Source organism: Ailuropoda melanoleuca, chromosome 12, assembly GCF_002007445.2.
Source record: "Ailuropoda melanoleuca isolate Jingjing chromosome 12, ASM200744v2, whole genome shotgun sequence".
Taxonomy (NCBI): domain Eukaryota; kingdom Metazoa; phylum Chordata; class Mammalia; order Carnivora; family Ursidae; genus Ailuropoda; species Ailuropoda melanoleuca.
In genome coordinates this window covers 46,182,814-46,254,902 of record NC_048229.1, presented here as the reverse complement: position 1 = coordinate 46,254,902, position 72,089 = coordinate 46,182,814, and the positions used below count along the sequence as shown (strand labels likewise).

The window sequence follows — 72,089 nt, the reverse complement described above, 5'->3', positions numbered from 1 at the left end:
CGGGATCACGCCCTGAGCCGAAGGCAGACGCTTAACCGCTATGCCACCCAGGCACCCCTAAAACAGATTATATTTTATTTATTTATTTATTTTTAAGGATTTATTTATTTTATTTATTAGAGAGAGCATGAGCAGGAGGGGCAGAGGGAGAGGGAGAGAGAATCTCAAGCATACTCCACGCTGAGCATGGAGCCTGACTTCAGCACTTGATCTTAGGATACTGAGGTTATGACTTGAGCCAAAACCAAGAGTCAGATGCTTAACTGACTGCACCACCTAGGCGCCCCAATAAAACTGATTTTAGAAATAGCCAAGAAAATACTGAAAAAGAGGAACAATCAAGGTTGGATAACCCTACCAGCCATTAAAATATATTATAAAGCCCCTGGGGTGCCTGGCTGGTTCAGTTGGTAGAGCATGCAATTCTTGATTTCAGGGTTGTGAGTTCAAGCCCCATGTTGTATGTGAGCCCACTTAATTAAAGGAATAGAAAAAAATGTGTGCGTGTGTGTGTGTGTGTATGGTAAAGCCTCCATAATTAAATGTGGCATTGGCAGGGACAAATAGACCAGTGGAAAAGAATAAAAAGTGCAGAATTAAACCCAAATTCATGTGGAAAGTTAGTATATGACGAAGGTGGTATTTCAGATCCCTAGGGTAAAGTTGGACCTTTTCTTCTTTTTTTTTTTCTTTTTGTGGTAAAGTATATATAACATTAATCATTTTAACCATTTGTAAGTATACAATTCAGTGACATTAAAAACATTCACAATATTGTGTCTCCATCACTGGTATTTTACTTAAAACTTTTTTATCATCCCCAATATAAACCCTGTACCTATTAAACAATCTCTTCCTCCCCACCTCAGCCCCGCCCCCACACACCTCCCCCCAATCCCTGGCAATCTCTCCTTCGTATCTCTGTAAATGTGCCTATTCCAGGCACCTCATACATAAGTGGGATCATGCAATATTTGTCCTTCTATGTGTGGCTTATTTTATTAAGCATAATGTTTTCAAGGTCTACCCATATTGCAGCATATCAAAATTTCATTTTACTTTTTATATCTGAATAATTACCATTTTATGTATATACCACATTTTTTAAAAAAGATTTTATTTATTATTTGACAGAGCAAGAGACAGCCAGCGAGAGAGGGAACACAAACAGGGGGAGTGGGAGAGGAAGAAGGAGACTCCCAGCAGAGCAGGGAGCCTGATGTGGGGCTCGATCCCAGGACCCTGGGATTACGCCCTGAGCCGAAGGCAGATGCTTAATGACTGAGCCACCCAGGCGCCCCTATATACCACATTTTTTAATCCATTCATCTGCTGATGGGCAACAACTAGGGTTGTTGTAATGAACATTGATGTATAGATACCTGTTCAAACCCCTGGTTTCAGTAATTTTGGATATATACCTAGGAGTAGAATTGCTGAGTCGTATGGTGGTTCTGTTTCACCTTTTGAGGAAATGCCAAACTGTTTTCCATGGTGGTTGTGCTGTTTTACATTCCTAAGCAATGCACAGGGTTTCCAATTTCTCATATTCTTACCAAAATTTGTTAGATTTTCCTTTTTTTTTTTTTTTTTTTTTTTTTTTTTTTTTTTTGGTAGAGAGAAAAAGCAGGGGTGTGTAAGCAGAGGTGGTGGGAGGAGGTGGGGAAGGGCAGAGAGAGAATCTTAAGCAGGCTCCATGCCAGCAAAGAGCCTGATGCGGGGCTCCATCTCATGTCCCTGAGATCACGAGCTGAGACAAATTAAGAGTCGGATGCTTAACTGACTAAGCCGCCCAGGTGCCCCAGTTTTGTTTTTTTTTATTGCCACCCTAGTAGGTGTGAACAGTTATCTTACTGGGTTTTGATATGCATTTCCCTAAAGACTAACAGTGTTAAGCACCTTTCCATGGGCTTATTGGCCATTTGTCTATCTTCTTTGGAGAAATGTCTGTTCAACTCCTTGGCCATTTTAATTGTGTTGTTTGGTTGTTCGTTAAGCTGTAGAAGCTCCTTATATATTTTCAGTATTAATCCCTTGTCAGAAGTATGACTTGCAAGTATTTTTTTTGCCATTTTGTAGGTTGTCCTTTCATTTTCTTTTTTTTTTTTTTTTTTAAAGATTTTATTTATTTATTTGACAGAGATAGAGCCAGCCAGTGAGAGAGGGAACACAAACGGGGAGTGGGAGAGGAAGAAGCAGGCTCATAACAGAGGAGCCTGATGTGGGGCTCGATCCCACAACGCCAGGATCACGCCCTGAGCCGAAGGCAGATGCTTAACCGCGGTGCCACCCAGGCGCCCCTGTCCTTTCATTTTCTTGATCATGTCCTTTGATGAACAAAATTCTTAATTTTGATGAGGTCCAACTTATCTAATTTTTCTTTGATTTTTATTATTAATTGTGGTAACACAAAAATAGGAAATTTGCCATCTTAACCATTTTCAAGTATATAGTTCAGTTGTGTTAAGTAGTTTCACATCTTTGTGCTGTCAATCTCCAGAACTTTTTTTTTTGTCTCCCCAAACTGAAACTCTATAGCCTAAAACAACTTCCATTCCTTCCTCCCTCCTCGCCCCTGCTAACCTCTATTCTATGTTCTTTCTCTAAGAATACGACTATTCTAGGTATGTCATTTAAGTGAAATCATCCAGTATTTGTCTTTTTGTGACCAGATTATTTTACTTAGCATCATATCTTCATGTTGCAGCATGTGTCAGAATTTCCTTTCTTTTCAAGGCTGAATAATATTCTGTTGTATGTAATTACTATGTTTTGTTTATGCATTTATTGTTTGATGGACACTTGGGTTGTTTCTACCTTTTGGCCGTTGTGAATAATGATGCTGTTAATGTGGGTGTGTAAATACCTCTTTGAGATTCTGTTTTCAGATATTTTGGATATATTCTCAGAAGTAGAATTATTGGATCATATGGTAATTCTATTTTTAATTTTTTTTAAAAGATTTTATTTATTTATTTGACAGAGATAGAGACAGCCAGTGAGAGAGGGAACACAAGCAGGGGGAGTGGGAGAGGAAGAAGCAGGCTCCCAGCAGAGGAGCCTGATGTGGGTCTCGATCCCACAATGCAGGGATCACGCCCTGAGCCAAAGGCAGACGCTTAACCTCTGTGCCACCCAGGCGCCCCCTATTTTTAATTTTTTGAGAAACCAACATGATTGTTTTTCATAGAGGCTTGCACCATTTTCCATTCCCACCCGTTATGCCCAGGGTTCCAATTTCTCTTTACCTTTGCTAATACTTGTTATTTTCTCTCCTTAGTAGCTATCCTAATGGGTGTGAGTTGATAATCTCATTGTGGTTTTGATTTGCATTTCCCTAATGATTAATGATGTTGAGCATCTTTTCAAATCCTTGTTGTCCGTATGTATATTTTTGTTGGAGAAACATTTATGTAAGTCCTTTCCTCGTTTTAAAATCAGGCTATTTGAGGGGCGCCTAGGTGGCTCAGTCATTAAGCATCTGCCTTCGGCTCAGGGCGTGATCCCAGAGTCCTGGGATTGAGCCCCACATCAGGCTTCTCCGCTGGGAGCCTGCTTCTTCCTCTCCCACTCCCCCTGCCTGTGTTATCTCTCTCTCTCTCTCTGTCAAATAAATAAATAAATAAATAAAATCTTTAAAAAAAAATCAGGCTATTTGCATTTTGTTGATGAGTTGTAAGAGTTCTTTATATGTTCTGGTTATTTACCCTTTATCAGATACATGATTTGCAAATATTCCATTCTGTAGGTTGCCTTTTCACTATTGATTGTATCTCTTGCACAGAAGCTTTAAATTTTGATGTAGTCCATTTTACCTGTTTTTTTTTACTTTTGTTGTCATATTCATTAAATTGCTGCCAAATCCCAATGCCATGAAGATTTTCCTCAGTGTTCTCTTTAAGACTTTTGTAATTTTAGTTTTTACATTTAGGTCTCTGATCCATTTTTGAATTAATTTTTGTGTATGGTGTGGGTTATGGTCCAACTTCACACTGCATGTAGATATACAGTTTTCTCGGTACCATTTGTTGAGAAACCATCCTTTCCCACTAAATGGTCTTGACACCCTTGTTGAAAATCAATTGACCATATGTGTGAGGGTTGATTTCTGGGCTTTCTATTCCATTGGTCTTTATGTTTGTTCTTATGCCCATACCATATTGTTTTAATTTTTGTGGCTTTGTAGTAAGTTTCAAAGTTAGGAAGTGTGAGTTCTCCAGTTTTATTCTTTTTCAAGATTATTTTGGTTATTCAAGGCCCCTTGCAATTCTGTATGAAAACGAGGATCTGCTTTTCCATTTCTGCCAAAAAGGCTGTTGGACTTTTGATAGATATTGTGTTGAGTCTTTAGATTGTTTTGGATAATATTGACATCTTAATGATGTTAAGTCTTCCTGCCTATGAATAGGATTGTCTTTTCATTTATTTATAGCTTGTTTAATTTCTTTCAGCAATGTTTTCAGCATAAAAGTCTACCTCCTTGGTTAGATTTATTCCTAAGTATTTTATTATTTTTGAGGCTATTATAAATGGAATTGCTTTCTTAGTTTTCTCTTCAGATTATTCATCACTGGTGTATAAAAACAGAACTGATTTTTGCTCTTGTAGCCTACAACTTTGCTGAACTTTGGAAAGTTTTTGGAAACCTTTTTGGAAAATGATCTTTTTTTTCATGGAACAATGAATGATCTACTTTCAGCATTTTCCAAATCTACCCATATGTCCCTGCACTATTATTAAAAGGGCCATCTTTATCCACCACTAACATGAGTTCATTCTTCTATAATCTTGGTGTAGAAAAAGGCTTGCTGTTACTTAAAATACAGAAGCATTAAAAGAAAAGATTGATATATTTCACTAAATTAAATTTTTGTATAACAAAAAAATCCCATAAATAAAAGTTTGTCAAAGAGAAACAGGGAGTAAATATTTACAATATATACCACATAAAAAGGACAATATCTTTTACATTTAAACAGCTCTTAAAATTTGAGGGACAAAAGCTTTCCTGGTTGTGGCACCATGCAGTGAAGAGCTCTTGTCTGCTTTGGCAGCCATGCAGTCCAAGGGTCCTCTGCAGTCTGTGCAGGTCCTTGGACACAAGAAGATGGCCACAGCTGTAGTCCACTGCAGACGGGGCAGCAGCTTTAGCCAGGTGAATGGGCAGTCCCTGGAGATGATCCAGCAGTGCACACGGCAGTACAAGCTACTGGAACCTGTTCTGCTTCTGGGCAAGGAATGATTTCCCAGGGTGGACATCTGAGTCTGTGTGAAGGGTGGTGGTCACATGACCCAGATTTGCACAATCCACCAGTACAACTCCAAAACCCTGGGGTCCTATTACCAGAAATACGTGGATGAGGCTTCCAAGGAGGAGCTCAAAGACATCTTCATTCAGTATGACCAAACCCTGCTGGGGGTAGCTGATCCCTGTCTAGGTGAATCCAAAAAGTTTGGGGGCCCTGGTGCTCATACTTGCTACCAGAAATCCCATTGATAAGTCCGTCATGAAGATCAGAGTTCACCTTGGTCATAAACAGTGGTTGTGAGAGTTAAGATTTCAAAACAAAACAAAAAATTTGAGGACAAAGTTACAAAAACCTGATATAAAAATGGAATCAGATATGAAGAGACAACTCACAAAAAAAATAAGACCTAGTAATGGCCTAAAATATATGGAAAAAAGTTCAAATTCACTCATAATTAGATAAATGCAAATTAAGATAATACCTATCAATGGCAAAAATTTAAAAATATGACCGTATACTTTGTTGGTGAAGCTGTGGAGAAATGGGCACTCTCATACATCACTGGTGAGAATGTGAATTGTTATAGCCCTTCCAAAGGGAAATTTGGCAATAGTTAAAAATACTGCATACGTATTCATTTACTTTTTGACCCAGCAAGACCATTTCTGGGACTCTACCATTATGATACACCTCCAACAATAAAAACGCATACACACAAGATATTCACTAGAGCAATGTAATGCAGTGTAATTGCAATATATTGGAAACAGTCTAAATACCCATACATAGCAAAGTGATTAAAATGCAGTATATCCATTCAGTGAAGTAATGGAACTGCAAAAAAAAAAAAAAAAAAAGGAATGAGAATGGTCTGTATCAACTGATATGGAGTGTTTCTGAGATAATATATTAAATGACGAAAGTAAAGCACAGGAGTATCTATAGTATATGGTCTTTTGTGTAAGAAAGAAAGAGATATAAGACAGTACATGTGTATCTGCTTATTTTTGTAGAATCAATACTGAGAGGATAAACTGGAAACTAAAGTGATTATTGGTAACCTACAGGGAGTAGGTGGGAAAGGGGTGCACAAAAGTGAGGATATGGGAACTGGGTATCAGGAATGAGGAAGGAGTGACATTAGAGGGGATGAGGAAGAAAAGAACTTTATTCCAAGTTGTTTTGGAAAATAACATCTTGACTGGATACTGTAATGGTAAAGGTAAAGAGAACGGCACATTAATGCTGTAATATAGTCAGTAAATATATTTGTCACAGGGGCATAGATTAACAGTTCAGAAAATGCCTTGTGTGTGTACTCAAACTGAGTAGGTAAATATGGTAAATAGGTAAATATGTTTTAGACAACAAAAACTGGGTTTCTCACAAATAAAGAAAGGAGAAGGCTAAAATGAACTCTGGTGGGTTGGTTTGGAATCTGAGAGATCAGTATATGTATCGGTTACTTTGCATATGTTACCTAGTTGTGTCCACTGAGAATGACTAAAAGGTGTGATAACCCAGCAGTAATGAAAAAACCGAAGATCCAATTTTTTATTTCTGATTCTCCACTTTTTGGAGAAGTGGTTGATTCCAGGACTGAAACAGAAAACACTGAAGGTGCCTGGGACACCGTGGTGTGTGCCAGGTAACAAAATGATTAAAAAAAAAAAAAAAGGTGGGGGGATAGTGTTTGAAAGAACATGGGAGCAAAACTGAGAGTTCTAATGGCCAAAGTTGGAGCAATTTGAGCAAAAGAAATAATGAAATCATTGGATTATAATCCCCAGAATAATAGTAAATATCCATGAGTCCATACTGATATAGATATGAAATGGGGAAATGAACAGTTCTCATTTATGGTAGAATTCCAGTGAATGACTGTGGAAGGATGGTGGATTGAGGGAAGTAGAAAATAAGCATTAGCTAAACACAGTAATAATTGTTGCAGACGGGATCCACCAATTGATTGTAAAATTGGTGAATGAAAATTTGAGAAGAAGTAAAATTTGTATAGATTCAAAGTATGTCTCCCAAGATCTTCATTAATCGCAAAGGGAAAGACAGTAACTTCACTGAGATGAAACCTGCCAAAATTTGTCTTAGTCAATGCAAGGTGAACATCACAATAATAAAACATATTCACATCTTGAAACCCATGATAGAGAAAGGATACATCATTTCTTTGTATTCTTGCCAAAAAATATGTAACTTTAGTCCAATCATCAGAAAACAGCCAAACCCAAACGAGATATATATGACAAGGTAAAGCAATCAGAGTCAAGGTCATGAAAAACAGGGGAGACCAAGGCATTGTCAGAGATTGGAGGAAGCTAGGAGATGTGACAACTAAGTATAACTATGTGGGAGTTTTTTCCTTTTACAATGGCCTGTTCTTGCTTAATGAAATCTATTTCTTTATTTTCTCTTTGAACATTAAAGGCATGTTTTAAAGTGTCTTACTTTGTCTTAAAATGTCTCTGTTTCACATTGTTCCATTATATGTATTGTAGTCCTGAGATATGAATTCTATTCATGTGTCCCTTCATTACTCTGCTTTTTTTTGCGTGTTTCCCACTTTTTGTGCACTTGGGAAATTCTCTTTGCTTTTGGATTTAGCTCTGTATTAAAACGAATTTTGTTTTTTGGTTATATCTCAACTAGTGTGAAGGAAGTGAAAGAGGTGGTTTCTTGCATTAATTAAATCTATATTGATGGGAAACTTCTCTCCCCTATTCCTGTTCCATTTAGGAACAAAAGAGTAACTGCTTTCAGTGTATTAGGGGGCTAAAATAAAGCAACTCACTTTCCTAATGTTTGTCTTACAGTTGCAATATATGTTTTTGTTTGCTTTTTGGTAACAGTATATTATGGTTGAGGTCAGGATTTTTTTTCTGCTTTTGTAATAGAAGATTATCAACTTATTTGAAATAATTTAGAACTCAAGTGATGGTAGAAAGAAATAGAAACCTTTTCCCTTTCCATTTTACTATGTTGGAAGCATAGGGGAGGAAAAAGGCAGAAGAGTTACTATTGGAGGAATATATACTTATAAAGGGCCGGAATTAAGGCTGCTGAAAAGGAAAACTTCACCCTTCCTAGCCCAAGATTCCTCCCATTGTCCAGATTTGAATTCTGCTGAATTAATCCCTCTGTCTCTCTCTCTCCCCCTCTCCTTTTTAACCCTTTGGTAGGTTTAAGGCACATGTATGTTATGGTTGTAGTTTTTAAAAGTCCACTGGGCCATTTAGAATATGTGACTGCCAGGGGAAAATGGAAAACAGTTCTTTCATATACTTGAAATACTATTTTTCTTCATTTACACCAAAATTAACTATGAAGCCCAAGAAAGTGAAATAGGGAAAAGAAGAAAAATTCCATAGTAAATAAGGATTTGGAAAACATAAAGAACTGTGAAATAGTAGTCATTCAGATCATGTGAGACAGGGAAGAGGAAGGCCTACAATTATTTCCATCAGAAAACATCAGAAACAGGTATTTATCAACACATTATGGGAGAATTTTTTTCCAAGCATTAAATGGATCTGAGATCTTAATTTGATAGTACTGAAAAAATTGTGTGGCAGGCATTGAGTTCCTAGATTTAAAAGCACAATTCATATTTTAGTTCAAAAGTATTTCTTTTATGGTAATGCTCATAAAATCACTGGAAATTGTATTCCTATTGTAAAGTCATCTGCCTGATATAAACTGATGGCAGCAGAAGTAGTGATAAAAACACGTATCCTCCAGATGAAATTGCTGATATTTGACTAGTTGAAACTTGACCATGATTGATAAAATTGATATCAGGTCTGTTTTCAGTTGTGTTTTTTAGTATTCATAATGATATTATGGTCTTCAGTTTTCTTTGATGGCTGAGTTTTTATTATTTATTTCTTCCACAGAAGTGAACAGTACCATATCTTTGAAAGATTTGCGAATACTGTTTTTATATGAATTTAAACTAGGACATAGTGCAGCCACAGCAAGTAGAAACATCAATTCTGTCTTTGGAAAAGGCTCTGTTAGTGAAAGGACTATTCGGTGGTGGTTTGAAAAATTTCGTTCTGGGGATCTGAGTCTGAAAAATGAGCCTCGAGGGAGACCCAAATCTGTTTTAAATGAAGATCAATTGAGAGCCATGGTGGAAGCTAACCCCAAAACAGCAATTCGAGGCCTTGCAGCAGACTTAGGAGTTTCTGCTACAACAATTTCTCGACACCTGGCTGCAATAGGAAAGGTGAAAAAGTTGGACAAGTGGGTAGGTCACACCAACTGATGGATGATCATAAACTGAGATGATTAGAGACGTGCTCATACCTTAAGATTTGAAAGAGCAGAGACCTATTTTGGAGAATATCATAAGCTTTGACAAAAAATGAAAGTGGTCTGAACAATGGTTGGATGCTGAAGAAGTTCCCAAATGTGTTAAAACCATCACTGCAACCAAAAAGAAGGTTCTGGTAACTGTATGGTGGTCTGCAGAGAGAGTATTTCATTACTTTTAACTCAGGCAAAACTAACAGCATCTTACTGTCAAGAAGTTGAAATTATGTATCAAAAACGGATCTGAAAAAGCATTCTGCATTGGTCAGCAGACATGGATGGACATATACTTTTCCATGACAACATTTGGCCACTGCAATCCCAGACCACCATAGGGAATGACTGCATTGGATATGGCAAGAACTTTTGCCATATCCATCACACTCTTCTCACCCTTTTTCCCTTCCTTCCTTCCTTCCTTCCTTCCTTCCTCTCTCTCTCGTGCGCTTTTCTTTTTTTCTTTCTTTCTTTCTTTCTTTCTTTCTTTCTTTCTTTCTTTCTTTCTTTCTCTTTCTTTCTTTCTTTCTTTCTTTCTTTCTTTCTCTTTCTTTCTGAGATTTTATCTATATGATGAACAGGGGGAAGGGCAGAGAGAGAAGCAAACTCCCCACTGAGAAGGGAGCCCGATACGGGGCTCAATCCCAGTACCCTAAGATCATGACCTGAGCTGAAGGCCCCTGCTTAACCAACTGAGCCACACATGTGCCCCTCGTCTGACCTTTTTTCAACAGATTACCCCCTCTGTCATGATTTGGAACTCTAAGAAACAGAATATTCTCTAAATACAGAACAATAATTGAAGGCTTTGAATAAATTTTAACAATGCTGAATTTTATAAATATATTTGGAGACATTTATCATTGGGGGAAAGCAGTTAATGCTAACAGTGCATATTTTGGTTGAATAAAACTTTTTCTGAAAAATAAAACATTTTCATTTTTATATAAAGGCAGTTTCATATAGCTCAACTTAATACCTTCCCAGACCCTGGCAGAACATGAAGACTGAAAGATACCTAATGTACTGGAAAACTACAAGCTGCCCCTGAGTTTGGGGCTTCTTCATTGGAGGAATATGGAACAACTGAGTGTATGTATTTGTGATAGGACTCAGCCATGCAAAAATCCAGGGAAAGAGGGTCTTAGGGAGATGAGCAATCTCATCAAAAGCTCTCAGGCTCTCGGAAAATATTTTTTGAATAAAGAAATGAAAGCATGTTTCTAACACAAAAGCCGTGCACATGGTAGACATGGCACAGTGGTGCTTTTGAGTGGTGATACTCTGTCACACAAAGCCAGTCCCTTCTTTCATGTGTTTTCCACTCTGATTCTTTATTTTTTAAAAAATGTAAGTGGCCTATCAGAGACCATAATTAATGGCCTCTTTATGATTTTGTAGCTAAATTGCAGTTACTCCTTCTGGGAACCACGGATAAAGATACTGGGATGGTCCTCTGGCTCTCTCCCTCCTGACGATCTGCTATGTCTAATCTGTGAGGGAGAGTTAAGGAATCCTAAACGCTGAGAGGTGAGAGAAGGACATCTGGAATGGATCTTACCTAGAGAGAGACAGACAGAGGGAAGGAAGGAAGGTGAGGAATGGAGGGAAAGATGGGATGGAAATCCCGTAAAGTAGATTTTGATTGTGAGCCAAAGAATTAAAGACCATGGGACGCATTACTGCAAATTAAAAAAAAAAAAAAAAGTCTGTTCTTTTGGGTAGAAGCAGCCCAGTATTATGACACAAGGCTTTGTGAGCAGAGTGTCTTTCAGTTCTAATTTACTGCCCTGGCTGGGTGCCCTGGTCTGGAGTCTCCTGCTCATTTTACTGCTCCATCCTTGGGTTGTCAAGGAATCTATCCAGTGTTTTTGTGGACTCCTGCTTACTCAAGAATGAAGCCTGAGATTTAGCTCAGACTGATAGGGTAACAAGGCTAAAACCAGAAGTGTCATGGGAAGGACTTTATCTGAAAGGCAGCAAGCACAAGGGTGAAGTCAAATGGTCACAGAGGGTTGGCCAGTGTGAAAGAAAGTAGTATTGTCTAGTTACTTAGTCTGGGTAGAAGTTGCTTTATGGCCATCCACCCTTCTCTCAATTCTCAGACCCCTTTCAGACTTCCAGAGCTGGATGCTGGACTTTGGTCCAAAACAGTCAGCAAATATGCCCGTTCAGCCCAGATGAGTGGTTTCTTCCAAAAGGAACCAGTGAAATGTGATGAGACAGGGAGAGGAACAGTTATAGGATGTTGAGTTATCCTATCAATCATCCTTACCACCTCCAACAAGGGGTGTAGACTTGAGAGGCAGAAATGGACCCTGTAGTTCTTGTGAGCAAGCACATGGATTGAGTTGTGCCTGTACTACTATTAGTGTATTTTGGTTATGTGAGATAGTAAATACCCGTTTTGCTTAAGCCATTTTGGAGAGCTGAGCTTTCCATTTTGGCAAAAGAAAGATTCCTGACTCTTAGATACCCTCCCTGAGTCTTACTTAACTTTAAAATGAAGTTCATGATGCAACCTTGCAGGGTTTGGGGAGGAAGACCGACAATTAATAGAAACCACAGGCACAGAGTAGATGCCCAATAAATATGATTTAATACCATAAAAAGTAGAAGAAAAAAGGCAAAGTAAGGTGTGTAGGACACTTCTGGAGGCCCCTCTATGTCCAGGGTAGCCCAGTTGGGCTGAGTTCAGTGCTCAGTGAAGGCTGGTGCATGGCTTGTACAGTCTAGAGGTAAACAGCTGTAAAAGAGGGCTGACCTCTTCAGTCACTTTGAGCCTGTGGCTTTTCTGCAGTAAGTGCTTCCTGACCCAGTGCATTATTGGCCCCATAGGAACAAAAGAAAAGCTCTCTTTCAGGACAAAGATGAGGCTTCTCATTTTCTTTGTCTTTACTTTGGCTTTTCTTTTTTTTCAGATTTTATTTTTAAGTAATTTCTACACTCAACATGGGTTTGAACTCACAACCCCGAGATCAAGAGTTGCACACTTCCACAGACTGAGCCAGCCAGGCATCCCACGGCAGTTATTTGTATCTTTTTTTTAAAAAATCATTCCTTTTTGAAAATATGGAATATAAATGTCAACAGAATCAACATGGAATGATGATCATCTGTCCACTGCCTTGGGAAAGTAGGAACTGTAGCTTTAAATTGATAACTATTTAGGAGCCATATTGGATTTTCAAGAAAAATGATAAATTTTATACACACAAAGTCCTGCCAAGCATCTTAGTACTCTTATTCTCTTTTCCCAGAAAAGAAAACAAAGCTTTAAAAAGCTCGTTGCTGGAGTGTCGAAAGAAAGAAAGGAGTGGCGGTGGAGGTTGCTACAGCTCCTCTCCCCACCATGCCCCTGAGGTAGCTTGGGTCCTGATTACAAAAGGGAATAAATGGCGGCCTCAAGGGGTGCCTGGCTGGCTCAGTCGGTAGAGCATGCAGCACTTGATTTTGGGGTAATGAGTTAGAGCCCCATGTTGGGGGTAGAGTTTACTTAAAACAACAAAAGTGGCTTTGAATTTTGGTTTATTATGTACACAATAGCTGTCATTAAAGGAGCTCCTGCCTTGGTCTAATTGCTTACAGTGAGACTAGAGCACCTACAGCCACTTCAACGGTGTGCATGAAAGATCTGGGCAAAGTTAGAGACAGCGTCAAAAGCCAGTGGAAAGTGGAGTGTTCCAGGACCTGTCAGTATGTTAGACTCTCTCTTCCTCTTTTTGTTGGTGCTTTGAACACAGTAGCCTCCTTTCACTTCCTTTGACCTCAGCTAATTTGTTCATGCTGCTACTCCTCTTCACATCGTTAACTCCACCATCACATGCATTTCCTCCAGGCCGTCTTACCTGATTACCCCACCCCACCATAGGTCAGGTCCCCTTGTCATGGCCTTAGGACCCCAAAATGGTTCCTTCATAATTGTGATCACAGTAGTTACATGTTTGTGTGATAGTATATGTTTGCCATCTCTGCTAGATTATAAAATTCATAACAGCGGGGCCTTTTTTGCTCACAAGATCATACCCCAATCAGGAGCACAAGGTCCAGCACATGGTAGGTACCTAGTAAATGTTTATTAAATGAATGACTAAGCGTTAGGGCCAGTCTCGTCCACTTTGTAGAAAACCCTTGTTTTGGTATCAATGTAAGTAAGGAATATTGATAGCAAATAATTGAAAACCTAACGAACAGTGGCTTAAATAAGCAGGTTGTGTTTACTGTAACATGAAAAATTTTAAACATACAAAATACCTGAATTTTACAGTGAACACTGTATGCCAACCACCTAGATTGTACCACTGACATTTTACTATACTTTATCACTTATCTACTCATGTAGCTATCCCTTTTTTTTTTTAAATGCATTTCAATGTAAAGTAGCAGGCATTAGGACATTTCACCCTAAATACTTCAGCATACCTATCATTACCTAGAGTTCAATATTGGCTTAAGATTCTTGTTCTTGTAAATTTAAATTCGATAAAATGCCCAAATCTTAATTGTACTATTCAGTATGTTTTGATAAATGCAAACATTTGTGTAACACAAACCCCTATAAAGATACAGACTATTGGGGCGCCTGGGTGGCACAGCGGTTAAGCGTCTGCCTTCGGCTCAGGGCGTGATCCCGGCATTATGGGATCGAGCCCCACATCAGGCTCCTCTGCTATGAGCCTACTTCTTCCTCTCCCACTCCCCCTGCTTGTGTTCCCTCTCTCGCTGGCTGTCTCTATCTCTGTCGAATAAATAAAAATAAAAATCTTTAAAAAAAAAAAAAAAGATACAGACTATTATTGTCAGCCCAGAAAGTGTCTCATACCTTTTCATTTTATCCCCACTCTTATCCCCTAGAGGCAAACACTGCTCTGATTTTTTCCTACTGTGGAATAGTTTTGCCTGTTCTAGAACTACACATAAATGGAATTGTACAGTATGTGCTCTTTTGTGTCAGGCTTCTTTTACTGAGCATAATATTTTTGAAATTAATCCATTTTGTTGTGTGTGTCAATATTTCATTCCTTTTAAAAGCTGATTAGTATTCCATGAAATAAATATAACAAGTTATCTATTTACCTGTTTGATACATTTGTGGGGGTTTTTTTTCACAGTTTGAGCCTATTATAAATAAAGCTGTTATGAATATTCTTGCACAAGTCTTTTTGTGGACATTTGTTTTCATTTCTCTTAGATAAATACCTAAGATTGGAAATACCAGGTCATAGTCTATGTGTTTATTTAGTTTTCCTAGACTCTTTTCCAAAGTGATTATACTATTTTATACCTGCTCCCCCCCCAACATTTGATGTTATTCTTCTTACCTGTTCTGGTGGGGGTGGAGCTGTGCCTTATTTTGAACTATTTTCCCTCTTTCACATTATAACAAATCTAGGGAGACAGGCCATGACTGGGGTAGGTACTTAACAATGCAGTTGGGGACCCAGGCAGTTTCTCGCTTTTTGTTCATCCTTAGTGGATTGATCATAGTTCCATGCATGGCATCTGGGGTAGGCAGCCCTGCCTTTTGGTATTCTTGCCCTTGTGTAACCTCTCATTGCGTGTGGGCTGGACTTAGTGACTAGCTGCTTCTTTTTTTTTTTTTTAAAGATTTATTTATTTGAGAGTGAGAAAGTGTGCACCATATGCGTCCAAGGGGGTGGGTGGGGCAGAGGGAGAGGGAGAGAAATCTTCAAGCAGACTCCCTGCAGAGCTCGGAGCCCAGACTCCGCTCCATCCCAGAACCCTGAGGTCATGACTTGAGCCAAAATCCAAAGTTGGATGCTCAACTGCCTGAGCCACCCAGGCGCCCCTAGCTTCTAATAGAATATAGTAGACGTAAGGGGATGCCACTTCTGATATTAAGTTATAAAAAGAATGTGGCTTCTTCATGCACATTCTATCTCATTGTTTTTTCTCAGGAAAGGCAAATGGCCATATTGTGAGGCAGCTTACAATTGCCATGTTGTGAAGAGACCATGTGGATGTGATGTGGGACAGTGGGGCCTGCCAACAATCAAAAGAGTGAGCTTAGAAATAGATCTCCCCTTGTTGAGCATTCAGAGGGGACTGCAGAGCCACACCTGGATTCCTGACCCACAGAAACGGAGATAATAAATGTTTGTTGTTTTAAGCCACCAAGTTTTGGGGTAATTTGTTACATAACAATAGATAACAGGACACCTCATGTCTCATATCATAAGATGGCTTCTGTCCCTTCAGGGTCTCATGCTCGACAGACAGTAAGAAAAAGTATGAAAGGCAAAGGACAAGGAGTTTTTTGACATCAATCTATCATTTTTATCAGGAACTCAGAACCTTTCCAAAAAATCCCACTGAGCAGACTGGTTTATATCTTATTGACCAAAAATAACACCACATGACCACTCTTAGTAGAAGGCAGCTAGAGAGAAGGGGGTACCTAGATGGAGTTTGCATCAGCCAACTCTCAGTCTCTGGCATATGAACCATTTCAGAAACCCCATAAAATTAAAGACCTCTTCCTTAACACCTACCCCAGCCAAGTGGCCTTTTGAGGAAATTTCCAGAAAAAGGACCTATTCAAATGAAACTTTCAGAAGACTCAGGGCCTGGATTGCAGGGCTTACATTTCTGATTTGTGCCCCACGCCATTCTCAGAAAGCTGAGGCACTATCTTCCACTGTTACTTCTATTCCTGCAGTCCTTTGCAATAGAAACTTCACAGTCATCCTGGAAATCTCCCTGATCACTCCCTGCCCCAGCAAGATGGCTCCTCAGGTTCTGCTAATACTATGGTCTTCATACTTTTTTTAATCCCTCCCTTCTCCTTCTTTACTGACCTCTCTTTCTCTAAGATTTCATTAATTTATTTGAGAGAGAGAGAGTGTGCGCATTCACAGTGCAGGGGAGGGACAGAGAGAGAGAGAGACGGAGAAGCAGGCTCCCCGCTGAGCAGGGAGCTCATGAGGATTATGGGCTCTATCCCAGGACTCTGGGATCATGACTCAAGCCAGAAGCAGCCGCTTAACTGACTGAGCCAGCCTGATGCCCGTGACCTTTCCTTCCTTGGGTTTGATACTTAAGGCATTTTGCAGGACCAATAATTCTCAAATTCAAATTAAATCCTATTAACTACCTAGCTTAAAACCCTTATTACCCCATTGCCCTCCGGATGAAGCTTGAAGTTCTTCCCATGGTAGCAAAGACCCTGCATAACAGTATGTATGACTCACTGCCCCAGCCTTAACTCTTTGCTCTGGACTTGGTGTTCCCACAACACCAAATTGCTGACCTCTCTGCCTTTGCTTACACTGTCCCATCTGCCTGGTAGGACTTCACTTTTGACTGAGAATGCCACTTGACATCCTTAGGGAGTCAGCTTTGGTGACAACTTTTCTAGAAAGCTTTCTAGGACTACTAACTCCTTCAACAGTGGGTCTGCTTCCTCAGTAGCTCAGTAGTTGTGTTCAAATCCTTTTCCCTTTATGGGGTAAAGCCATACTAGGTTGACCTAGTAGAAAAATCAAATAAAACAAGAGGATATGGAATGAAAAATAAGTCTCCCTCCTATCCCTGTCACCCAGTTCCTTTTCTCCAGTTTCTTAATGTGTATGCAAGTATAAATATATTTTCGTATTATTTTTGCACAATCTTAAGGTGTTTTGTGCCTTGTTTTTCCAATTAAATTGTATTTTGGAGATCATTGTATCATTTCACATAGATCTATCTCATTCTTTTAAAGAGCTGCAGCAATATTCTGTTGTATGCATATCTTGATTTGCTCATGCAATTTGTTGTTGGATATCTGGGTTGTTTCTGATTTTGCTCTGACCAGCAGTGCCACAAAGTGCAACATCTTTGCACAAATGGATTTGAGTAAGGGTGGAAAATATCTTTTCCACAGATTCTTAGGGGCAGAATTGCTAGGTTATAAGGCTAGGTCAAAGGCCAAGAGGATTTTAAATTTTTGATATAAAGCTCTAAATAGTCAGCCGATTTACTCTTCCCATCAACAACCCAACTCTGCTGTATTCTAATTAGGCCATGTACCACACTAGTCTGGATATTTTTTGAGGGCAGGCATTTCCTAGTATTCACATTTGTCTGGCAGAACTGGCCTTCAATAAATATTTGACTTAACGCTGAATTTCATGTCTTAGCGCCGAGTCCAGGGCTTGGCATATAGCAGGCTCAGCAGGTGTCTATTACAATTCCTCAATAATTAGAGTTGCTAACATTTACTGAAGTGTATTAAATGCCAGGACCTGCGTAAGCGCTTTCCCTTTCACCTCTTTCACTCACGTGCTCCTTCCTCCCGGGGGGAAAGGGCGTGTCCAGCACCACGACCCGCCCTATCTGTGCATTCGTTGGTCAAACCTGACGCCCGTTACAGCCGAGTCCCGCCCAAACCACGCCCTCACGCCGGCCGCGAGGCCGAGAGAAGGCGTGGCTATTGTGCCGCTGGAAGATTCAGACAGTCTCCTCTCGTGAGAATCGGGACGCGCTCGAGGACCCGCGCGGTGCGGGTGGGAGCGCGTCGCAGAGCAGGCGCGAGAGGCCCGTGGCTGCTAAGGGCGCACGCTCTGCCCCGCCCCTCCGGCACGCAGAATCCGCGCGAGCTCGCGCACGCGCGCGCGCTCCCGTTCAAGCGTAGGTCTGGCCCGCGGGGACCCGGCGGGTGGAGGCTGGGCCGCTGAGGTACGAGGGGAGGAGCCGGAGCTGCCGCCGCCGCCGCTAAAGCCACCGCCGCCGCCGCCGCTACCGCCACCGCCGCCGCCGCCGCCGCCGCCGCCGGAGAGGAGCATGTCTGCAACTCGAGCCAAGAAAGTGAAGATGGCCACCAAATCGTGCCCCCGAGTGCGACCAACAGGTGGGCGCCGGGGGCCTGGCCCGGGGGCCGGCGGGGCGGGTGCGCGGGCGGGCGGCCGTTGGCTGTGGAGAGGGCCTCGCCGGGTGGTCTGGCCCTTGGGCTCGGTGGCCGCGGTGGGAGCCCGGTGGGAGGCCGGGCTGAGCCGAGGGAATGCCAGGGAGACTCCCGGGGTCGCAGTCCGGCCGGTGCCCACCTGGCGGCGTTAGCCGGGCGACCGTGTGTGTCCTGCGGCCCGTGGCGCGGGAGGGAGGCGTGGGTTTGTCTGGCGTGGACCGGGCGCCCAGTCCGGACCCTCCCNCCAGAGTCGCCCGGCCGGCTGTGGGTGACAGTGGCGGGAGTGTGGGGGCAGTGGTCCAAGTGGGCGAGCACGGCCCCTTCAGCCCCCTTCCGGCCCGACGAGAATGCCCACGGTGCCCAACTCCGAGTCCAGGCTCCTGGCTCCGAAAGCCGCTCCTGCCACGCAGGGTTGCTTTGTTCCCATCAGATGTATACTGTGGTCCCCCAAAACTGTTCCACCGCGACCTGGGCGGACGCTTAAATATGACAAAAGGGGCCGCAATGCAATGGTTTCAAGTTTAGGCGAATTTGGACGTTTTTTTCCTCCTAAATGTATTTCTTTTATTTTTGCCGGATATAATCGTGAATCTTTACATTGTATTTTTGTGGAACATTATTGAGTAACGCCCCCATTGAAGCTCTTTCCTTCTGGGAGCTCCTCATTTCCCCCACCCGCCGCCGTATCCGCTGTTAAAAATTTGGCGTTTTTGCTTCATGATCTTTTAAAAAATTTATATGTAGTTTCATGAATTTTAAATGACTTCTTTCTACACAAAATTAATAGTGTCATAGCTGTGATTTAAAAAATATCATTTTACTGTTTCTTAGTTTTATGCATGCCTCATCCTTTACTGGAATAATGGACGTTCCTTACAATCGATTGAGTGAAAACTGAATTAAAACCATCCGAAGGCCCTTATTTCATGGCAGTGTGCAGATCTGGGTGTGATTTTTTTCTTTTCTGAGAGAATTTTTTCAAAATGACTACCTCACTCCTCCCCTTTTCTTAAAAAAAATTTTTTTTTTCTTTAAATCAGGAGTAATTTGAAATGGCTGGATACTTTTAAAAAAAAATAACATGCTGATGTCAGTGCATTCTTTAAGAGCAATCTTGTACCTTGATCAAATCTTGTAAAAGAAAATGTTACATGTTTTATTCAGTATCTTTTATGGGCTATGGTAGAAATGCAAGGAAGGAAGATTGTGCAAGGAGAATTACAGTTTATTGATATTATGAGTTTATTGAGTATGCAGTATAAAAACAATTTAGTCATGTTTGCTGAAGTAGATAGAGTTAAACTTCCATTCTTACCATTTGACTAAGTTTACCACTTAAACTGAATTTGTTAAATTCTGACAAAATTGGACTTTGTGATTTAAGTCTCTTTACAGGAGATTATATCAATATTTAAATCATTTCCATTTGTTCCAATTAACTGTGCTGAAGTATAAAGTTTACATGTTATGCTTTATGCATTCCAGTTTCTATAGGGTGCAAGTTATTGCAAATCTTGACCTTGTTTTACTTGGCATAAAGTAATCTTTTGGGAAAAGTAACCTGTTTTTAATATCCTGGCTAGAGAAAAAGGAAAGGACAATAACTTGTTAGGAGTCCCTGTAATTGTTCAACAAAATGTGATCAACATTTTATTTGGAAACATATATTAATTTTGTTATACACACACATCCTCCCGTCTCCCCAGCTGCCATAACAAGGTGCCATAGGTTAAGTGGCTCAAACAATAGTAATTTATTTTCTTAACAGTTCTGGAGGCTGGAAGTCGAGATCTCTTAGAGAGCTTTCTGGTTCCCTTCTTGTAGGACCACTAATCCCATCCTAAGGACCCCACCACCATGACTTTAAACCTGATTATCTAACCTCCAAATACTTTCAGACTGGGAGTTAGGGCTTCAACATATGAATTTGGGAGGAGGGGGATGACACAATTCAGTCCATAGCAAGCTACTACATAATTTAGAATGTTGGTTTTGTTCTTTATTGTATTTAAGAGAATATAATATACATAGGGACTAATTAAAACTTTTGGTGATTCTTAAATTTGATTTATCTTTTACTAAATGTAACTTGTTTGAAGGAAATAAAAGATTAATTTTAGCTTTCTAATTATTGGAAAGTACAAGCTTCTTATAAATGAGAAAAAAAATTGTAATCCAGAAAGCCATTTTTCAAACATCATTAGATTACTGTTATTCTAAGTTGTTTGATGAATATTAAAATAGAATTTAGGTATAGTTTATAAACTTCTGGATATGTAAAATCTTTAAAGTTTGAGGAGATTGTACCACTTAAATAGATTTACATATGTTCTGTGTGTGTGTGTAGGTTTAAAAACAGGTAGAGATGAGCAAACAAGAAAGACCTAGATTTTCAGTTGTTTTATACCACCCCCTTTACATGTCTGCATTGAAAATACCGTTCTGAAACATCTAAACCACAATACTTTTCATTTTCGAGAGGTTTCACATCCAGTAGCTTAAATTACTGAACCATTTTGTATGTAGTAATATTCAAGATTCTTGTTAGTTGTCTAGTTATCTTTCGTGTATGTTTCTGTTTTTGCCTTATTTTTTTAAATACAGCAGCTTTTTTTTTCTATTTATAGGAAATTTTATGTGTTGCAAACATGTCTTCTGTAGGTCACTTTGATTCTGTCAGCAGCAAGAATGTAAATGAGTTCTCTGTAATGTGGTTATTTTGAACTTCTAAAAATCAGTGAAACAATGTAAGACCAGGATCTTGTTTCTTGCACTTTTTTTTTACCCTTTTTTAAAAACTTGTTTGTAGCTGTTCTACTTGTAAACATAAAAACAACCTAATGTACTTTTCAAGGGATAAATTGATGGAAAATAAGTCAATAAACAAAACTTTGGGTTTGGTTTTTTTTTTTTTCTATTTTAAAATCCTGAGAGTATAGCATTAGAACTTTCTTTAGTTTCATGCTCGGCATTACACTGAAATTTGAAGGAAATGTGGGTTTTTTGTTTGAAAACCAGGATATACTGTAAAGAGATTAATATTACTGAAGTCCACCCTCTTTAATAATTCTTTTTCTAGGATTTGGGTTGTGGTAGTGGTTGGTTGTGTTTTTTCAAGGTTGGGGTTGGGAGAAGGAACTTTCCATTTTAAAAGGGACTTTAGGGCGACTTAGCTGAGGCACATAAATGTTTCTTGATAATAAAACACTCTCTAAGTGAAAATCAGCCTATCAATTAGTGTTTGTTCATGTACATGTCTCAGATACCTAAGTGCAGCCCTCTGTTAATTTAAGATATGCGTTGGTGTATTTTTCTTGTATATAAGACAGAGACCTAAGTTTAAGTTTGTTCAGTTTTAGTAGCTGGAAGAAAATACTTGCCGAGTAGCAAAGGATCTTTTGAATAAGAACATCATGTTTCTATGTTTTTTGGATAACATTAATTTAAAACAATTTATATTACAGTGAATGCCCTTGATGTGTATAAATATAAAGGAAATGAGTCAGTACCTTTGAGTTTAGTTTCTATGAAGATGTGAAATTTTTAAAATGACAAACATCTATTTTTGGTGGCATTTTGCAGTATTAAAAAATGTAACATTTCATATTCTGTCCTGGCATGAAAGAATCTCATCACATTCTTAAAAAGCATGCTATTTGACCTATCTGGAGTTTGATTATTTTTATAGGATTCATTGTTATTTTTCTTACATGCAAACTAGAGATCCTTTGTTCAGTGTTTTATGTGAAGAAAAAGAATTCTGCCAAAATATTAATTTAGCTTAATTAGATCAAGTATTTATATTTCAGACTATGAAGCATTCTTTATATACATGGATAAAAAGCTTTCTTTCTTTCTTTCTTTCTTTTAGAGAGAGCATGTACTCAAGTGGGGGGAAGGGTAGAGGGAGAGAGAATCCTCAAGCTGACTCCCCACTGATCACGGAGCCCTGTGCAGGGCTCGATCCCAGGACCCCGAGATCATGACCCAATCCAAAATCAGGAGTCAGCCACTTAACTGACTGAGCCACCCAGGCGCCCCTGGATAAAAAGCTTTATAATTGTAACTAAACTTTTACACAAGCAGAGCAATGGGCGAATGGAATTTATCTTACAAAGTGAATTGCAATTTTCTGGCCATAAAATACTTCTTGTTGAGATTAATTTCTTGTTTTTGGTGAACATGTCTTGATTTCAGGGATCATTAAAGTTAATATTGAAATGATTGTGGAGCAATCAAAACATTTTTAAAATAATTTTTAAAACATTTGGGTTTTGAAAAATCATTATAGACTTGAAATAGAGAAAGGAGCTACTTGTAATTTACACATTTAGAAACAGAAGTTTGAAGAGCTTAAGTGTTTTATCCAATGTCCTTCCTGGAGCTGAGACTGAAAGATCCTAGATCTTGACTCCTCCTACATTCTCTTTTGTTTGTCCTATACTTTTGCCCCACAAAGTAGTTGTTGTAAACTGTTCTTTTTTTGTCAGTGGTAATTGGCATCTTGCCCTCTCATATTAGAACCAGAATCATTTTCAGTACTTTCCCTTTAAAAAATTTTATTTTAAGGAAAGTATAATTGGCATACAAGTTACATTAGTTTCAGGTGTGCAATGTAGTGTTTTGACAACCCAATAGGTTATGCCATGCTCACCATAAATGTAACTACTGTCTGTCACCGTACAAGGCTATTCCAGTACCATTGACTGTATTCCCTGTGCTCTACCTTTCAGCGCAGTGGCTTACTCATTCTATAATTAGGAACCTGTGCCTCCCACTCCCCTTTACCCATTTTGCCCATTCCTCTACCCACCCACCCCCAAGGGACCATCAGTTTGTTCTCTGTATTTATGGGTCTGTTTCTGCCTTTGTTTGTTCATTAGTTTTGTTTTTTAGATTTCACATGCACGTGAAATTGTATGATATTTGTCTGTTTCTGACTTACTTCACTTAGCATAATATTTCCTAGATCCATCCATGTCGCAACTGGCAAAAATCTCATTTTTTTAAATGTCTGAATAATATTCCTGTGTGTGTGTGTGTGTGTGTGTCCACGTCTTCATCCATTTATCTATGGATGGACACTTGGGTTGCTTCCATATCTTGGCTATTATAAATAATGCTGCAATAAATCTAAAGGTGTGTATCTTTTCAAATTAGTGTTTTTGTTCTCTTTGGGAAAATAGTGGAAGTATTTTCCCCTTTTGAAAATAGGTCTGGCACATCTACCTTTTCTCCATTTCCATTCTCATTATTCCATTTGGGGCCTCATTCTTATGCTGGGGTTACTTTACTTCCCAACCATGCTCCCTTTTCCAGTTGGTGTTAATAACTGCTATCAAACAGATATTTTAGGAAATACTACCGTTTTTCCACATATTTTCCCTTGTTCTGATTTTGTTATGGTTTTCTGTTGGTCCCTCCCATCAGCACATGTTTATCATGCATTTTCTATATACATGGTATTGTAAAGCATTAGGAGAATGTGAAGATGTATAGGACACAATACCAGGTTCAGTTTGTTGTAAGAAGGTGAGATTTTGATAAATCTGTGATTCCTACTTTGGTAATTTATCATTCAGTTCAGGAGACTACCTAAACACTGCTAAGTTTAGTAGAAAAATAGTAATAATACACTTTTTCTTATTTTTGTACAGGTTCCTGTTGCATGTAAATCTTGTCCCTGTGGTTACATATTTATTAGCAGAAAACTTTTAAATGCGAAACACCCAGAGAAGTCACCACCTTCTACAGGTAATTTTGAGAGTTTACCACATATTTAGCTTTTCGATTTAGAAATGTAAAATTAATTTTTTGTCAATATATTATTTACATCTTTGTTAAAGTTAAAAATTAAAACCTGTTGAAGTATGCCTATGGTTTTTATTAGCTGTTGTAAATCATCTATGACATTAGTTTGCTCTTCATTCCATTTAAATGTTAACTTCCTTATAATGCTGATATATCTTACAGCAAATTTTCTTTTTTTTATTATTGGAGGATGGAGAGCCATTGAAGGTTTTTAAGCAAGGGAGTGATCTGATCTGATCTGATTTCTAAAAATAAATAGTTTAATTAAGGTATAATTGACATTCAATAAATCGCACATATTTAAAGTGTATAGTTTGATATGTTTTGTCCTATGATTACACCAGTCACCACAATCAAGATAATGAACAATGTTCATCATTTCCAAAAGTTTTCTAGTTCCGCTTTGTTACTTCTCCTTGCTACCCCCACCGCCAGATAACCACTGATGTGCTGTCATTATTTCTAGAACTTTATATCTAAATATAATCATACAATATGTACTCTTTTTTTTGCCTGGCTTCTTTCGTTGAGCATAATTTAAGATTCAGCCATATCGTTGTATGTATCAGTAAGAATTAAATCCTTTTTAATGCTTAGTCGTGTTCTTTATATGGATATACCACAATTTGTTTATCGATTCCCTGGTTAATGGACATTTGGTTTCATCCTCCTCAGTGCTAGTAAAATTTATAACGACTTAAAAATTTTTTTTGAACTAGTGACTGGAAAAATATAACTTGATTTTGATATGAATATAATTTTTAGACATATTGGTTATTTTTTATAATTCTCTGATTTAGAATATCTAAAAAATACTTTTTTTGGAATTTTACTTTCCCATTAGTGTAGACCAATTGGATTTAGTCAATGGATTGAATTTTGAAATTAAAAAAGGTGAAATTTTGTTGTTTATCCTTAGATAAAATCAGAACAGTGATGATCTCCAAATAAGAGATTGATTACAAATAAATTTTGAGTACCTGCTGTATGCTAGGCACTGTTCTAAGGCTTGGGCATAAAGTAATGAATGAATCTACTGTCAAGGCAGGTTCACTGCCGTTATGGAGCTTACATTCTTGTAGGCATGACATAGACAATGAACAAATAAATAGGGAGAATACCAGCTTGTGATAAATGCCTTGTAGGAAATTAGAATAGATTGCTGTCCTAGCATGTGACTAGAAGACTACTTTTGATTGAGTGATTGGAGAAGGCCACTCTGAGAATGGACATTTAAACTGAAGCTGAATTGAAACAAGGGGCTAGCTATGATAAGATCAAGGAGAAGAACATTCTTGACAGATGAAATAGCAAATGCAAAAATTTTAGGGCTGGAAAAAGTTCGGTATATTTTAAGAACAAAAAGGCTTGTGTGGTTGCTGTGTTGACAGTAAGAGCAGGGTAGTGTGGGAGATGAGGCCAGAGGGATAGGCAGAGGCCAGATTGTGTAGGGCTTTGTAACCCGGAGTAAGAAGTTTTGGATTTTGTTCTTAAAATATGAGGACAGACTATTCCTAGGATGTGGGATGGAATGAGGGGTAGGTAGCATGCTTGGATCTGCTTTTCAGAAATTCCATTTTGGCTGCTGTCTAGAGAATAGTTTGTTGGGAATACAAGATAGAAGTGGGCTATTGCAGTGTGTTAACTGAGTGAGAATGCTGGGTTAGAGAGTGCTTCGGTTATAGTAGCAGATGATTCAAGAATTATTTATATTTATGTCTGTGAGAGGTCTGTTTATTCTAGGTTTATATAGAAGTGGCAAGAAAGTTATTTAATTCCATTTCTACCTTTGTTTGAGTTTGTTCCCTTTCCTCATGAGAATCAAGACTTTGCTGGGTTAACTATATAGAAATCATTCAGAGAGCTTGTTAAAAATGGGTTCCTGGGTCTTATTCCCTAAGTGTTTGATTCAGGTATGAGAACTCTAGATATCTGGGGTGGCTTGTCAGCTCAGTTTCAGGTCTCCAAAATGAATAAGACATGGTTTGTGGCCTTAGCAGGACAGGTGTGTTTTTTTATTCAACAGATATTTTCAAGTTCTTCTATATACCAATGGTTCAGGTGAGAAATCAGATAAAGAAGAAACCCAACCCAGAGAAAAGGGACAGATGCTGCAAGTTGCAAGTACTAAGGAGTTAGAATCACGAACCAGAGGGAAGAATTTTACAATTACTCACGATGACTTGGGTTACTGGTTAGAAAGAGAATATAAAAAGGAAGACAAGTTTTGAGGGAGAGGTGAAGAATTAAGTTTTGAGTGTGGTTATGAAATATCATCCATGTGGATTTTTTTCCCCACTTGGACATAAAGTGTAAAGCCCAGGCAATAGCCTCAACTGGCGCTAAATCCCTTGAGCCATCAGTGAGTACATGGTAGTTGATCTCATAGAAATGGATGAGCTTGTGCTGAGAGGGTTGGTAGGGTAGGAAGAGGAGGTTCAGCGACTGAACTTTGGCAAACACCAATCTTAAAAGGGTGGAGGTTATTAGGGAGTTAGGTCAACTGAGAAGATGTACATGTACATGTCAGCTGTAGGAGAGGAACCAGTGGAGAGGTTGTTACATAAGTCATGGTGATGAGTAAGAAGCAGTTCATTCTTATTTTACATTTGGAATTTCCTGAGGTTCTGTTGTTTAATGAGAGTGGTCTTGTGACCTTGAAGTAAAGATGAGACATTAAAGCCTAGAAATTCCCTGGAGGAGGAAGAGGAACCAGCAAAAGAAACAAAAAATAGTTTCAAAGGATGGTGGAACATCAGGAGTAGACTGTGCCATAGAAACTAAAGGAGGAAAGACTTTAAAGGAGAAGGTATTCAAAGCCTAGAGAACTGTTTGGTATAGTGCAGACATGGGGATTGGAAACCTTGACCAGATTCAGATTCCAGTTTTGTCACTCTCTAACAAGTTAATTAACCTCTGTGAGCAGCTGCTATTTACTTGAGTTTAAGATAGGCTTATAGTATAAACCTTAGATAGAGGTACAGATGAATATGGCTAATGTAAACAAAGTTTAGTATGTTATAGTTACTCAAATATTCATTTCTACAATTAAGTTTCTTGAAAGTAAGATTCGCCTTATCCAGTTCGTAGTATGTGGGAGATGAGTACATAATTTTTAAAATCTCTGTAATAGTTTATCAAGTACTTGAACATTGTTAGTGGGATCCAGAACATTTCAGTTTTAGTTAGAGAATTTATAAAGAAAAAATTAAAATGGATAATACATACTTGGAAAGATAATGAACTTCACTAATAATCAGGGAAATGCAGTTTAATTACAATACCATTCTTTTACCCACATTCTGACAAAAATTTAAAGGATTTCCAAGTGCTTTTATGAGTATAGCAGAATCCGAAGTCTCATACTAGTGGTGAGGTTGTAAATCAGCACAGTAGAACAGTCTGACAGTAGTTGTTAAAAGCTTTAAATGCACATAGTCTAGAATCTAGACTTTTTATCAATAGGTATGTATCCTGAAGATACAGTTATTTTTAATACACAGTGAAATATTTATTAGGATTTATAAGCAACACTGTTTATAATAGCAGAAAGTTAAGCCAAATATCATTGGTTAAGTAGGGTACATCTTTTAGGGAACAACAGTATGTGCTAATCAGATGATGCAGATTTTTATGTACTGACATGGAAAAATCTCTAAAACAAAGTTAATTTAAGGAAAAGTACAAAACAATACTTGCATGAATTCATTTGCTTTACATTTTTTTTTCTTATAATGAGAACTTTTAAAATTTCCTCTTAGCAACTTTCAGATATGCAGTACAGTATTATTAACTATAGTCACCATGCTGTATGTTACACAATCGTGACTTATTAATATTATAATTAGAAGTTTGTACTTTTGGAGGCGCCTGGGTGGCTCAATCGTTAAGCGTCTGCCTTTGGCTCAGGGCGTGATCCCCAAGTCCTGGGATCGAGCCCCACATCAGGCTCCTCCGCTGGGAGCCTGCTTCTTCCTCTCCCACTCTTTCTGCTTGTGTTCCCTCTCTCACTGGCTGTCTCTCTGTGTCAAATAAATAAATAAAATCTTTAAAAAAAAAAAAAAANAAAAAAAAGTTTGCACTTTTGGACCCCCTTTCCCTATTTTACCCCCCCCGCCCCCACCCAACTCTCTTCTCTGGCAACCACCAGTCTGTTCTCTGTTACTTGTGAGCTCCGTTTTGTTTTTTAAGATTCCACACATAAACGAGGTCATATGGTATTTAATCTTTCTCTGTCTGACCTAACACTTAGCGTAATGCCCTCAAGATCCATCCGTGTTGTCGAAAATGGCAATGAAATGGCTGAATAAAACTCCACATTACCTTTATCCATTCATCCATCAGCAGACATTTAAGTTGTTTTTATATCTTGGCTATTGTAAATAATGCTGCAGTGAACATGGGGTGCATATATCTTTTCGAGTTCGTATTTTCATTTTCTTTGGATAAATACCCAGAAGTAAAATTGCTGTATCATGTGGTTGTTCTATTTTCCATTTGCTTTTAAGACCCCACAAAATTATTTCTACATGTAACACATAAATGGATAGATCACTAAATAACGAGGGCGGAATCAAGGAAGACTTTTACTTACATAATTAAACATTTAAAACAAGAAAGCGAGCCATCTGTGAAGTTCAGATTGCACTTATTTTAAAAGTGAAATCAAAGCTATAAAAGATAATTTTAAATTTCAGTGGGTTGAAATTTCTTTTGTAACTTTGTGACGTGTAGGAGGAAAATAATCTGTCAAGTCAGATTTATCTAAGCTTGAATTGCTCAAAACTCAAATTTTTCAAATATATTATCTGTGTATCTTCATAACATAGTAGAAATAGGGAGGTAGGACACTAGACCTGTATAGAACTTTGTCTAGCTGAAAATACATTTAAATAAACAAAATTTATTATGGAAATTAAAGGATTTTTTAAAGCTTTTAAATTTTGGTGAGAGGAAGAGATGAGTGTTACAAATAAATCTGTATTAAGAAATGCTCAGTATTTTGTACGAGTGCATAGAACCTTGAGGCAATTAATAATTCTTTGACAACTTTCCAAATGAGTTAGATATGTGTTGTTTCTTTTACTCTCTTTGGGGAGTCAGTATTAAATGCAGATAAACCTTTAAAAATTAATTATCTTGTTCACATAGGATTTCATTTCTAAATTGAATGATTGCCTAAGAGTTTAAAAAATAGCCTTGAGATTAAGTCCTAAACTGTCAGTTTGAAGCAATTTCTTTTTTTTTTTTTTAAGGTTTTATTTATTTATTTGACAGAGAGGCAGTGAGAGAGGGAACACAAGCAGGGGGAGTGAGAGAGGGAGAAGCAGGCTTCCCGCTGAGCAGGGAGCCCAATGCAGGGCTCCCTGCGGGGCTGGATCCCAGAACGCTGGGGTTGGTGACCTGAGCCGAAGGCAGATGCTTAACAACTGAGCCACCCAGGCGCCCCATTAAAAAGAGATTGAAGAAGGGGCTCCTGGCTGGCTCATTCAGTGGAGCACGTGACTTTTGTTCTTGGGGTTGTAAGTTCGAGCCCATCATTGGGTGTAGAGATTACTTAAAAATAAAATCTTTTAAAAAATAAAATTAAAATGGGATTAAAGGAAATATTGTATTTCCTAAAATTGAGAGTATCTGTACTATAGACCAAACCTTGAACACGATTCAAATATTTAATCAGTCACCAAATTCTGACAGAAACCATTTTTGGTGAGAACAAGCTCTGCTTTGTTCCAAATGTTTAAATTTGGTTTTTCTTTTTCTTTCTTTTTAAAAATATTTTATTTATTTATTTATTTTTTAATTTGAGAGAGAGTTGGGGGAGGACCAAAGGGAGAGAGACAAGCAGACTCCCTGCTGAGCGAGGAGCCCACTATGGGGGATTCAGTCTCACCACCCTGAGATCATGACCTGAGCCGAAATCAAGAGTTGGACGCTTAACCAATTCAGCCACCCAGGCACCCCTAAATTTATTTTTTCTGAAGGCTATTCCAGCTGTTTTGTGACATCAAGGGTGCCATTTTGCATTTAATAATTATGGGTATACCTTTTTCCTTTTAAAATTTTAATTATAAAAACTGTAAGGAAAAAGGAAACTGAAATTCTAAATGACATACTAGTTCGTAAAAGACTTCCTCTAAAGGTAAGAAAAAAGATAAAACAGTAAGAAATTGAAATAGCTTATTGGTGTTTAACCGTATGTTTCTCAGTGGATCTGAGTTTTAGATTAAGTTTAGTCAGATAAAAACCTCCTCACTTTTAATTGGGGGAAGAAAAAAAACATTAAAAAATTAAACCTAAACTTTTCAAATTATTGTCTAAGATAAATTAACAGGCAAAGGCTGATAAATAAGCCAAGAAGTCTATAAATGACATACTCACTTTAGTTAAGAGAGAAAAGTGAAATGATTATTGCCAATTGTCAGTACTTTTTATAAACCCAGTGATTGAACATTAATTCAGTAGTCAGTGATCCTCAGTTCTCAATTTCCTGACAGTGCAGGTTTGTTTTTGTTTTTTGTTTTTGTTTTTGTTTTTGTTTTTGGAAAACACTGTTTCTTATCTGCTAATCACTTAAAATTGCTATACATTCATATATGGGACATGGCTTTAGGGTTTTTTTTTTTTTTGCCTTTGGTGAAAGAACGCATACCTTTATTTACCTCTGTGCCTGTACTTTTAAGTCGTTAATCATATAGTTTGTAAAATGTTGAGTATATTCATTTTTAAGACTTTTTTGTAGAATCTTCTGACTTCTAATTATGACTAACTGTTTTAGGTCTGCTGCATAGCTGTCATACTAAGATTTCTTTCCTTTGTACTCTTAGGATAATCTCATTTTTCTTCACTACCATTTTTTTTTTAACTCGTGTTTTTATTTCTGAAATAAATTTTCCAGAAAGTTGTTTCAGACCTGGAAAAATTTTTTTCATAGAAGGTATGTGGTCGTACATTTCCTGTTTTCCATTGTGTGGAAGGCCTTTACTGTGTATTCACATATATTTGTTTATTTTTAAAGATTTATTTATTTATTTTAGAGAGTGTGCATGTGCACATGCAAGTACGGGGAAGGGCAGAGGTGGAGGAAGAGAAACAGTCACAAGCAGACTCTGCGGTGAGCATGGAACCCATCGTGGGGCTGGATCTCACAACCCTGAGACCATGACCTAAGCCGAAACCAAGAGTCGGACACTTAACCGACTGAGCCACCCGGGAGCCCTGTACTCATATTTAAATGTCATTTTCATTCTTCCTTTCCATCTGAGGTTTCAGATCTTCAGTTTAGAGCAATTTTTACCTATTATTTCTTTTTTCCCCATTCTCTTTTCTCTTCCTCCTGGCATACTGATTGCATACTTGTTGGATGATATATCAGGATTACCATCCACAGAGACTGACACTGGATTAGACAAATAGTTTGAGGGTTTTTTTCACTATTTCGTGAAGAAAGATGAAGTTGGCACTGTAGGACTAGTGATTCAGTGGTATCATCAAGGACCTAGGTTGGTCTCTTTCTTCTGCCCTGAGATTTGGCTTTCATCCTCGTTGTTACAAGGTAGCTGTTGTACCCCCAGACATCCCTTAAGCATTCCAAGAAGAAGAAGAGGGAAGGGCAAAGGGACAAAGGGACATGCCAGCTATGCTTACCCCCTTAAAAAAAAATTGTGCTGGAAACATTACCCAATTCCATTTATTTGTCATTGGCCAGAACAAAATGCCATGGCGACTTCATCTGCAGGAGGGTCTTCGAATGTATATATTTTAGCTGGACCTGTTGCCCTCTTGATCAGAACATTCTGTTCTTAATGGAGAGGGAGAAGAATGAATATTGGGTGGGCAATCAGTAATTGTGTCATGGATGAGTATTAGATTTCTTGGATCTTTCCTTCATTTCTCCTCACTTACTGCACCTATTCTCTTTTTTTGTTGTTTTTTGATGTTCCAGGAAATTTCACTGATTTCCTTTGTCAGACCTATGATTCTGTCTTTCAGAGGTGTCCATTATTTAGCTTGTCTTTTGCACTTTGATTTTGGCAGTTCATCTTGTTTCCTAATTTCTTCTTTTTTTATTGAATCTTATTTTTTTTTTCACATTTTTTGTGGTAAATTACACATAACATAAAATCAGTATTTTAATCATTTTAAAGATTTTATTTATTTATTTGAGAGAGAGAGAGAGCGTACGAGCAGGGGTTAGAGGGAGAGGGAGAAGCAGACTCCCTGCTGTGCAGGGAGCAAGATGCTGGACTTGATGCCAGGACCCTGGGATCATAACCTGAGCTGAAGGCAGATGCTTAACTGACTGAGCACCCTGTATTTTAAATGAACATTTCAGTGGCATTAAGTGCATTCGTTTTGTGTACTTAAGCATTACCACTGTTAATCTCCAGGACTATTTTCATCTTCCCAAACTGAAATGCCATACCCATTAAACAATAACTTTCCATTCCCCTTTCCCACTTCCCCAAGGCAACCACTGTTCTTCTTTCTGCACCTGTGAATTTAACTAGTGTAGTTACTTCCAATTTGGAATCATACTACATTTATCTTTTTGTGTCTGACTTGTTTTCTTTAGCATAATGTCTTTAGACTTCATCTATGTTGTAGCTTGTGTCAGAATTTCCTTTCTGACTAATATTTCCTTGTACGTATATACCACATTTAGTTTATTCATGCATTGATGGACACTTGAGTTGCTTTCACCTTTTATCTGTCGTGAATAATGCAGCTGTGAACATGGTTGTTCAAATATCTGTTCAATTTCCTGCTTTCATTTCTTTTGTATATATACCCAGAAGTGGAATTGCTGGATCTTATGGCATTTCTATGTATATGATATACCATAGCGTTTTCCACAGCAGCTGCACCATTTTAAGTGATCAGCAGCAGCCCAGAGTTTCCAATTTCTCCACATCCTCATCAACACTTATTTTATGTTCTTTTGGTAAGAGCCATTCTAATCAGTATGAAGTGATAACTTGTGGTTTTGATTTGCATTTCTCTAATGATTAGTGATGTTGAACATCTTTTCATTTGCCTGTCATCTTTGGATAAATAGCTTTTCAAGTTCTTTTCTCATTTTTGAATTGGGTTGTTATTGAGTTGTAGAAGTTCTTTTTATTCTGGATGTTAATCCCTTATCTGATAAACGTTTACAAATATTTTCTCCCATTGCATGAATTAATTGCCTTTTTTTACTGTTGATACTATCCTTTGATGCACAAAAGTTTTTAATTTTGTTGAAATCCAAGTTGTCCCTTTTTTCTTTTGTTGCCTGTATTTTCAGTGCCATATCCAAGAAATCATTGCCAAGTCCAGTGTTAAGCATTTTATAGTTTTAGCTGTAATATTTAGGTATTCAGTCCATTTTGAATTAATTTTTGCATATGGTATAAAGTAAGGGTCCAGTTACATTTTTTTTATATGTGGATATCCAGTTTTTCCAATACAACTGTTGAAAATATTATCTTTTTCCCCTTGAATCATCTTGGCACTGTTTTTGAAAATCATTTGACCATATATTCAAGGATTTATTTCTGGGCTCTCTATTTTATTCTCTTGGTCTATATATCTGTCATATGGCAGTACCACACTTTTTTGATTACTGTAGTTTGTAGTGAGTTTTGAAATCAGAAAGTGTGAGACTTCTGAGGTTTTTCGAGATTCTTTTGGTTATTTCAGATTGCTTGAGAGTCCATATGAATTTCAGGATTGAGCTTTCTATTTTTGCAAAAGAATCTTATTCTTTTTTTTTTTTTTTAAGATTTTATTTATTTATTCGACAGAGATAGAGACAGCCAGCGAGAGAGGGAACACAAGCAGGGGAGTGGGAGAGGAAGAAGCAGGCTCATAGCAGAGGAGCCTGATGTGGGGCTTGATCCCATAACACTGGGATCACGCCCTGAGCCGAAGGCAGACGCTTAACCGCTGTGCCACCCAGGCGCCCCAAGAATCTTATTCTTAATGATATAAAGTCCAATCAGATCTCTCTGAAGGTGTATGCAATACAATGTTTTAAGATTATCTTTTCTTTTCTTTTTTTTTTTTTAAGATTTATTTATTTATTTGAGAGAGAGAGGGTAAAGGAGGAACAGAGGGAGACAGACAAGCAGACTCCACACTGAGCATGGAGCCCAGTGTGGGGCTGGATTCCGTGACCCTGAGATCATGACCCAAGCTGAAACCAAGTGTTGGACAGGACACTCAGCTAACTGAGCCACCCGGGCACCCCTATTTTTTTCATGTTTCTTGAACTACTTTTGTTCCTCCTGTTTTAACTTGTTCCTTCTCTATTACACTTTTTATTTTCCTTAAATTGCTGGTAAACCTTAATTGCCTATTGATATTCATAAATGAAGGATTTGATTTATCAGTGTAGATAACTTTCATGACTATTCTACACTGTTTTAAAGGTCAGTTTTGATCATAGATCTCTTTAGTGTACACTTGGGAGGAGCTTATTGGCAGGCTTTTGGATGTAAATTACATGAACTGGGAGACACTGTGGAATTCCATGATGGCCAAAATAAGGAAAGCTTCATCCTGGGAGAGAATATGAAATTCCTTACATTATTTCATTTTTATGAGGAGCTGCCATTTGTTTGTTTGTGTCTTCTATGTTTTGGAGGTTCATAGTTCCTTTGAACATTGCTTGGTTCCTGAGAGCTTTACTTCCTGATGTCATTTGCTCTGCAGTAGTCCTGTAGGTATTCTGATGATCACTCTGTGGCCTGCTCTCCCTTATTGTACTTTTGTTCTGTCCTGGGAGGGGACAGAACAGCTGTCCCTTCTATAGGAGCCATCTTTTGTTTCTATTTTGGATTGTAGTGTCTTCTATTCTGGTTTCTTTCTTTCTTTTTTTTTTTTTTTTTTTAAGATTTGTTTATTTATTTTAGAGAGAGAGCATGAGCATGGGGAGGGGCAGAGGGAGAGAGAGAATCTCAAGCAAACTTCCCATTGAGCATGGAGCCTGACACTGGGCTTAGTCCCACAACCCGGAGACCATGATGTTAGCCAAAATCAAGAGTTGGAGGCTTCACCAACTGAGCCACCTGGGTGCTCCCTATTCTGGTTTCTTAATTAGAATCTGTTGAGCTTGCTGGTTTGCTAAAATTCTGTAATTTTGGGTGATTGATAGCATCCTTTCCTTGTTTCCATCAGTACAGATCTATTTTCCTTTTTCACCCATGTTTATTCTCTTTTCAGTGGGATTTTCCAGGAACGGGGAGGTAGATGCATGTGCTCAGTCTGATTTTATTTATTTAGCACTACTTAATATGTGTAGATGATATTCTAGAATCTGTGAATGAGACAGACAAAGGCATCCCAGCTCTCATGGAGTTTATATTCTAATGGGGGATTGAGCATATAAGTAAATAACAGATTATAGTATTAGATTATAAAAAGTAATTTGGGCTGTAAGACTCAAGATGGGGTAAGCTATAAATCAACATCTGAAGTAAATAAGTGGTCTCATTAAAAGTTTTGGAATGAGAGCGCTAGGCAGAAGCATTAGCAAATGCAGACACTTAAGGGGAAGAAAGAACTTTTATTAAAAGGAGGGCATGTCTGGAGTATACTGAACAAAGTGTTGCAGGATGAGAGAATATTGGAGAGAGAGGCAAATGTCAGGTCTTATAGACAGTTGTAGTCTTTGGTAAGGAAATTTGACTTTATTTTTAAATACAATGAAAAGCTAATGAAAGATTTTAGAAGGGGAGCTATACAGTTTGAATTTTTTAAAGATAATTTTGGCAGTATGTAGGAAACGTATTTGGTTTGGATGTTGCCCACAGAGGTAGAGAGCTGAGGAAATTGTGGATATATTTTGCAAGGAGTACCTGTGGACATTTGTGATGATATAAGAAGCAGTAGGCTGAGTTACAGATAACTACAAATTATTTGGCTTTTGCAACTGGATGGTGCTATTTACTAATATAATGAAGCTTTGGAGGAGGGAAAAGCAAGAGTGATTTTTTGATACATTTTGAGATTTTATTTTTTATTTTTATTTTTATTTTTTTTTATTTGACAGAGATAGAGACAGCCAGCGAGAGAGGGAACAGGGAGAGTGGGAGAGGAAGAAGCAGGCTCACAACAGAGGAGCCCGATGTGGGGCTCGATCCCATAACGCCGGGATCACGCCCTGAGCCGAAGGCAGACGCTTAACCGCTGTGCCACCCAGGCGCCCCTTTTTGATACATTTTGAAATGCTTGTAAGATATTATTAGAGTGAAGCTGTCGGGTAGGCAGTCTGGACCTTTGGGAAGAGGTCAGAGTTGAAAGTATAAATTTTGGAACCACCATAAATAATAGAGTGTGATGTTTGGATCTATGGATTATCTCGACAGAATGTAAGTAAGAGAAGAGGGCTCAGGTCAGAGTCCTACAGCTTTAATATTAAAGATGAGAAAGGACCTGGGGGAGAAGACAGCAAAAGGAGACAAAGAGAAATGGCTGGTGAGATGGGAAACCTGGAAACCAGAAAATCAAGTGAAGAATAATTTAAGGAAAAGAGTAGTCATCTTGGTTGAATTTTTGAGAGATGGTATTAAGATGATTAAAGAGAGGTGCTGTTAGATTTGGTAACAGATTTTTGTCCTTCTTGATGATAGGTTTCATTGAGTGGGCATCTGTATTGGAGTGGATTGATTAGTGAATGGGAGGTGAGAAACTGAAGGCAGAAAGTACAGATAGCTCTTTTTTGAGAAGTTTGCAGAGATGGGTGGGTAGCTGGAGGAACAAACCTAAATTCATTGTTGAATTTTAAAAGGCATACTATAAAAAGCTATACCTATCACTATTTCAACTTTTTTTTTTTTTAAGATTTTATTTATTTATTCGACAGAGATAGAGACAGCCAGCGAGAGAGGAAACACAAGCAGGGGGAGTGGGAGAGGAAGAAGCAGGCTCATAGCGGAGGAGCCTGATGTGGGGCTCGAACCCATAACGCCGGGATCACGCCCTGAGCTGAAGGCAGACGCTTAACCTTAGCTGTGCCACCCAGGCGCCCCAATCAACTTTTTTTTTTTTTAAGAAGTTCTAAGCTACACAAGAGCAGAAAGAAAATGGCTGCCCTGGCCCCATTCATACCCATGTTTACTCCTTCCCTTGCATATTATTTTTAAGCAAATCTCATATAATTTGTTATAAATGTTTCATTATATGTTTCTAAAAGGTAGAACTTTAAAAATATAAGCGCAATTAAAATTAACAATAATTCCTTAATATTTAATACCCAGCTGGTGGTGGTGACATTTTCAGGTTTCTCATAAAAACTTTAAAATTTTAAAGTTTTAAAAAACAGATATGTAAGGTCCACACAGTACCTATGGGCAATGTCTTTTTTAGCTTTAATCTATTGTTTTCTTTCGTTCTTTTTTTTTTTTTTTTTTTTAATTTTTTTTTAAAAAANTTGTATGTTAAAGAACCTATCACATTTACATCTGGATATGGTATTTAGGTATTGGGTCTTCATGTGGGATAACACATTCCTCCAGTGACTTTTATTTTTCCTGTGAATCGTAATTTGGATTCAAAGGCTTGATGGGATTTGATTTTCTTGATAAGACTAGGTGACCCATAAAGTCTGCTTATCTCTGTTTTTGTAATGTTAGCTATTTCTATTTAGCACTTACATCCTTTAGTTCATTTCTGTTTGAAAATGGTGATACTTTGGGGTGCCTGGGTGGCTCAGTTGGTTAAGCGTCTGTCTTTGCCTCAGGTCATGATCCCGGGTCCCGGGATTGAGCCCCAGATCGGATTGAGCCCCAGATCGGGCTCCCTGCTCAGTGGGGAGCCTACTTCCTCCTCTCCCTCTGCGCCTCTCCCCAACTCGTGCTCTCTCGCTCTCTCTCTCAAATAAATAAAATCTTTAAAAAAATGGTGATACTTTGATTTTATCATTCTTTATTTTTTAGCCACAGTAATTCTTAAATTAGAACTTCTCTTTATCTGTCCATGGTTACCCAGTGAGTGGTATAGTTTGAATAGAAAAGGCAGGGTAAATGCTTTATTCTTTCTATTCTATTTAAGTTTTCAAAATAGGGAGTTGGTTCTTTAGCATCTTCCTATGGTGGCTAAGTAGTTTTTGCTTGTGTTTTTTTAATTTAATGTCGTGTACTTATAGTTTTAAGTATATTTGATGTTACAGTTACTGTTTGTACTGATGCTCAGATTGTCCTAAAGTGGTCAGTGGGAGCCTTTTCAAGTTAGCCCTTGAGTCCTTTAACAAGACCATCGTTGTCTTTGATCAAACTTCCTTGCAATCTGGAATAATTAAGTGTCGTTGCATCATCTGGTGTATATCTGAGAATAGAATTAACTAATTCTCTAAGGGTACAGTATTTGGAAATAACCATTACTGTTTTACTTAAAAAGTTTTTTTTTTTTAATCTTACACTGGTCTATTAAGCATACTTATATTACAGTCTTTTAAATCATTCCCTTCTTGGGATATGAATTTTGTCTATTTTGGCCCTCTACCATTGTGGTTTGGGAAATTCTCTTTGTTGTTTTTGAGTTCAGGTATGTATTAAAGCAAGTTTTTTGTTTGTTGTTTGTCTTATCCAACATTTTGAATTGTTTGTGGAGTGAGAAGGATGGCTTCTTGGCATTAATTAAATCACCATATTGAGTAAAGTTCCCCTTTTGCTATTCCATTTAGGGATCTGCATGCTCTGAGAATGTCAGAAATGATCTCATCTGTGGCTAAAGTGAAAACTACTTATTACTTCCCTAGTGTTTTTATATTTTCTGTGGATGTTTTCTGTTTGCTTTTTATTGGTGACCTTAATGTATTATGGCTAAGGTCAGTTTTGCTTCTGTATTTGACGTGTTTCAGTCTATAATTTGAGTAGAGGGCAAAAAGGAATGGAAATTTTTTTTCCTTTTCTAATACTTTACCATTTTTAGCTTTGAAGCAGAGAGAAGGAAAAAGGCAGAAAGATCACTGTGAAATTGTGTGAACATGTAGGAGCTGAAATTAAAGGTGCCAAATAAAGAAACTGGTCTTCTGTTACAATTCCTCCTACCTCATGAGTTAATGTGGATCTGAATTCTGTTGAATTTCTTTTTTTTCTGTGTGGGTGTGAGGAACATAGATGTTATGGTTGTAGTTTTATAAAATATGCCAGGCAACAAACTCTAGTGCTATTTAGAAAGAAAAAGAAGACAATGAGAACTTGGGCAAACAGTTCTTGCTAAGCCCTAAAATATATCACTTTTATTCATCCATACAGAAAACAAGCATGAGGCCAAGAGGAGGCGAACAGAGAGAGTTAGGCGAGAGAAGATAAATTCTACAGTAAATAAGGATTTAGAAAACAGAAAGAGGTCTCGAAGTAACAGCCATTCAGATCATATCAGACGAGGAAGAGGAAGACCTAAAACTGCATCTGCCAAAAAACATGAGGAAGAAAGAGGTATGAATAAATCCAAGCAGTTTTGTTTTTCAAGTATTAAATTTTTCTAGATCTTAATTAGACAGTAGTAAAGAAAGTGTTTGGTAGGCATTGAGCTCTTGGACTTCAAATCACAACTCATATTTTAGTTTGAAAACATTTCCTCCAGGGTAGATGCTCGTTTAAAAAAAAAAAATCACAGAATTTAATTCTTATTGAAAAGTTTAAATGCTCAAATTAGGTAAAATTCACCTTGTTATAAACTGATGATAGTAGAGTTCAGAGATAATAATTTGTATATGACAACCTAGAGAAGCCTGTTAAAAATGATTATTTGTTTGTTTTTAAAGGTAAATCTGAGTTCTGTTAGACTTATTTCAAACTGTTATACTACGAGTTTTAAAATTTACTATTGAAAGTATTCTTCAGTATGAATTTTTAAATTGCTCAGTGTGTCCTGTGTACTTTAAGGCAGCTTTTGGATAGTTAGGTAAATTCTTCTTGGTCCAAAATATATTCATATTTCTCCTTACAGATTTTCTCCTTTCTTCTGATAACTAGTATGTCTGCCAGTAACTTGATTTTAACGGTTAACTAAAACTTCAGCTTCTCTTTTTATACATCTTCTAAAAAACCTTTTATCATGGAAGATTTCAAAGATGACACAAGAGTAGAGAGACTAGACTAGGATAATGAACCCCTGTATGGCCATGAATGAATATCTTTTGCAATTGAGACTTTCAAGCCTGTAATTAATGGAAAAAAGGGATGATTGCTCTTTATAATTGCTTAAAAACCTCTATCAAAGTAATTTCATCTTCAATGAAACACATTTATAATTTCTTATCTTGTTGGTGAGTTATACTTTGCTTTTTCAGGCATTCAGTTTTAGATAGTCAAGCATAAGTGTAAATTTCTCTTATTTTAGACATTGAGAATTTTTTTTAACCTGTTTACCATTTCTCTCTACTTTGTATGCTTTTATTTCAATAAAATTATGACTGTTAGGGAAAATAACTTTGCTGGTATAGCTGTCCTTAGCTTTTTCAGAGTTAATGGTTTCTTAGTGTTGTATGGCTAAAGGAATAAGGCTTATATCATATTTGTATTTTTTGAAGAATACTTAGATACTCCTTAATTCCTTGGGTAATTTTACTCCATTTTCTTTTTCCTTCTCTTATGCTGCTCTTCCAGAGAGTTTGAATTACTTTCTAAATTTGAATGTTTTTTAACATGGGATAATCAGAAAATCTGTGCTTAAAACTGTTTCAGAACGGAAACTAGGCAAACAAAAATCAACAGAAAAATTAAAACAAAACAAAGCAAAGCAGAGAAATACTGCTTGGCCCAGAAAACAGAACATTCTTTTCAGTTGAAGTAAAGGGAATGTAACCCAAAGAATGGAGAAGGAATGCTTCTGTTGGTGAGTGAGAGGAGATGAGAAAACAGATAATGACAGTCTTTTAGTTGGGGAAATGAAATCTAGATAGTTGTGCTAGGAATCTGTATGTGCAGGTCTGAAGTTTTATTCATGTTAACTTGAGAAAATAATTTAGTTAGCTATCAATTTTTTTCAGATATTTTGAGCTTATTAATAGAAAAGTTTTAAGCTATTTCTAGAGTAAGATATGCTTTTGATTTATTTTTAATACAAACAGGAAGATGCTCAAAGCAATTTTTGTAGAGTAAACTGGAATCTTTTCATGTAGGCCATGGGGGAGGGTGGGGAAGAGGTCAGCAAACTTTTTTTTGTAAAGAGCCAGATAATAAATATTTTAGGCTTTGTGGGCCATACAGCCTTCTGTTGCTGCTACTCTGCCCTGTCATTGTAGCTGGAGAGCAGCCATAGACAATATGTAAATGAATGGGCATGGCTGTGTTCCAGGAAGACTTTATAAAAACAGGTGGCAGGCCAGATTTGACCTTGGGCTGTATTTTACCAACCCTTGAGGCAGACCATGTTCTCTAAATATAATCCGGATAAGAAATATGAACTTTTGAAATCTCTATGTATTTTAGAATAGACTTCTTTCATGTGCTTCTTAGTATTAAATAGCTATTTACTTTAATTCAGTTTTTATTGATTCCTTGCTCATAGGGTACTTGAAAACTTTGAAGTAAGCTTTACCTTTAATAAGGACAGTTGGTGTATAAAAAACACTTTTAATCGACTTTGTTTTCTATATTTTGAAAAAGAATAGGAAGAAGAAACAATGGAAAAGGAAAGCTTGTTAGATACCTAGATAGCAAAATATCTTTATACGGTCATAAAAACAAACCATTAAACTTAAAATCTTGGTTGGTTTAAGATAAGTTTTCATTTTATATGAGGGGAGTATGATTATTTTGAATATTAGTAAAGTAGGAGTGACATTTAGATTAAAATGGACAATTCTGAATATCTTATTAATGAACATACAAGATTTATGTACAGTTCACATTAAAGCTGGTATATTGAGTAACTACATGAAGCTCTCCATCATTCTCAAATCCTGGTAATAATATAGTAAAGGGATTTTTTTTTTTTTTTTAAGGACCAAATTCCACAAGAACAAGGAACGGGAAAAGCAGCAGAATTCTAGAAAGTGATAATTGCTTTAGTAGAACCATGGGATCTAAATTGTTAGCCCCTTTGGGAAAACTAATAAACTGATTTTTATTACACAACTGCCTTAAGGTCAGGAATTTGTGCATATCAGTTATGTCTGGAAGCGTAAAGATGAAGGTGAGGCTAAAAATGAGATTGGAAGTCTTATTTTTTAATGGCCTGCTAGGGCTGTTTACCTCATTTCCCCCTCCTTCCAAATTTACCCTTTCAAAAGATAAGACAAAACAGTCCCTGATTTAGAGAACACCAGGTGTCATTGAGGGCAGGGATATTATATTGAAATCAGGAAGATTATGTGAAAATTGGAGATGGTAAATCCTGAGTTCTGTGGTCAGGCTTGGGTCTTTGAGGTAGGAGATGAGCAGTATCTTCTCTAGTAAATCTGAAAAACCCAAGAGAAAGGGCCTAAAATAAGGATACTTTCATTAGGGATTTCACAAATGGCCCAGTCAGATCATCCTAAATTGGTGGTCACAGTCAAGCTCCACAGATATGTATGAGTTAATCAGCTTTTTGGATCCCATTCTTAAATATGAGCATATTATCAAGAATTACTGAGATGTACAGAAGAAAGCATCTGTATGAAAGGCTCAGACCAAACAATAGGAAAAAAACAATAACTTAGATAAAACAGGTTTTTGCAGGAAAGAGAAAAAGTTAAAACTATTGTTAATGTTTTTAGCATGATATTATAGTCATGAAACAAGAATAAGATGATATTTAAATGGAAAAGCAGGTGTCAAAAAAGTACCTAGAAAATGAACTTCAAAATACAAATCTAAAAAAATATTTGTGTGTATAAAGATTGCAGAAATGAAAAACTTTTAACAGGTTTATAGACAGAATTAAAGAATTGTACCAAAATGTAGAGAAATAGAAAAAGAGATGAAAGGGGCACCTGGATGGCTCAGTCGGTTAAGCGTCCAACTCTTGACTTCGGTTCAGGTGACTATCTCAGGGCTGTGAGATCAAGCCCCATGTCAGGCTCTGTGCTGAGCGTGGGAAACCTGCTTAGGATTCTCTCTCTCCCTCTCTCTCTCTAAAAAGAAGGAGACAGAAAGGAAGGAAGGAAGAAAGAAGGAAGAGATGAAAAAAATAGAATGGGAAGGATAAGAAATTTAAAGGACCAGTTTGAGGTCAACATCTATAAATAACTGATGTTCCAAAAAAGAACATAGAAGATGGAGGAGAAGGAAGTCATCGATGAAATAATTCAAGAAATTTTTCCAAACCTGAAGGACATAGAGTTTCCACATTGAAATTGCCCACCAAATTCCCAGACCAGTAGATGGTTAAAAGTAGATTATGCTGAAGCATATCATCATAAATCCTATCTCTTTGGTTAAAGAGAAACTCCTTCAAGTGCCCAGGGAAAAAAGTGAGAAAAGAAAGTAATATTTGGAATTAATACAGTGGGATACTACCCAGCAAGGAACAGACTACTCATATATGAACAGACAGCATCATTGAATTTTAAAAACATGTTGAATGAAAGAAGCTAGACACAAAACAGTTCATGCCAGGTGATGGATGCCATTTATATGAAGTCCAAGAACAGGCATATTAATCTGTGGTGATAGAATCAGAACAGTAGTTGCTGGTGAGGTGGGGAGGCATTGACTGGAAAGGAGCATGAGGATTTTCCTGTATCTTGATTGTGGTGTGGGTTACATAGATGTATATTTTGTCAGAACTCATCCAGTTGTACGTCAAGATCTGTGTATTTCACTGTATGTAAATTTAGCAATAACGTTTTAAATAACTATAAAGAACGGTATTGGCTCTTTTTAAAACAGTGACACCATTAATTGGAAGATGATGTTTTGCCTTCATACTACTCAGGAAATCTACGAGTCTTTAGTCAACTGTACTATGAATTAGCATGAAGGTAGACTAATGACACTTTCTAACATTCAGGGTCTCAAAAATTTGCTGCCTGTACTCCCTTTCTCAGGAAGCTACTACAAGATACCTGGCATCAAAAGGAAGAAGTAAAACAAGAAAGAGTCCTGGGATTCAGGACACAGGGTCCAACTCAAGAGAAAGATGTTTATATCCAGCATGATGTTGGAGAGAGAGCTTGATGATAATTGTGTAGCAGGTCTAGAAATCAACCATTTCAGAATGGAGCAGAAGACTTGGAGAGACTTATTCCAGAAGATAAAATTGATAAAATACCTAGTATGTGTAGATGTTCTGAAAGATCTATACAACTCATTAGTAATGAAAACTAAGCAGATGGAAAAAGAATCTCTTCAGGAAAAAATGTGCAGGAAAACTGAAATCATTTATATAGTCAGAAGAATAATGTAAACACTGAATACTGATCTCACCAAAATTGTGATGTAACTGTAATGGGAAGATGGGATGGGGAGAGTATGGGGCTTAAGATACGGAAAACAATAAAATACTAACTTTTCATGGTGGAAGGTCAATTAATAGTGCCTAAAACCAAGAAATAGCATCACATAAAAACGTTGCTTAGAGAGGTAAAAATAAAAAGAAACAACTGAAAAAAAGTAGTTTCACTTGGAGTGTGGGAAGTGTGCATGGGGGAAGGAGGACTTCTGTATTTTGTAGCAAGTTGAATAAAAACGATTTGACTCTATATATTTAACTTTGATTAAAAGTCAAAACAAAACAAAAAAACAGACAAAAGTACAATCATAGAAGAGCCTGAAAAAAGAAGTTGGCAGAATGTACACAAAGATACTTACTGTGATTTTAGCTGGCTCTGAGATAATATAGGTGGTTTTTATTTTCTGTTTTTCTGTACTTTTCAATTTTCTATGAACTTGGATTGCATTTGTAATCAGGAGGTAGAAAAATAGAATTAAATGTTGGTCATTCTTATTTCTATAGCAGGGTCAAGGTAAAGAAGTTACTATATTCATAAAGTGACTGTTAGTGTTCAGAAAGGACCGTCTTTAGGGTGAGAAAATTCATTTTGATTGGGAGTGAGCTCATCCTAGTTGAAGAGAAAGAAATATTTGAGATTTTTACAGAAATGATGTAGATATTATAGACTGTGTCTAGAAATATATATATACAGTTTCCATTTAGTTCATGGCATTTCAGTAACTCCTTTGTATAATTTTTTTAAAAATTTGTTTAGTAGCATGATATACTATATAACATCTAATATATGTTGTTAGTATTATGTATATTTATATTGTCATCTAAAGAAATACTTGAAAGCCTCAAGTATTTTTTAATTACATTTACATTAAGCTTTCTCTTTTTCTTTTAACAGAGAAACAGGAAAAGGAAATTGACATCTATGCTAACCTCTCTGATGAAAAGGCTTTCGTGTTTTCAGTCGCCTTGGCAGAAATAAATAGAAAAATTATCAATCAAAGACTTATTCTCTGATATTTGTCTGCAAAATATGTTGAAACTGTCTTCAGGATTACATCAGCAGATTCTCAAACAGTTGTGGACTCTCAGGAGCATTCTGACTTTATCAATAAGGGCCATTGATTGTTTTTTTTCCCCTGTCATTTAGCCTGTGCCACACTTTGGGAGCAAAGCTGTAGGCTTGGACTGTTGTGGGATTTCCTTGTTTACCAAGGAGTATTGTCAGTGTTTTGTGTTTGCGATATAAGTAAGTATATTTACCAAAAACAAAAAAATAAAAAACAATGGATGGGAGTGGAAAAATGAAAACTAGGGAAATAAAATGCTTGATAGTTTTCAGGTTTGCCACCAGAGATGCAATATTTTAATTACTTTGAGAAAGAGTGACTTTTAAAAATATTATATTTCAGATTTTCAGCACTAACAGATTGCATATATACAGTTCATTTACTTTAAATAAATTGGCAATTGATATTTTACTGAATGGGGAATTAAGAATATAAACTGTACATTTTGTCTTAAATTGATTTTTTCTTGGCCTTTATTTTTATGACTTAAGGTATGAGTTATATTTTGGGAGATACTTCTAGACATTTGGGAAGTTTGGGTGCTATATGAAGAAAAATGTTTAAGGATATATCATACTTCAGATATAAACATCTTGTTTTCTTGAATGTAATTTATTTATTGGTTAAAAATACCCTTTCTGCTCTCAAGATGGTGCCTGTTAACCTAAACGTAAAATATATTTATTACATACAAAATATTTCTTAGATAGCCACTTTTAAGCAGTAATGTTTTATCTGAATGGATGTTCATTTATACATCCTGATAATTATTTAAATTGTTACTTAATCTCACTCTGGAAAAAAAATAAACCTTAATATTGAAACTAATAGATTAATAGTGTGGTATAAGTTTTTGATCTATGAATTTTGTGAAGTATATTTAAATTTTTAATTTTTCCAGTAATAAATGATAACTGTTTATGGTTGATTTATACTAAATGCTTTTGCATTTTTGCATCTCAATTTAATATTCAAACTTGACAGTAACTTCCCTTATTTCAGGTACCCCCGCACCCCCACCCCAGTGGCTGAATCTGTTTTGAAGTCTAGAAGCCTTATTAGAGAAGGTACTCATCAGTTAGATTTAGCCTTAAGAGAATTTCCCTTTGAGTTTCAATAGTTGCATTGTCAGCTTCATCCTGCCTCTCTCATCACCTCTCAAAAGAAAAAAAGATTCACATTTTTTCCTACTTTATTTAAATGGTAGCCAGCAGAGGGAGCTTAAAAGGTACTCTAGGTAGGAAGTAGAATTTTTCTAAGAATTCCTTTTCCCGCAATCCTTGTATTTACTATAGGTACTACTACAATTATCTTGTATGCATTTTAAAGCCCTAGTAATAAAGTTTATTCCCAAGCATGCTAATGTGATTTTTATCTTTGAAATATAAAGCTATTTTCATTTTGACAAGAAAATGTAAAAGTAATTAATATCTAAAAATGCTTTTGAGTATGTCCTCAGAAAAAGGAGGAACAGCTTAGGAAGTAGGCATCTCTATAAAGAATTATTGATGTCAGAGTCTATTCATTTAAAGCTGAAGACCCTTAGAGGAAGTACATGTTAGAATAGTCATGGGTACAATAAGGAAGGAGACTACTGTCTAGGCTGGAACTTACCGTGTAAAGAAGTAATTTATTTCAGATGCTTATGATGTTAAATCATAGGCTTATTTAAAAAGTTCTTTGGCAGAGGGGCAGATTAGGCTTATCCCCTGTTTGTGATGTAGCCGATTCAGGAAATTTCTCTAAAAATTCTGTTCTCCGATTTTTTTATAAGCTATCTCATTGTAAAGCTGAATTTGTCTAAGAATGTTGTAATGGTCTTGGAACATATTATTTGTCATTCATTGGTGTTGAAGAAACCTCTCCTACCAGCAGATGTCCTAAGAGCATAATTTTAATAATTTAGTTACATAATCCAAAGTTTGTTCTGCTTTAATACCTATAAATGATATGATTATTCAGAATGCCCTGAAATGATTCCATAATTAGATTAGGTGTGTTGAAGATCTGTTCATTCTTAAATGTGAACAAGATTAAATAAGAGGTATTTGGGAGTTGTTAGGCTAAACTATACAAATTTGTATGTTTACTTCCCCACCCAATCCCACTGTATTCCAAAATGTTTTGGGATAGGCACTTAAGTTTTTGAGACTTGATTTTGTTTTTTTAAACCTGAACATTTCTTAAGTTTTTATGGGCAGAGAAGCCTTAGGTTATGTTCAGTATAAGATATTTAAAAGTAAGAAAATATTGCAAATTATTTCTTCTGTGGCAATCAGTGGAAATAATCAAACATCTTGAGACAATTTATATTATGATGACATAAAATTTAAAATTTACAAATGACTTAAAAATTTAGCCAGAGTAAATTGACACCTCTTGAAATTTCAAAAGTAGTTTAAAAAATAATGCTCGGTATGTCGTGACATTTGTAGTGTTTCCTAAAAGTAGCCTGTGTTTTCTTTGAGATAAGAATTCAAACTGAAGAGTGTTTGACTTTCTAAACCCTGGTAATTGCATTTGATTCTCTAATTCTGACTATACAGATGTCTTAGTAATACATGTAATTTTTACTTTCAACCGAAATCTAAGCTCTTTGCATGCTTCATATGAAAGTATTAATGGGGCACCTGGGTGGCTCAGTTGGTTGACTTCGGCTCAGGTCATGATCCTGGAGTCCCAGGATTGAGTCCCTCATCAGGCTCCCTGCTCAGTGGGGAGTCCGCTTCTCCCTCTGACCCTCCCCACCTCATGCTTTCTCTCTCTCGCTCTCTTTCTCACAAATGAATAAATAAAATCTTTTTTGAAAAGTATTAATCAAATTCGTTTGCTTCTACATACAAAAATATGCTCTATATAGAATTTTAAATTTTTTTGTGTTTTTTGTTTTGTTTTCATCTTTGACTACTGTTATTATAAGGCTTGTTTTTACATTTGGTGATACACACACACACACACATACACACCCATATATATACACACACATGTACACACCTATTTTACTTTTTCTAGTTATTCTTCTGTGCTGTTTTAATCCACTTAGTTTATTAGTAGTGTTCATTGCTCAAAGATTACAACTATAATAATGAGTAAGCTAACATACAAAGCAAACTCTCTGGAATGACAAGTATGAGAAATACAGAGACTCCAGGCTGGACTGGAATATTCTTTTTACCACAGTCAAAAATTTTCCTTTTGAATTATTAAGGAATCTTTTATCCTCTTACTTTTCAGAGTGTCTCTCTCCTCCCCGTAATGTTTTATCAGTGTGCTTTTTATTTCTTTCCCTTATTATGCTGGCAAGGACCTCAGTACAGTGCTGAAAAAGAATCATGAGAAGAGGAAGATCCTTGTCCAGAGACCAGTCGTGGGAGAAACATACTCAGTCTTACACCATTAAATAGGTTGTTAACTATAGGTTTTTGTGTTGTAGAAAACCCCTTATTAAATTGAGGAAAAGCCCTTCTCATTTGCTGAGAGTTTTTATTGTAAACATTTGTCGAATTTTGTCAGATGGTTTTTTTCACATAAATTGAAAATATTTTTTTTCCTTTCGAATGCTAATATGGTGGGTCACATTGACTGATTTTTGATTATTGATGCCAGCCTTGCATTTCTGATATAAACCTTAACTTGGTTGCGTTGTATTATTTTTATATACTGATGAATTCAACTTGAATTAGTATTTTATTGAGGATTTTTATGTCTATGTTCATAAGGTATCTTAAACTGTAGTGTTTTTGTATTGTCTTTATCTGGTTTTATAATTAGGTGATACTGGTTTCATATAGTGAACTGGGAAGTATTCCATCTTTTTCTGCTTTCTTGAAGAGATTGTGTAGACTTAGTGTTATTCTTTAAATGTTTGGTAGAAGTTGGCATTGAAATCATCAAGGCCTAGAGGTGTATTTTAAAAGGATTTTACTAAGAATTACATTTATTTAGTAGTTATTGGATAATTTCAGTTATCTATTTCTGTTTGGATGAGTTTTGGTCAATTTCATTGAAGTTATGGAATTCAAATGTGTAAAATTCCTTGTATTTTTTTTTTATGTTTTGGGAGTCAGTGATATTTCTTCCTCCATTTTTTTTAAGACTATTTGAGAAAGAGAAAGAGCGCAGGGGAAGGGGAGAAGCAGACTCCCTGCTGAGCAGGGAGCCCAACACGGGGCTTGATCCCAGGACGCTGGGATCATGACCTGAGAGGAAGGCAGATGCCCAACTGACTGAGCCACCCCAGGCGCCCCTCTTCCTTCATTTTTGATACTAATAATTTGGGTTTGTTTTTTTTTTTGTCAGTGTAGAGTTTATTAATTGTGTTCTTTTTTTAAAGAACCAGCTTATAGTCTGTTGCTACTCTTTTTAAGTTTCAATAATTTATGCTTTTTATTATTCCCTTTTGCTTGCTTTGGGTTTATTTTTACCTCTTTTTCTGGTTTCTTATGGTGGAAACTCAGAAGCATTTAACGCCGTAAGTGTGCTTTTAAACACTATTTGCTTTGTCACACAAATTTTGTTGTGTTATATTTTTATTCTTGTTCAGTTCAGAATATTTTCCAATATTCCTTGATGTTTCTTCAATCTCCAAACATTTGGAGGCTTTTCTAGTTATTTTTCTGTTGTTGATTTTCAGTTTAAATTCATTATCATCAGAGAACATATTTTATACAATTTCAGTTCTTTTAAAAATTGTTAGTTTGTTAGGACTTAAGATATGGTTTGTTTTGGTAAGTATTCCGTGTGCACTTGAGAAGAGTGTGGATTCTCCTAATATTGTTCAGTTCTGTATTCTTGCTGAATTTTTTTTTAAAGATTTTATGTATTTGAAGAGAATGAGAGAGCATGAGAGTGGGTAGGGTCAGAGGGAGAAGCAGGCTTCCTGCTCAGCAGGGAGCCCAATACGGGACTTGATCCTGGGACTCCAGGATCATGACCGGAGCTGAAGGCAGTCGCCTAACCAACTGAACCACCCAGGTGCCCTCCTTGCTGATTTTCTACCACTGTCATTACTGAAAGAAGAGTGTTAAAATCTCCAACTATAATAATGAATCTAGTTCTCCTTTTAATTCTGTTAGTTTTTGAAGCTCTGTTGTTTGGTACTTAAATATCTAGGATTATTGTGTTTTGATTAGTGTTTGTATGGTAAGTATTTCCATCATTTTATTTTTTTATTTTTTTTATTTTTTTATTTTTTTAAAAGATTTTATTTATTTATTCAACAGAGATAGAGACAGCCAACGAGAGAGGGAACACAAGCAGGGGGAGTGGGAGAGGAAGAAGCAGGCTCTCAGCAGAGGAGCCTGATGTGGGGCTCGATCCCATAACGCCGGGATCACGCCCTGAGCCGAAGGCAGACGCTTAACCGCTGTGCCACCCAGGCGCCCCCATTTTATTCTTTTAAAAGATTTTATTTATTTATTTGATTAAGAGAGACTACGAGCAGGGGGAGACGCAGAGGAAGAGGGAGAAACAGACTCCGTGCTGAGCAGGGAGCCTGACGAAGGACAGATCCCAGCATCCTGGGATCATGACCTGAGCTGAAGGCAGCCACTTAACTGACTGAGCCACCCAGCATCCTATCCATCATTTTACTTTTAACCTACCTTTGTCATTGTATTTGAAGTGAATTTCTTGTGGAGAGCATATAGTAATTCATGCTTTAATTTTTCTGACAATCTCGATATTTTACTTGGTTTATTTAGACTGTATGTATATGTTGGATTATATCTGCTATTTTATTATTTGTTTTCCATATGATTTCTCTTTTATATTTTCCCATTTCCCTTTTTCTGGCCTCTTTTGGATTTCCTGAACGTTTTTTGGTGTTTTATCTATCATGATTTTTGACTATATCTGTATAGTTTTTTACTTTTCTTGGGGATTACCCTAAACAAACTTTTATAGTTTACTTAAAATCAGTATTTTACCAATTCAAGTGGAATGTAGGTATCTTATCATTTATATTCTTTTATCCTTTCTTTTTTCTGTTACAGTTGTCTTATAAGTTATAAAACTCATTGAATAGGGTTGTATATTTTGTTTACAACTCTTGTACATATTTTTAAGAACTCAAGAGAACAATCCATTACATATACCTGGATATTTGTCATATTTCTGTTGCTCTTTCTTAATTTCTGATGTTCTAAGTTTCCATTGGTATATCCTTTACACCTGGAAAACTACTTTTAGTGCTGATCTGCTGATGATGAACTCTCATAGTTTACCTTCATATAAGAATGTCTTTATTTTACTTTAATTCATGAAAGGTATTTTTGGAGGATATAAAATTCTAGGCTGACAGTTCTTTTTTTACAGCACATTAAAAATTCCCCCACAGCCTTCTGGTCTCCATGACTTCTGATAAGAAATAGACAGCCATTCAAATAATTTTTCATCTCTGTGAAATGTTATTTTTCTCTGGCTGTTTTCAGGAGTCTTTGTCCTTTTTATCAGTTTGATTATGGTATGTCTGGGTGTGGCTTTCTTTGAATTTTTCCTGTTTGGGGTTTTCTGAGCTTCTTGAATGTGTAAGTATTAGTCTTTCAACAACTACATAAAATTTTCAGTTCTGATTTTTTTGCTCTTCCACCTCCTTTCTCCCCTCTGAAACTCCAGTGTTGTTGGACTTTTTAATATCATCTCACAGATCCCAGGGCCTCTCCTCATTTTTTTTTTTTAACCCCTCTGTTCAGATTGGATGGTTTCTACTGATCTGTCTCAAGTTCACTGACTTCCCTTTTATCTCCATTCTGAATTCATCCAATGATGAACTTTATTTCATAAAAAAATTATTTTTATACTTCGTTTCTAAAATTATTTGGTTTTTCTTTATATTTTATATTCCTTTTCTGAAACTTTCTATCTTTCCATTTGTTTCAAAAATGTTTACCTTTAGTGTATGGTTATAATAGCTGCCTTAACATCTCCCTCTGGTTCTAAAATTTGTGTCATGTCATGATTGGTTTCTGTTGATTGTTGAAGTTTTCTTAGTTCTTTGCTAAGTAATTTTGGATTTCATCTTTGACATTTTAAATAACGTATAGGAATCTGGGTAACTAAGGATAATAGAAAGCCAAGTTAGGTTCAGGCTGCACATTTTGATGTGCCTCTGTGACCTGTGGTTCCAATATCAGTTCAGTTTCTAAGTGATTGCAGTACTATTTAGATCACTTTGCATGTGTACTACTCAGTGGCAAATCAGACCTGGACCGTAGTTCTACCACGTAGCTCACTTCTCAGAATTTATTCTATGTTATTCAGGGTCACATCCATTTATGCACAGCTCAGGGGTAAGCCCAGTAATTCAAACAACTGTGGGATCACACTTCATTATCCTACTTTTTATAGTCTTCTTGACACTTTCTGGCTCCTTAGAGCCTCCCTTCCCAGTCTTTCATCTAAAAAGCTGATGCTTTAGTTTTTTTCTTCTGCTCTATACTTCCTATCACTGCATCTGTGGTGAAAAGGAAACAAGACAGAAGGAAGAAGAGCAATGGGGATTTGCCCACACTCTTGGGATCATAGCTTTTTTGGCCAAAGAGAAGGGATCTGTTCATTCTGAATCCTCTGAGATTTAAGTGCCTGACCAGATATGGTTGCTGTGGTCTATCATTTGGGACCTGGAGTGGTGAAGAAGGGAGAAAGTAAGGGGGGAAAAAAAAAGCCATGACCCACCCTCTCTGACATTTAGGAACCCCCTTTCCCACTCTTCCGATCAGAAAGGGAGGGCTTCTGTTGTGTCCTTGGTGCATATTTCTGTGTTTCAGGCTAGGTAGTAACTAAAGAATTATAAAGCCTTTGCCAGTTCTGTGGAATTTAGAATTTGGGTCTGCTTTCCTAATCTGTCTGCTACTACCATTTATATGTTAGAGTCTTCAGGATATGCCCCATGCATTCTGTCCAGGATTTAAAGTTACATTCAGTGGGAGAGGCAAGTGTGTACTTATCTATCTGCCTGGGAATTGGAACTTCACAGTTTTTGTATGTAATTCAAATAGGATCATATGTCATTGCTTACAATATGTCTTAGAGTTCTTTGTGCGTCTCATAGAGTTCTTTAGTTTGGAACTTAATGAAGATAATGTTTTGTTGAGTTAACCAGACTTCTCCATAATTGAGAAATGGAGTTTACATATGCATGGATAAATAGACTGAAGGATAATACAGTAGATTCAGGAACCACTTTCCAGTTTTTCTTCACCAAGGAACTAATGATAATTTTTGATGAGGAAAAGACTTATTCTGAGCCAGTCCAAAGCCTCTATTATATAACTAACTCGTGCTTTTCATTCTAGAGTGTTAACTATGTTAGGATACTCATTGTAGTTGTAATCTTTGACCAATGGACAGAGTGGTTGCCCTCCAGTATGCTTTGCAGAATGGTTGCTATATCACGCCGCATCTCTAACTGTAGTGTTCTGTGCATCCCTTTGGTGACAGCATGTGCTATGGCAGTGGCCTTTAACCTGGGAGATGAAAACATTTTCTAAGGGTCCTGATAATTTTAAAATGTTTTTTGAAATAAAAGTCCTATACCATACAATTCACCCAGTTAAAGTCACCTTTGATATGTTATAAGAAATTGTGGTAAAATATGCATAACAAAATTTGCCATTTTAACCATTTTTAAGTGTACAATTATATATATGTGTGTATATATATAAGTGTACAATTATATATATATATATTTATTTAAAATTATGCACTATGACTTTTTCATTTATCTGTTTATTTGTTGATCAGTCCTTGGGTTCTATCTTTAGGCCATTGTGAATTGTGAAAATGCCGTTACAGAACATTGACATGCAAGTTTATGTTGGAGTCCCTCTTTCAATTCCTTTGGATATAAACCTAGGAGTGGAATTGTTGGATCATATGGTAATTTTAGATTTAGCTTCTTGAGGAACTGCTAAACTATCATAGTAGTAACTGGCTACCCCAGTTTCATTCCCACCAGCAATGTATGTGATTCAACAATTTCTCCATATACTTGCCAAATGCTTGTTTTTTGTTTTGTTTTGTTTTATTATTACAGCTATCCTACTAGTGGTATCTCATTGTCGTTTTGATGTGCATTTGCCTAATGACTGATGATGTTGAACATCTTCATTTACATTTTGACCATTTTTATATATCTGGAGAAGTGTCTGTTCAACTCCTTTGCCCATTTCAAATTGGGTGGTCTTTCGTTGTAGGAGTTCTTTATATCTTCTGCATATCAGGTGATTAACAAATATATCCTCCCATTCTGTAGATTGTTCGTTCGTTCTTTTCTTTTTTCTTTTCTTTTCTTTTCCTTTCTTTCTTTCTCTTCTTTCCTTCCTTCCTCTTTTCTTTTCTCTTTTTTCTTTTCTTTTTCTTTTCTTTTCTCTTTCTCTCTTTCTTTCTTTTTCTTTCTTTCTTTCTTTCTCTCTCTCTTTCTTTTTCCTTTTCTTTTCTTTTCTTTTCTTTTCTTTTCTTTTCTTTTCTTTTCTTTTCTTTCTTTCGTCTTTTTACTTTATTGATAATGTCCTTGATGCATAGGTTTAATTTTTTTCTTGAAATATAAAGNTTTCTCTTTTTTCTTTTCTTTTTCTTTTCTTTTCTCTTTCTCTCTTTCTTTCTTTCTTTCTCTCTCTTTCTTTTTCTTTCTTTTCTTTTCTTTCTTTTCTTTTCTTTTCTTTTCTTTTCTTTTCTTTTCTTTTCTTTTCTTTTCTTTCGTTTCTTTCGTCTTTTTACTTTATCGATAATGTCCTTGATGCATAGGTTTAATTTTTTTCTTGAAATATAAAGAAGATACAATGTCGTGTTAGTTTCAGATGTACAACATACTGATTTGACAGTTCTTTTTTTTTTTAAGATGTATTTATGTATGTATTTATTTATTTGACAGAGAGAGCACAAGCAGGGGGAACAGCAGAGGGAGAGGGAGAAGCAGGCTTTCCACTGAGCATGGAGCCTGATGCAGGGCTCCATCCCAGCACCGTGGGATCATGACCTGAGCCGAAGGCAGACGCTTAACCAACTGAGCCACGGAGGCACCCCTTATTTGACAGTTTTATATGTTATTCAGTGCTCACCACAATAAGTGTAGTCACCATCTCTCACGGTATGTTATTACAATATTATTGACTATGTTCCCTATTTCTTCCTTTTTCAGTTTTGGTAGTTTCTAAGTTTCTAGGAATTTATCCATTTCTTCCAGATTGTCTAATCTGTTGGCATATAATCGCTCATAATATATTCTTTTTTTAAAAAAAAGATTTTATTTATTTGAAAGAGAAAGTGTGCAAGCGCACAAGCAGTGGGGAGAAGCAGAGGGAGAGGGAGAAGCAGGCTCCCTGGTAAGCAGGGAGCCCTGTGCAGGGCTTGATCCCCGGACCCCGAGACCATGACCCAAGCTGAAGACAGATGCTTAACCAACTGAGCCACCCAGGCTCATAATTTATTCTTAAAATTGTTTGTATTTCCTTGGTGTTGGTTGTGATCTCTCCTCTTTCATTCATGATCTTATTAATTTGGGTCCTTCTCTTTTCTTTTTGATAAGTCTGGCCAGGGGTTTATCAATCTTATTAATTCTTTCAAAGAACCAGCTTCTAGGTTCATTGATCTGTTCTGTTCTTTTGGTTTCTATTTCATTGATTTCTGCTGTAGTCCTTATTATTTCTCATCTGCTGGTTTCGGTTTTATTTGCTGTTCTTTCTACAGTTCCTTTAGGTGTAAGGTTAGCTTGTGTATTTGAGACCTTTCTTGTTTCTTGAGAAAGGCTTGTATTGCTACGTTCTTCCCTCTTAGGACCACCTTTGCTGCATCCCAAAGGTTTTGAACAGTTGTGTTTTCATTTTCATTTGTTTCCATGAATTTTTAAAGTTCTTTGATTTCCTGATTGACCATTCATTCTTTAGTAGGATGCTCTTTAGCCTCCATGTATTTGAGTTCCTTCCAAATTTCCTATTGTGGTTAAGTTCAAGTTTTAAAGCATTGTGGTCTGAAAATATGCAGGGAATAATCCCAGTCTTTTGGTACCAGTTGAGACCTGCTTTGTGACCTGGTATGTGATCTGTTCTGGGGAATGTTCCATGTGCACTTGAGAAGAATGTATATTCTGTTGCTCTAGCATGGAATGCTCTGTATATATATCTGTGAAGTCCATCTGGTCCGTTGTGTCATTTTGAATGGTCTCTTGTTTCCTTGTTGATCTTCTGCTTAGATGATCTGTCCATTGCTGGATTGTATTATTGTATTATTATCAATGTGTTTCTTTAATTTTATTATTTAATTGGTTTATATAATCTTCTGTTCCCAAGTTAGGCGCATAAATATTTATAATATTTATCCCTTCATCCCTTGCTACAGTCTTTGGTTTAAAATCTAATTTGTCTGGGGGCGCCTGGGTGGCACAGCGGTTGAGCGTCTGCCTTCGGCTCAGGGCGTGGTCCTGGCATTATGGGATCGAGCCCCGCGTCAGGCTCCTCCGCTGTGAGCCTGCTTCTTCCTCTCCCACTCCCCCTGCTTGTGTTCCCTCTCTCGCTGGCTGTCTCTATCTCTGTCGAATAAATAAATCTTTAAAAAAATGAAATAAAATAAAATCTAATTTGTCTGATGTAAGGATTGCTACTGCAGATTTCTTTTGATGTCCATTAGCATGATAAACGGTTCTCCACCCCCTCACTTTCGATCTGGAGATGTCTTTGGGTCTAAAGTGAGTCTCTTGTAGATGGTATATTTATGGGTCTTGCTTTTTTATCCAATCTGATACCCTGTGTCTTTTGATTGGAGCATTTAGCCCATTTACAGTCAGAGGAACTATTGAAATATATGAATTCAGTGCCATTGTATTGCCTGCAAAAGTCCCCCTTTCTGGTCCATGTTACTTGAGGGCTCTTTCTCCAATTACAGGATCCCCTTTAGTATTTCTTACAGGGTTGTTTTAGTGATCACAAATTCTTTTAGTTTCTGTTTATCCTGGAAGCTCTTTATCTCTCCTTCCATTCTGAATGACAGCCTTCCATAACAGAAGTACAACAGCTTATAAGATGGAGGAAAACAGGGAAATACATTTCAAATAGCTTAATATGACTGTGAATGGCCAGGAAAATGACATAGATATCATCTGGAAAATAGGGGATTAAGTAGGTAGAAAGACCTTTTTTAAAAAACCGTTTTGGGAATATTACATGAAAGTTCAGAAAGCAGAGTGCTCACCTCACCTTCGTGATCAGTGCAGGTGTCCGCTCCAAGTGTGTTGCAGGGTTTCTTTCAGATGGAATTTTTTTTAAGATTTTATTTTTAAGTAATCTCTACACCCACTGGGGGGCTCAAACCTGCAACCGCGAGATCAAGAATCTCATGCTGTACTGACTGAGCCAGCCAGGTGCCCCTCAGATGCAAATTTTGGATTAAAATATCTTGTTCATATTTTGGCTGGCTTTTATCTTGATTACTATGGTCTCCTCCTTGGCCTTACCACCTTTTCCTGAACAAAATGCCACCTCAAAAGTCTCTTTCCCTAAGAGTTCTTACCACACCCTCATCTCTCAACTCTATGCCTTGACTACTTCCTAAAACCTGTCTTTCATGGATTCCACTTCTTCATTTGAGGTCTGAAAGTCTCCAGTGAATCTACCTTTGCCTATATCACAGTTTGTGGGTTTGTTTTTTTTTTAAAGATTTTATTTATTTGACAGAGAGAGACAGCGAGAGAGGGAACACAAGCAAGGGGAGTGTGAGAGGGAGAAGCAGGCTTCCCAAAGAGCAGGGAGCCCGATGCGGGGCTCGATCCTAGGACCCTGGGATCATGACCTGAGCCGAAGGCAGACGCTTAACGGCTGAGCCACCCAGGTGCCCCATATAGTTTGTGGTTCTTGACAAATACTTTTGTGCCTTTTTCTTATACTTCCTCATTTGTGGCTTTTTTTTTTATCCTGTCTTTTTCAATATATAGGATTTTATGGCCCTGTTTTGTAGGTTGAAGTCTAAAGACTGTCTCTAGAATCTCTGTCTCACCAGATCAATTTTCAGCTTTCTAGGATGGAAAATCCAATTGTTTTGAATTGATCAGAAATCTACTCGTGGGTTAATCAGTCATGAGTAGTTGGGTGGGCACCAGCGTCTCATAGTACAGACATGGCTGCTGGGAGTCTACCAGTGTAGACTGTGTTAGGGGCATTCCTAGAAAAGGCAGAATGTTTACTAACCAGGCACTCACCTGACAGGTGCCTGCTACACTCTGTAGAACAAGGTGTTGGAAAAAGTCATGATATCCTTATAAATAAGATGAGAAATGAGCTGAATACTGGGCATTTGAGTGAGATTATAAGCAAATGAACAATCAGATCCAAAGAAGGTGGACTGATGTTTGCCTGGAGGACTGTCACTAGTGATAATCTCAGGGCTCTGCTCACCCTGTCCTGATTTTAGCATTTCTCTCAGTGAGTCAAGTGAGTTATCCTTAGGGTCCAAGTGCCCAGATGAACAAAGGCCATGTCCTGCCTTCGTTGGGGCTATTAGGCCACATTAAGAAAGTAGTAGCTTTCTTAATAGTTTCTTGAGTAACTACCCTCAACTACCCTTCCTGAATATACCATCCCCCAGTCTTGTGACTTCCATCAGAGCTCCCTTGGAAATGGGTGATGCTGAGATGGGGACATGGCTGGACTTCATTCAGCCTTCCCCTCTCACTCCCAGCCTTTTTTCTCTCTCCTTCTGGGATTCCATTTGGTGAACATCAGACTTCTGGATTTTTATCTGTTCTTTCACATTTTTCTCTCTTTTTATCTCTTATGCTCTGGAAGATCTCCTTTATTTTATCTTATGATTCTAATTTGGAGCATTTCATTTTAGCTGTTGTATTTTAAATCTCTAATCGCTTTTCTGATTTGTTTTCAAATCAACCTCTTGTGGTTTTATAAAATCTTTGTTATATCTTTTTGAGTCAAGTTTTCTTCTATTCCCTGATTATGTTTGTTTCCACCAGACTTCGTCTTGGTCTTTCTCTCTCAAGCTTCTGGATCTGCTAATATCTTGGTGTCTTGTCATATTTGAGAAAGAAGGTCCATGCAACTGGGCTCTGTCGTTTTCCCAGTGAGAAATCTGACTGGGTGCTCTGGGCGTGAGGTAGGGGAGGGGAGTGGGAACTCATTTTGAGACAGAAAGCACCCGATTGCCAGAATGAGGACTTTACTGTGGGACATCAAGTTGAGGACTAAAAACAGACTCCAATATGAATTAATTTCTTTAGAGAAGAGCTGTCAGGGACTTGTTTGCTTTTGCCTTAGGGTAGATGCCAGGTGCCTATACTTGCTGGGTGTGTGTGCAAGGGACTGGGGGATGACAGGGGGTGGTAGAGAAAAGCAGGTGGGTACAGTTGATCCACCATCAGAGCCTGCCTGGGTCCCCTCAGGCTGACTGGCTGCCCTCCTCTGCAGCCCTCATCCCTCCGCTCTCTACGGTGTCCCTGACCTATTAACCCTCTGCTGTCAACTTCCTGGCTGCCAGATATGCGCCCACTCTCTCATCCCAATATGACATTCCCTTACCCTTTTCTCCCTCAGGTTGGGTTATTCCTTTGTGTATTTCTGTTCCTTTAATACAGAGTCAAGGCAGAGAGAACATGTCTGGTTCACTAATAAAGGTCAAACACCCCCCCCCACATTTACTGTTTGTTATCCCACAAGTAATATTTCCAGCAAAACCCCTCTATATTAATGAAATATTTCCATTAAAATGATTTGTCTTTCATTGGTTAAAAAAGTAAACTAGTAAGGTACAGAAACATGCTCCTTATAAAAATGCAAATACAAAAGCATGTAGACTGAAAAGGGAAATTGGCTTTTCCCTTCTTCTTTTTCCCTAACTCAATTCTGCTCTTTGCCCAGGAATTAACTGCTATTAATAATTGGGTGTATATCCTCAACCATTGCTAATGGATTTACTATCTCTGTCTCTCGTCTGGTTGTCAGGGTATTTATCTTTTTAATTTAGATAGGATCCAGTTTTATGTGGTGTTCTGTGAATTTTAACTTGACAGTGGATGCAGAGCTATCATTCTTTCCCCTCCTGGTTTACATTTAAGTAGTTTAGGGTTTTTCTTTTTCTAAAAAAGCAAAATCTATTACGTTCCTGCTTCACACTTTCTACCCGACTTGAGAAACCCTTGTCCTATCACAAAGAATCCCAGCATATTAAACTAAAAAACCTGATTGGATGAAATACAGCAAGTTGAACATATCATAATACATGACAACATTTGGAAGTGCAGTACTAAAACTTCTTTGTTAAACTTCATGTTATCCTATCCCAGCTAAATAATGGAACAGAACCAAATCACATTAATTTTGCTCATTGTCAAGGAGGCAAACCAGTTTGCATGGTGTCTCTCAAATATAGTAGTAACAAACACCCAGCTTCAAATGTTCTTGTTCCTCCTCTAGTGTTCTTTCCTACTATTTCCTGCCTGTTTTTCCTAGTTTATTCTCCATGTTCTTGATTTACTGGTCATTCTTTTTGCTATAGGTCTTGAAGTTGAAATCAGTTTACCTCAAGAGGACCATCAGAGGGTGAATTTCCAGATGAATCCTATTGTAACAATGGGTAGGAATATCTATTGACAAAACTACCCATTTTGGGGGCCCAGATCCCTACTCTGGAGAAAGATCACATTCTCCACTTTTAAAGAGCAGAAATCCTTTGCATAGCTAGTTCTGGTAGGTCTTTATATTGTTCCATGCCAAATGGTTTTGAAGGTTCTACTATGTTTCGTTAGCACTGACTTTCCTTGGCTCTGTGGCAGAATTTACTTTTCTCCTCATTTTTGTATTTCTTCATCTGTAGAAGCCTGGTGTTCACCAGCCTCCATCTGCAAGGTTGGGTCAGAACTCCAGCTTAGACCCCGCTTTTAACAAAAAGGACAGCAGTTACAATTCACTGAGCTCTAAACTGCATGAAGGCACCATTGTATGCATTTCACATTCATTATCTCATTTAATCCAATTAACACTAGGTTGAGAGAGGGTAAGTTGCTTGCTGAAGTCATACAGTAAGTGGTGGAAACTGGGCTTCAAACCTAGGTCTGCCTCGCACACCAAAGCCTACGCTCTTACTCTCGAGGCTCCAACCCCCACTTCAGTGATGAATCTTCATAAGGCCGTGTGAAGGGAAACTTGAAGGCACTACCTACTAGATAGTGACTCATAGGCTAGATTATGGCCCCCCCCAAAGACATTCACACCCTAATTCTAGGAACCTATGACTGTTGCATTAGATGGCAAAAAAAAAAAAAAGACTTTGCAGATATGATTAAGTGAAGGACCTTGAGATGCAGAGATTATCTTGGGTTATCCAGATGGCCCTAAATGTAATCACATGTATCATCGTAAAAGGGAGGCAGGAGATCGCACACAGAGGAACAGATAAGGCAGTGAGATCATGGAGGCAGAGACTGAGTACTGTGGCCATAAACCAAGAAATGCCAGCAGCTACTAGAAGCGGGAGCTTCCAGAGGAAGCCCAGCCCTACCGACACCTCGGTGATACTGGTTTTGGGCTTCTGACCTCCAGATCTGTGGGAGAATAAATTTCTGTTGTTCTGTTCTGTTGTTTAAAGTCACTAAATTTGTGGTAATTTGTTATGGCAGCCATAGGAAATCATTGCAGTGATTTTGTGACCTCTCTGGGCCAGTTTCCTTATCTGCAAAATGAGGATATTAATGGTAATACCTAGAACTTGAAAAAACTAATGAATGTAAAATGTCTGGCAGGGTACCTGGTACAAGGTGAATGCTCAGCAGAGATTAGGTGTTACTATTACCAATGGGCTCTGATAGAACACCTGTAAGGTACTTTGGAAGCGTATAGGAAGCCTCGAGTTCATGTGAGGCACATATTTTCCAGTAAGGTTAACAAGACATTGTAGAGGTAAAGAAGTTGAAATTAACTGAAAGTTAAAATATATGGCATTTACTGACCATAAAAAGATTCTCCACCCCCAGTTTCTAAGAATGACTGCAACCATCAGAGAAACACTTTTCAGGTAGTCACTCTTGCCCCTCGTAGGGGCCCCAGCAACTTTCTTATTTTTCTGGATCTGTTTCTGAATGGTCATTCCAGGACGCATTAATTAATGAATGAAACATAAGAATAAACACTGCAACTGGGAATTGGAAGTGTAAATGCAGTGACCTATCCGGGAATGTAATCCACAACCATCACACTTTACTGTGCTGTCCACAGAGATGAGCAGAGGGCGGGCCGTACTGATCGAAGGGCCTGGGTCCCCAGACTGCTACGGATTATTTCTCCCCGAGGGCTGTGCCGGAGCGGGGCCGGAGCGCTCGCCTCTGAGCTTGTCTCCATTTGTTCACCCCGCTTCGAGAGACGTCATCGCCGGCACTGTGGGTTGCTCTGGGCTGATGATGGAGGAGTTAGCAGCGTGGCCTGGAGTGGCTCTCGGTGGGCTGGAGCCAGCTGACACACGCCACTTAGGTTTCCAAGGAGCCAAGCTGTCCCCACTCACGCACGGCTGATGCACTTGTGTCTAAATGCGTTGCAGCCGGGGCCCGGTGCCAGATTCAGGGCAGGAAATAGAACGTCACCTCCATCACCAGGGAAACAATGGTCTGCGTGCCTGATTTAAGCCAGGGCCAACGAGAAAGCTCAAAGGGGACGGTCAGCAGAGGAAGGGAGACCAGAGGGCAGCTTGCAAGGATTTTGTCTTGGGTTATAACTGTTGACAAGCCACTTAACTGCCCACATATTTAAGTTTATCTGAGCATGAGATGGAGGCAACAATATTTACACATCTCACTGGGGACTTAGGAAAACAATATTTCTGACAGACCACTTGGGATCCATGGATGGAAGGTTGTATGTAAGTGCAGACGATAAATTTACTGTGTGTTTGTGCTTTTAGTGGGTGCCTTAGGGGCATGGAGACCCTCCAGAAAACACTTTTAGAGTCTGACCAAAACCCACAAGCAACAATAAAAGCTAACAGTTTTAGGTGCATGGATTTGTCTTTGGTTTTGTGCAAGTTTGGGGATCTGCATGTATGATTCAGACTTCGGAACCGTGTCCAAACTTCTGTGATTAGTGCTTACAGGTCCTTCAATCCTTTGAAAATGCTGTCGTTGGGGATTGTTCCCAAATGTGTGCCAACTTTTCTCTAAAAAAAAGAATCCCAATTACTTTGACCGTGTAGTTTCCGAGTTGCGCGTGGAGTCTGGAACATTTGTTTCCAAGTCGCAATGGGCCAAAAATCTGTTTCGAAAACAGAGTGCGAAGACGACTTGTTGCTCTTCCCGCCTGGGGTCTGCTGTCTGAGGAATCCTTCCGAGTCTGTTATACCTCCTGCCTTCTGTCCATTTAAGGCTAGGCAATTGATCTCAGACCTCCCTATAAGGTTAATAAATGTTGTTTTCTGTCGGCTAGGGACCTGAGGGAGTCTATTACCCCGTTCTTGGTTAATTAAACCTCTCTCTGGTGCATATTGTCTCTCTAGTAATTCCTGTGGGTCCACGTAAATGGTGACTATTATAGAAAAACAAACTTAATAACACAAATACACATTTAAAAATTTAGAATAATTATATAAAAGCAATATGGAAAACAAAGATCATCTACAATTCTCTCATGCAGAATTAACCATCCTGGCATATATGTATATTTCAAACAAACACGGATTCTAATGTATGTACCTGCTGCCTTACGACCTGCTTTTGGGGTGAGGTCTTCACCTATTGGATCTGGGGAAAGCATCATAAATCCTTCGAGTCTCCTCATGGGGCGGGCGGGGGGGAGGTTCCTGCTTCTATTGCAAATTAGAGGCTGTCGGGGGAATGAGGACCTTAGAACTTCAGTCAGCCCTTGGTTTTAAAGACTTTCAAAGACTTGTTCTCGCAGATGTCACTCCACTTCCTTAGCACTCCCGTGTTTTGGCAACAGCATGCACCCCAGAACTAGTAAACACTTGCTGGTTTTAGCTTCTGTGTGGATGGTGATCCTGTGTCCTTGCAATCCATTTGCACCCTGCTGTCAGGTGCATTAGTACCCTCCCTTTCTTTTCCTGCTAGCAGAACCTGATTAAGGCATAACGTACATACAATACAAAACACAAATCTTATAGCCTATTGAATACAGCAGACCTGTATGCATACACCAATGTGACCACCACTCAGGATATAAAACATCTCCAAAATCCCCAAAGTGACTTTGTGTCCGTCGGTACCCCCCGCCCCCACCTAGGTAATTATTCCATACACTTTTTAACACTAATCATGTTATTTCCTACCTAAAAACATTTCATAGGATTGTTGTCCCTGTATCTTGCTGCTTTGGGTCTAAATGTCTCTGCCTGATCTTTTGGGTCCACTGTTTTTGGGGTCCTGCCTGCCGAATCATTTGGGCCTCCATTGACACCTCTTGACCTGAGGCTAGTCTATGTGGTGTCGCTCCCACCTGCCAGGCTGCATCTGGAGCTCTGTTCACTGAGTCCTTACGAGAACGGCTCTTTCTTTGGTCTCCCCAAATCTCACCCTTTCACCAAGGCTCAACTCAAGTCCCATTTCCTCCGAGAAATCTTCCCTCTTTGCCAAATTTTTTTTCCAATTTCTTTGCCTCCCTCTTACACCTGAATCAGTTAACGTCATGTGACTGAGTTTCTGCAGAGACCCGGGGCCATGAAGCCTTGCTACTATGCTATTCCTCCTTAGGGTCCCTGACGAGCATTTCTGTCCTGCAGGACAGTTTCCCAAAACCTCCTTTCTTTTCACTCCCATTCTCTCGCATCTTGGGGCTGCTCCAGGTCCCCGCTCTTCAACCCCAGACGCTGCTCGGTATCTGTCTATCCCTTTTTTTCTTTTTCTGCTCTTGGTGCTTTGCTCCCTAGCTCAGCCAAATCCGCTCTTCCAGACCTCAGGTCTCATCTTACCACCCATTCTTCAGATCTGACACCGAAAATCCTGAAGCCAGGCTTTCCTCAGAGGGTAGGGCTAGACTAAGAGGGGAGAATTTGAGCAGATGAAGAAGGAATTCTTTTTATCAGACATGGGAGGGCTGGAAACACTGATGTATCTTCCAATTTTGCCCCATTATGCCCACATCCTTTGAGTCTAGGTGTTAATGACTATCTTACTTTCTCTGTTGTTCCAAGGTGTTAACTTTGCTCCCGTCCAGACTTGCTGAGTTCCCACAACACAAGCAGGGCTCTGAGCTCATAGGGTTGGCACAATCACGGGGTTTAAATAAGATATTGCCACTAATTGCTTAGCACAGGGTCTGCCTTTGGTAGGGCTCAGAAAAGTGAGCTATTATCAACAGCCCGCAACCCCTTCTTGGATTCCTGTCAGTCAGGCCAGGTGAGTTAGGGTCCCAAAGTGATGTGGGTACGTGTGTGTGGTGGTGGTGGTGGTGGGGTCCAGAAACCCTGCCCACTGCTGTGGACACAGGCCCTAGAGCTATAGAGCCAAGTCCAAGGTCCAGTTTGGCACAGACTCTCACCGTGAGAGCCTCAGCCTCTGCATGGGGAAAATGGGGACCATAATCCATCCATCTCAAATGAGTGTAAACGTAAGTACACGTCGAAATATTTTGCAGGTGGTGACATCTTACTGTGTGAGCTGGTAGAAGGGCCAGCAATGCAACGTGTTGGTATGAAACTGGTTGGCTTGATTCCAACTTGCATATATAATGTGTTTCTCAATTGGTAGTTGGCAAATGCAGCCCCCCAGAGACAGAGTCGGGTTCTAGACAGCAGATGTTTTAGTTAGACTCTTTTTAGTTGTAAGCTGACTCGGAGGCTGCCTGCCTGCATGTATATACGGGTCTTATGCTGACTTTGGAAAGTGGCTCGAACCTCAGTATACCTGTCTGTGAAGTGGGGATAATAGTCCCTCTTATAAGCGTTGAGGGGCAGAAGGTCATTATATAAAGTTGTAGCCCAGTGCCTGCCATAAAGATGTGCTCAATAAATATGAGTGCTTTTATCATTTCCTGATAAGTATTGCTCAATAAATGCCGAATGAATGAATGAGCAAATGAATGCGTGCTGGTCTGAATTTGGCTCCTGCGGGTGCCTTTTGTTCTTCTCTGGTATTTTCAGGCCGGTACCTTGCTTAGGCAGGCAACAATTTTGACTAGGCATGGGGGAGAGGAATTGACCAAATAAGAGGACTGCAAGCCAGGGTAGGAAAGCTGACCACAGAGGACAGTGACATCCTGGGGGCAAACCCACTGGCCACCCGAGAGCTTGCAGGGGACCCCTCACGCGCAGGCCAGGTTCCACACAGCTGTCATGTCCCTCTCTGCTTCTTCAGAGAGGCAAACTTGACTTTGGTTTTAGCAGTTCCTGGATTCATCTTGGCAGGACTGTGGCTGTTTGTTTAGGGTCTTTCTGGATAGCCAGGTGAGAGAAGTTGTAGATATTCTTCTATGAAAGACTAAGCATCTAATATTGCATCTGGGGGCCCGAGCCCCTCTGTCCCCTCCTCATTTCCCCAGACAACTGTCAGAGTTGAGCCTGTGAGGCAGAGGCTGATCTGACTAGACACGCGTGCACATGCACACACACACGCATGTACGCACACACCCCCCTCATAAACCCACAGAATGGGGCAGGAGTTCCATGGCCACTCCGAGGGTGACAGTTCTTGCTATCTGGCCCTGTCTTTGCTACTGACTTCCTATGTGACCTTCAGAAAGTCCGTTTCCCTCTCTGGGCTTCAAATTCTCTGTCTACAAAATGAGGGGGTTGACCCTTGCGGTCTCTGAGATCCCTCCTGTCTCTAAAAGTGGCAGGATTATGTGAGTTATAACCACAGGGTTGGAAGTCTGGCCCCATTGCTCTCTGTGCGGCCTTGGGTGAACCACGGAAGTTCTAGATTAATCCCCCTCTGTAAAATGGGGATGATAAGTAGTAATCTACCTTACAAGGAAGCAGTGAAGTTTAGTAAGATACTGCCGCTGAAGATGCTTAGCGCCAGGTCTGCCCGCGGTCACGCTCAGAAAAGGAAGCTATAGTAAAAGTGCCCTTTCTCTGATTCCTGTGAATGAGGGCAAGTGAGTGGGGTCCGAAGGGATGGGTACGTGTAAGCATCTGTGTGTGTGTGTGTGTGTGTGTGTGTGTCCGGGTGTGCAGAGGGCCCAGCCTCCCACGGGGCACTCTGGGAAGATCTGGGCAGACAGCCTCCCTGCAGGCGGGGTCTGGGTTGGAGCTGGCACCTCACTGAGCAGGGGTTGTAGGTCACGTCTTCTCTCTCACTGCAACATGCTCCAGTCTTGGGGGCATAGTGTGTCTGTGTTGCTTCCTGAAGAGCTCTATTTGCAGAGAAATGGGTGGACCGTCCTAGCCTGGAGACAACCAACTAGGTTCCCAGCCAGGGTGCAAGCAGCCCCAGGGAAGAAAAGCAGGGCCCCCAGCCCATTCTGGCTGATCGGGGCTTTCCTCTATCCTGGAGGGCTGGCTGAAGGCAGCAGTTCCCCGCTCATCTCCTGGGCCCTTGCACCGTGATCCTGGGTTTTGAAATCAGGTCAGTTCTGCCCTAAGCCCCCTCCCTTCTATCCTCCCTCCTTGGACCACACGGTGTTTGTTTCACAACTGGACACTTCACGAAGTGATGCAGGAAGTAGGCCCCTGGGAAGCAGATACGGCCTCGCAAACCAGATAACTGAGCGAAGCCTCTGGATGCCTCTGGGGCCTGGGGCAGGGTCAGAGATAAGTGGAAATGCCAGGCTTATCGCTGCTGCCTGAGTTCTAGAGAAATCAGCCTGGCCGGCCAGCCCACCTCACTCCCAGCACTCTGGGCGGTTGGGCAACTCCAGGCAGAGTAAACACCGAGCTGGCACCGTGGCCGCAGCCGCAGGATGAGGACTCTGTGCCCCACTCCGGCACTTCGCGGTCCCAGCGCCAGAGGCCAGCAGCGGGCGTCAGATTACATCCAGATATTTGCGGTAAGGGCGGCTCCAGGCCGGTCTGCTTTGAAGTAGGAGCCCTCGGGGACAATTGTGAGGGTCATGGGACTAAGGGAGCCTTGGTGACAATGACCCCCCAGACGTAGGTCCTCTTGCCCCGGGAAACACAGTCAGCAGGAAGCTTTGGTGGAGGGTACAGCCCGGGGATGGTCAGCGTGGGCCTCCCCCAGCTAAGGCAGGGTGTCAGAGGCAGACAAGGCCCCGTGGCTGCTAACCCCCAAGTCCTCTGCGCCGAACCCAGCGAGGCTTTCTAGGGTTCTGTTTCCCCTCTGCTTTCCTTTTCTGAATAAGCGCGGCTTGACGGAGGACAAGCTCCTCCTGCCCCCAGCCCACAACGAGGTGGCTGCACACACTGCTGTCCGCNGAGGACAAGCTCCTCCTGCCCCCAGCCCACAACGAGGTGACTGCACACACTGCTGTCCACTTGGCTGACCGTTGGGGGCGGGGGACGAGGGCGCGGTGGTGAGTTCGAATGTCTCCTGCTTTCATGGACTAACCACGGGCCAGGCCTGGTGCTAAGTGTTTCAATGACATGAGGACACAGGTAACAGTGCATTACCCGCCTCCCCCACCCCATCGAGATGAGGAAAGCCCATTCCGAGAGGTTAAGTTCCGTGTAGGCAGCGGGTCCCTCCTGCCCTTTTGCATTAAGTAGAGAAGCATCCTTCCCTCCAGATACATGGCCTCCATCCCGCAGAAAATGGTCATATTGGATTCTGTTAGAACAAGACCCTCGCCGCAGCATGCTGCGACACGTGTCATAAATACAGCCCCCCTCGCGCGTCGTACCTTGACCTCTGCAACACCTGCTCCCCGTCCTGCCTCCCAGCGGCAAACACCGGGGTCTTTCAGCTCTTTGTCCTGGTATTTGCCTCCACTTTGCTCCTCATCAGTTTGGTACATTCTCTGTGTGCTGCTTGCGAAGAGCAAAGATTCAGCTTCGTTAGTCTCCCCGCCCCCTCCCCCATCCTTACAACGTCATAGTTTTAACTCTGTAAACCGTTGACCCCATTATGACATCATAGTGTGAAAAATATTATGCGAATAATGGTCACTGAAAAATCAATCATGCACTTTAATGTCCTTCTTTCAAAGAGTGTTTGCATTTTTTACACCTCCACAAGTCTTAAAATGCTTCCCTCTGTCCTCAAGCAAAGATGCCACGTCTTCAGATCTCTGACCTAGAATTCTACACCCAGCCTGTGTTCCAGCCGCGGGCTGTTTTAAGGATGAGAAGTCTGATGTCATCCTGATTCTAGTTTCTTGGTATAAGATTTTTTTTTCTTTCACGTTTTGGGGAGATTTTGTAATCTTCTCTTTATCTCTGTGTTCTAAAATTACGTGACTGTGCTATTTCTTTGATAAATTCCTTCCCTCTTTCATTTCTCCTCCTGAAACTCCAGTTAACTAGAAGTGGGGCCAGATCCATTGCCTGTTCTCCCATCTTTTCTCTCCCTATGTAGGCATCTTCGTCTTTTAAATCTACTTTCTGGGATATTATCTTAACTTCCTTTTCTCATCTCCATATTGGATTTAAAAATTTTAACACTCATATCATATAATTTCCAAGACCTCTCTTTTATTCTATACCTGTTCTTTTCCCATAACACCTTCTTTTTTAATGGATGGAATAGCCTTTTGCACTTTTCTGTGGCAACTCTTGAGAGCCTTTTTGAAACTTTCTTCTGTTTGTTGTTTTCTCTCTTTCCTCCACAGCTGTGTTTCTGTTTGGGGGGGGCTCCCCTTTTCATCTTGGGAGCTTTGTTTGAATACCTAGCAATCATTTTTTATCTGTGCATATTTCAGAGTAAGGCACAAAAACTGGGGGAGTGGTTGAGGCTTGTTGACTGGCTGGCTGGCTTGTTGAGGGCGATGAGATGAGGAGCTTGCAGGGATCGCCAACGCCAGTACATAGAACTGTTGTTATTATGGATCATTGAGTTTCTCCAGAAACACCTCTGATCTCCAGGGAGGGTGGGGCCTCTCCTAGCCATGTTCATTCTGTGCAGGGGTGGGGAAGGAGGGGAGTCACTGCCTGGGAATGGACTCCTTAGCCTTGCATTTCTGCTCCCCTCTTATTCCACCTGGGGCCTCAGGGTCCACAGTGCCTCTGGGTTGTACAGGGAAAACTGGCTGTCACCAGAAAGGCCGGGGAAGAGTCTTGGGTTCAGTGCATGCTGACCCCAGCCTATGGCAAAGAGAGGTCAGTCTGTGTTTTTCTGGGAGTGCATCAGCTCTCTTGTCACCCAGGAAAGATGAAGTGTCATTGGATTTGCTACTCTGTACCCATCCAGCATGACTGCCTCTTCTCCGGTCTGTGTTCGCTTGACTCAAGGATGGAATGCCTCTCCTCTCCTCTTGGTGGGCGCCATTGACCAAAAAGAATTGCCCATGGTTCTTGCTGTGCCCTCTGCATCAGGGAGAGTTGGAGAGAAGCCATGCCTCATTTCTCCTCTAGGCAGAGAAATTAAAGGGATTCAAAGCTGGTCCTCCTGGCTGCTCCTTTTCATCAAAGCAGCCTCAAGGATTTCATCTGCCGGCATATTCTGAGCTTTTTCCCAGAAGGTCCTGGAGCTTACTTCTGGGAATTGTCAAAGTGTCCTGCCCTGTACTTTTTTGTTCTGGGAAACCCCAGCTGCTGGCTCCTCCTTCCACAAGTCTCCCAAAACTCAGTCCAGCCTCCGGCTCATCTGGGGCCCCCTTAGTTCCATTCCTTCCATACGGTTGTGTTGAATACCCACCACTGGCCAGGCATGTTGGTGCACCTGGGCACTGAGGCAAGCCCAAGGACAGTTACGGGCTCAGGGAACTCCGAGGAGGTTCTAGAACAGTGGAGGATGCAGTGGCCACATTTCTACTCCACCAGCTGCCTTGCCATCACTTGTTGCTTAAGGCAGACCTGGGACAAATCCTTTTGTAATTTAAATAATTAGCTTTTGATAGAGATATGTGTCTGGGACATTTGTTTTTCTTTTGGTTCAGCTGGACTTTCAAGATATGTGCCCAGGCTTGATTAAGCCCAGGTTCGACTGTGTGTAAGCTGCTCAGAAAGTCCCCGCAGCAGCTGCCTGTGGCTCGCGCTGGTGGGAACTCCATCCCCGAAGCTGGGTCTGTCTCTTTAGATTATCCATACCTGCTGTGGGACAGACATGGAGCTGGCGTTAGACCCAGAGATGTCTCTAGGCAGCCGCTTCCCAAAGTGTGGGTCCCACAGAGCAATATGAGGCCCTAAGTGTGGGGAAGGAGTGATTCTCTGGTCAGGTGCTGGTTTCTTTCTGTGGCAGATGAGGTCCCACTGAAGGGCGTCGTGAATCCCCAAGAGGAGTGGAGCACAGTGTTCCCCAAATTTCTTTTTCCCAGGAGAGTTTATTTGTGTGTGTGTGTGTGTTTTAAATCACAATCCTCTAAGAGATCAGTGTTGCTTTGA

The 72,089-nt window shown here is 39.0% G+C and overlaps 2 protein-coding genes and 1 pseudogene across 2 annotated transcripts in view; all 3 read left to right on the top strand.

The window, feature by feature from the left end:
* The first annotated feature begins 3,639 nt into the window (after positions 1–3,639).
* Positions 3,640–6,106, top strand: LOC117804593 (annotated as a pseudogene).
* Positions 6,107–18,002: 11,896 nt separating this feature from the next.
* C12H16orf87 (chromosome 12 C16orf87 homolog) lies at positions 18,003–48,483 on the top strand. Its single transcript, XM_002930761.4, is given in 5 exon segments — positions 18,003–18,404; positions 18,406–18,423; positions 24,135–24,231; positions 39,528–39,710; positions 45,551–48,483. Coding segments are annotated over 5 exon segments (465 nt in total). The 5' UTR covers positions 18,003–18,356; the 3' UTR covers positions 45,670–48,483.
* A 19,134-nt stretch (positions 48,484–67,617) lies between these two features.
* MYLK3 (myosin light chain kinase 3) overlaps positions 67,618–72,089 on the top strand; it is a 56,028-nt gene continuing 51,556 nt past the window's right edge. Inside the window, exon 1 of the mRNA XM_034672746.1 lies at positions 67,618–68,641. Within this exon, the coding sequence (XP_034528637.1) occupies positions 68,555–68,641 (87 nt within the window). The 5' untranslated portion in view covers positions 67,618–68,554. The remainder of the gene's footprint in view (positions 68,642–72,089) is intronic.